Below are 72,089 nucleotides of genomic sequence, written 5' to 3' on the forward strand. Positions count from 1 at the left end.
TATTTGTCATTTTCATAATACCAAAATCTTCATAACCAAACATGGCACGCATAACAAATCTCCTAAAATTGATTATTCAAATGCATGTAGTCAATTATCTAATAGGATTCTTTATTAGATTATTTAAAGTTTTATGTTTTTGTTGTCATTTTAATTATTTATTTTATAGCTTCTTGTTATAGGTTAATTATTTCCAATTTAAAGGATTTCACTTGCTTTCATTCCCTCTTTCTTCTCTTAAGATTTTGTTAGTATTTACTCCTTTGTCCAATCCAATGATTTAATTTAGATGCTAAAAGGCTACTGAATCTGTACCCACCTAATTATGAAAAGTTAATGCTTTAATTAAAACTTTAGCAGATAGCTAGATCACATGGAAGGATATTGCTTATGTCACTAAAATATTTTTTGTCTTTGAAGCCACAAATTACAATGTATATTCTCTTTCGTATCTTCCCATTCCCTATTATAGCAGTTCGTATTATGGTGTATTATAGCCTCTTTTCTTTTATTAGTATTGATACTTTTTTTTATTTGGAAGTAAAGTTTTCATAATGCATCAAAACACTACAATAAAATCATGAAATAAAAATCAAAATAATTAGTTGCAATAATAACTAAATTAGAAACTATTTTAGAAACTAAAAAATTTGATTTCTAAATTAGTTTCTATTATTGGTAAATAGTTTCTAAATTGATATCTAATTAGCAACCAATGTTTTTGCTACCAAATTTAAAAATTGCTACCAAATTTAAAAACTAAATAATTGATAGTTAAAACCTTGGTTGTTAATTAGATACCAATTTAGAAATCAATTTGTTTTTTTAGTTTATAAAATGATCTCTAATTTAGTTACTATTGTAACTAATTATTTTGATTTCTAAAAATTGGTTTCTATTTTATGATTGTCTTGTAGTGGGAAGAGTATCAATACTGAAGAGGATTAAAGAAAAGGGTTAAAAAGCAATTCCAATAAATTATAGGCACTTAAATGCCATATAACCATACTTGCACTAAACCCTAAATTCAAATAATATCACTACTTAATTTCTTTCTCTTCCTTTCCATTCCTATAAATTCATTCTTAATCCAAACAAAGTATTAAAGAAACTATAATTGTTAATTGTAAATTTTAAGAAAAAACTGTTTAAGCACTAAATTGATCACTTTATGCTTAATGGTAGGGGAAAACATTGATTTGTGAGAGTGAAGAAGTGTGACTGAAAAGGACTTAAAAATATATTCCAAAGATGAAAAGAAAAAAAGAAAAAGTGTTGCGTGATTGATGAGGAAAAGGAGAAAAAGATTTAGTCGTGGGAGAGTGAGAGCAGAACAGCAACATCTAATAAATGATAGATTTAATTCAGCATCTTTGTCTCCCAATAACTTAGTGTGACAACTTAGTCTCTTAAATTTGACAATTTAGTGTTTTCCCATCATTCAAATTTGATATTTTCCATAATGCAATAGCTCTTTCACAAGTATGTATGAGAATCAATAGTGTATTTTACCTAATAATATAATTTATTTAGTAAATACCGTTTGATAATGTTTTATATGATTGTAAAAATAGATTTAATCATCAATCATATCACACATATTAGAGCGGGAATTAAAAAATATATAATTTTTAATTATAAGTTAAATTGGATATGATTTTTTTAAATAAAAGCTTTAATGTTAGGTATCATTATATAACTTAAAATATCAGCTAGTCTGACACCCCAAGTAACAACAATAATTTGTTATCACATGAAAAAAATATTATTAAAAAAAATACAAAATATGGAGATACTAGACAAAAACTTATACGTTAACAAAAACGATACATAGGTAGACTGTACCTATTCATAAAAAATTATAAGAACAGATAAGATGAAAGTCTATTATACCAATGAAAAAAATTTCTATGAATAAATCATAAATTAATCAACTTATCAGCACATCACGAAAAATTGGATTTTATTTGCATAATAGGGAGGTTCAATAAGTTTGAAGAGGATGAACCAACGTTTCTTTTTATCATTTCTTTTATATTTTTATTACGATCATTTATTACTTTAATTATGTATGTTGTTCATTTGATTTTTTAATAAACATTATTTAATAATTTTTAAATAATTTCAATATTTAATTAATTTTTTTATTTAATTATATAGATTTAGACTTTAATTTATAATTATTATCTTTATTAATTATATCACTTTTTAATTGTGTTGTCAATGATAGTATTGGTTAACACTATGATTGTACTCCTTTAAGCAGTGAGTTGCACCAATTTACCTAGCTGATCAATCGTGTTAAATTGTTCTGTCTTAAAGTTTAATTCATAATAAGTCAATTTAAACTGATAATTAATCAAAATTTCATTTTGAAGTTCTGCTTTCAAACACAATTTTATTTATTTTTATAAAAAATTAAAAATTTACCTATTTCGACAAAATTATATACAAAATCAAAACTTTTATTTTACAAAAAAAAAAAAAATATGTTTGATTGAAACTAAACCTAAATAATTATACTTTGATCCAATCATGTCATAATAGAATCTAGTATGAAGAAGCTCGTAAGTAATGTAGATATTTTCTTTTTATGTTTTTAACCTCTCTCCAAAATTATATTAAGTAAAGTTTTGTTTAACCCAATTTTTTTCAACGTGGAAGATAATAGTAGAAATTAAAATTGAAATAAAAATCAAATGTTATACAAGGAAGTATATCGTAAAATGTGAATTTTTATTTTGCTCCCTATTCCTCTAAAATTGAAAATGATAACTTCTTTAATATTATATAACAAGAATGAACTATTTATGTGCTAAATAATTGCAAGTAATAAATAGCAGTGTTGTAATATAATATCCACATATGTCATTTTAATAAATAGTATCATTTATTTTATAAATAAAATATTGGTGACTGAAAACAATTATTAAACAAAATATTTAAACACAAATTAAAACCAAGATTTATACATTTTATAAAGACTAAAAAAGAAGATTTCAATTTTATGGAAATAAAAAAAAATACAAATGAAAAAATTTTATAGGACGCAAATATCAAAACTTACTAATTCTACAAGCCAAAAACATATTTAAACATAAAATATTATTTATTTGGAATACATTAGAATGTAAACATATAATCATATAATTTAAAATCAATAATTTTTCTAATAAGTATATTAAAATATATATTTCAAAAATTATAATTAGTTGGAAATTGCAAATACTTTGAATTAAAATTGTGTGAACATTAATCTATAAGAAGGAACAAAGTGTAAAATCAAATAAAAAAAATGGCAGGAAATGAAGAACGCTATTATAATGAATAATAATATATTAATTATATTTAAGTTACATAGAGAAAGGGAAAGAAAGTTAGTTTCTAAATAACATATCATAATTTATTTGAAAGGGAAACAATGGAGAGATAGAGAAGCCAACAAAATTTGAAATCAAAGTTAATTGTACCTAACTACTATCCCGGTCCAAGCTAGCACACCTAAACTTTAAATCAATGAGTCATTTTCTTCATCAATTATTATATTATTTTGTGGATAATAAAATTCAGGACTGAGTGATGGATATATTCCAATCCAACTGGAGTCATTGGCTTATCAAAAACCGAGGGAAAAATGAATATTAAATATTAAGACTTACCTATAATATATTACAAGAAAAACATAACTCTCACATTCTTATATTATAAACTAATTTGTGAAATTGAGATAATGTTTAAACTAAGTTATAAGCTGATATCAAAATTTATTTTAAACTTATTGGTGTAATTTAAGATTATATAACTGGTTGCAAACATTATTTTGTAAACCAATTTTATAAGATTGAGTTATGCCCACTTATTAATATGATATTTGAGTTGTTTAGAGTCTATCTTAACAAAGAGTTTGTTAGTGAAATTTGGAGGCATAAGAATAGCACATCTTTAAAGGAGGAGTGATTGACCATTCTAAGATTTTTTCCTTGGTCTGAAGGTTTGGTCCTGGTTAACAACTAAATTTATTTATGCATGTTTTTCTTTTTTTGATTGGTGTCTTGATCCGTTGACTTCTTTGTTTTTTATATCAAGAGCCTTTGATAGTTTTGAGTAGGTGATTTTGTGGTGTTTTCTTTAGTTGTCCCGGTTGGTTTTGAGTTGGTAGCTTTTGGTAAGTTTGTAAGGTCTCTCTTTTGAAATGAGTTGTTTTGTAAAAAGGTTGGACCACCCTTAAAGTTGTTCATATTTATTTATTTTTTCTTGTCGATAAAAAAAAGAGTTTATTGAGTTTATCAAACCATCCACTACTGGATTAAAGATCTCACATCAATTAGTAATAAAAAAAATATTTCATAATATATAAGCGTGTGCAAACCTCACCTTATAAACCAATTTATAAGGTCGAGTTAGACTTAAAGTCCACCTCATAATAATTAAAATAATTAAATGTACTTTATTTTATTTAATATAGGTTAAATTGTTTTTGTTTTCTAGATTTCAAATTGATATATGTAGTCTTTATAACTTGAAAATTATTTTTGATTCCTTTACTCTAAACATCATTACAAATTTGTTTATTTGATTAACACTTATAAGTTACACTTATATCACTTTATTCTTGCATTTTTTACCTTTTTAATATATAAGATATTTGGACCTAGAAATAAAAATAAGTTTTTGTAAGGACTGAGAAAAATAGTCATAGAGTAGAAGTGGTACAATTAAAATGATACCTGAATATTTTATTATTAAAGTTAAAATAGTATATAAACAGAAATTCAGTTATTCAAGTTTCATTATAAAAGAATCATCATCTCTCTAAAAACTTATTTTTCCTTAACTCTGTTTTTTCTCTAAGATTTTAATCTCCTTGCTCATCAGTTTGACGATCGGAGTCCACCATCAGACTCTTGGTAGTGAATATTACAAGACTGCCCGATCATAATATTTAAAAGTGTAAGTTCATTTTTGCTCTTCTCTTTGACTCAAATTTTAAACTTGTTAGGTTTGTCTCTGCGTAGGCTTTGCATGTGACTCTTTTAGCTTTAGGGTTATAGCTCATGGTCTTAGTGATATAGTTATATTTTTTTATCAGGACTTTGTGATGCAGGTTAAACTACCCTTGAGCTTTTTGTAGGTTTGGAGCTCTTATGGAGCATCTGCTCAAGTTCAGGTAAGGAAAGTTAGTCTTAATTTTCAATAGAACTCTAGGCTAAAAGATCTGGATGTGGGGGTGACATGGTCACTAGTTCTAAATTTTGTTTGCAGGATTGATTGTTTATGAGTAATGTAGAATATTATTTAAAATAAAATGTGAATATGTTGATTTTGGTATGGATGATTTATGGTAGATGCTTTTGTTTGAATTTGAAAAATTGGTTGGTTTGTATAGTTGATATAGTGTAAGTTACTTTTCAAGTGAAATGAGTTATTGAAATTGTTTTTGTTTGATTATGAGTGATGAAATTAGGCATAGTTATGCAGATTTCTCCGCATATCTCGCTCAGGCGAGATAATTCTCGCTCAAGCAAGAATAAAATGGAAAGACGGGGAGCTCTCAGGTCCGTTTTTGCCTAAGCGAAAAGAAATCTTACTCAAGCTAGATTATGAAAAAAAAACTTAAAATTGAAATTTTTTATTTTTTCTTTTAACGGGTTAGATTATTCCCATTTTATATTTTTACTTATAAATTATGTAAAATTTTGTTTTATGTGTATTTAATTGAAAAATCCTTAAATTAGATATTTATGTGATTATTGGATGAATTTTTGTGTGGTTTAAAATTCTAAGCTTTGATATGATTTAATTGTGTGATTTGGATATTGTGAGATGTGGAATATGAATTTTAATCAAGACATATCCGTGTTAAAATTGTTTAGGATGTGCATTGTTGGGGATTCGTAGAAGGAGATATCCTTACTCTCTTGATATAATGGAGTCATATAGATGAAGATTATCAGATGTTGAGATTCGAATGAGGTTCATATGATTTTGTCTATAGTACGAAATAAAATCTGGTCTTTCAGGTCATATGAATTAACCTTGTCATACTAGATGATATGATTTTGAGATAATTTATGTGTATAGTTGTGTGGATTTCACAGTGAGATAATATGACAGGTGCAGATCTTCGAGTCTAAGTCAATTCACGAGTTTTCCAAAAGTAGAGTTAAGTGTTTGTGTTGTGAGTAAGTAGAAGTCTGACATGAGAGAGATGAATTATGATTTATGATATGAGAATTGATGACTTTATGTTGATATTTAAAATTATAATTATATTAGAAATTTTAAAAATAACTAGTTTACCATGTTCTTTGTTTTGTGTTTGTTTTTCTTTAATCTGTGTTGATTGTGTATTTACACGGAACCAGATGATATTACAGGTGATAGAAGTCATCAGTGAGAAGCTGAATGATAAAAATGTTTATTTTCTTCTAAATATTTGTTTTAATTTTATGTAAATAGTTAAAGTCCTATGAATAGATATATATTTTAAAACACTATATAAAAGAGTTGTCAACATATTTATATCATATTTATATATTTATTTTAATATTTCATGCTAATTATGATTATTAAATATGAAAAAAATATAAAAATATTATAATTTTTGTCCTAAATTATAAGCACTAAAATATCAAATTTAACCATTAAAGCACGCAATTATAATCTTTTAGATCACAGGCCATAGAGCCCATAAGAGGTTTTCAGATTTTCACTCTTGTTCTAAACACAATTTATTAAATAACAGTTTTTAATTTGAATTAAGGACATGAATCTGTGAGGAACAGTGGAAGACGATGACGTTAATCTCCCATTTGTTATTCCACTCAATTATTTTATTATTTTCATACGATAGAATTATATATGTATCTAGAGGCATTTTCAAGATCTTCTAGATGTTCTGCCAATATATAGTACAGTCAAATATTCCAAAACTATCATGATTTGATTGTAATACCAATTATTTGGCCAAACATTTCTATCTGCTTAAGTTTCTCAAGAAATGACACTAATAAAATATTTATTGTGAGTGGTTGGGTCCCAAACCATGTGCTAATCACAATTAAGAATGTTTAAATTGAAACTCAAATTTGATAATAAAGCAAATGAGGTAGTGGAAAATGTCTAAGAAGAGAATGTGAATGCAAGATAAATAATGAACATGCAACACATTGGCTTAAAGGTGGTTGGATAGAAGCATTATTAGATGTGTGAATTAAAGAATATTGATGAAGATGAGGTGGGAGTGGGAGTGAAGTCCCACATTGATTATAAAATTAGGAGGTGATATGAAAGACAAGAGGAACAGCAGGGATGATGGATTAGTATGGCCCTTGAGATGAACCTTATCTTTGTCATTTGAAAGAGGAACATGGCCCCTAGTAAGTGATTCAGCACCTACTCCAATTTTGTTCCCGTTTAAAGTGCATCAAGAAGTTGCATTGGAGTGGAATGGACCCATTGCACTGTCACAAAGACATGACAAAAACTTTCAGGTGTACGTGTGGTGCATGTTGCGTCAGAGATCATCACTAGAACAATAATTGCCTATTTTCTTCGATTCATTTTCTGCTTTGCAACCTTTTTACCAAGCCACTCCACTCCATAAAACTACCACCATTTTCTCCCTCCATATTAGAGATCTTACGTCGACTAAAAATGAAAACATTTCATTGTATATAAGTGGATGCAAACCTCATCCCATGAATCAGTTTTATGGATGCAAACTCACCTCACTTCGTAATATGGTATCAGAGTCATTTCGAGTATATTCTATTGAGTGTTTGTTAAACTTATCAGGTCACCCGCTATCGGACCGTTATCGAACCACTCAAAATATGTTATCTCACGCCCGAGCTCTCTCGATAGGTGCAAATCAGGTCTACCACATTACACTAACCATAACAATCACATTAAGTGGTTGTTTTCTTTCCAAGTATGGAAACGTAAGAGGTCAAGAAAGATGCATAAAGTTAGAAAAACGAGATGTTAAATCATGAAAACATAAAAAAAAATTATGTTTGATAAATTTTGTATAGTAATATTTGTGGGATTTATTTAATGTGATCTTTAGATTTTTTCTCTCTCTCAATTTAGTTTGTGTGTTAATTAAAGGAGTTAATACAATTTCTTTTCTTTAAACTAGTTTTAAAGGACAGTGATGTAATAATGTAATTAATGAGATGATATTACAAATGTTTAAGGTGGGTTTTTTTTTTTAATTCACATATTTAGTGACCTTGTCCTCCAACTCCTCTCCTTTATCCATCGAACACAATTATCACTTTTCACTTCATAATTACGACATTGTAATCACAAAATCCTAGAATAATCTTTCAGCAACAAAACAAACAACAACGTTTACTCCTTCTACCTTAAACCAAAATAATATTAAGAGGTCCATCTTTGAAATCAAACCCCCTAACTCAAAATTCGTCCAAAATATTTCACACGAACCATAGATGAGCAAAATAAGAGAGTGGGCAAGCAAAATAAAAGTCTATTACTAAAGGAAACTGGATAATTCCATGTTTATGTTTATTTGAATGGAACGTATGGAAAAAGTTTGAAATTTGAGTTAAAGGGAATGATGATAATGTTTTTTTTGTATTATTCACTAGAGTACCTGAATAATAGAGATTTATAATATATCATGGGTTAATGAATGAAAACTACTTAAATAATTATGACAATACTCTTTTACAATTTGACCTTAACTACAAAGTAATTATCAAGTCACATTAATAATAAGACACATTTAAGAAAGAATGTGACCTAAACGGTTACGATAAAATAATCATTTTATTGGGTGTCCACTTGAGCCCATAAGTCTATAAATACTCCAATCCTTTCATAAAGTAAATATATCTTATTATTCATTTGTATTCTTACTGAATTGAAGCGTCAGATGACCTTTTATAGGTGCATCACCACTCGATGGAACAATTCAGAGATTCTTACAATACTCACATACATCTCAAAAGAAAGACAATTCATCCTTGATAAGAACACCTCCAATAATAATGCTTTATTTTTCTATTTTATAAATATGATGTTGAGCGAAAACCTTCAAAGAAGGTGTTGAAATTGCAAGCAGAAAAAAGTTTGTAGAGGTAGTCCCATCTTTGGTGATGTCTAAGACTTGACATAACGAATCATTTTGTGCATTGAGTAGAGGAAATTCGTGTAGTGGTTAAGTGAATACTTGGACATTGTGACGCGACAATAGTATGGAAGAAGGGAGAAATAAGAGCACTGCACCAAGCACCATCGTCAACGACCATGATTTTGTTTTCTCAAGACCAACCACGGTTGATAAACACATACTACGTTGAATAAGCTCATCAAATATTTATAATTTATCATCATTTGTACTGACACATTGTCACCCTCTAAATGATGTCAACACCACTATAACGGAAGACATTGAATCCTTTTAAATAAAATGGAATTGAATTGACAAATTATTTTTGGAGAGATCACATTGAACAAGCCCTACAAATATGAAAACCAAAAATCCTACTAAACCTAAATTTTATATGAAAAACTTTCTTATAAAGAAAGTTAAGTATACACTATAAGAAAAATATTAAATAATAACTAATTTAGAGACAAAAAATAAATAGTCATTATTTGATTAGGATAAATAATGTTTTATAAATTAAAATTTTATTGGTATTTAAAATAGTTTATATTATTAATACAAATTTATAAATTAATTTATAAATTGGTATCTAACATTAACTACCCAGTTTTAAAAGTGGTAACATTGACTAGTGATTAATTTAGAATTTAAAATAATTATAGTTTATAAAATAGTATTTAACTTAGTCAAATAGTAACTAATTTTTTTTATCTCTAAAATTAATATTTTTTTAATAATAATTGATTATATATTTAAGTTGATCGATTATGATAGAATACATAATCAGTTACGTTTATAAATATTTTGTTGTTGTAATTTACATTTATATGTGAACAAAATTGTACCGATCAGGTCATCGGGTGTGATGACGTGGACAAGAGAAAGGTGGGTGGTCAAGAAGTCAACATAGTCGCCGTTTGTGGAAGTGGCGTTCTGCAGTGTACATAATCACCGCTTGTGGAAGTGGCGTTTTGCAGTGTACATAGTCGGTTGTCGCCAGGTTGGATGCTACATAGAAATGGCGCTCAAGTTACCCCAACCCAGATGACGACATGTGTAGGGTTGGATGCTACATAGAAATGACGCTCAAGTTACCCCCGCTCAGATGGTGACACGTGTAGGGTTGGGTACTGCCTGTTGCCCCAGTCCTGATGATGACACATGCAGGGTTGGATGCGAGCCACACGTCCAAAGCGTAACTGCCTGAAGAGAGAAGAAACCTAGGTATAAAAGAACTTAACAGACTGGTTGAGAATATTTGAGTACGGCCCTACAACACTTAGTTTTCTCTCAGTTTTTGGGTGTTCCTGTTACTGACTTGAGCGTCGAAGTGCCACCGGCCGCAGAGGCGCCATACTGTGTTTTCAGGTTCTCAGAGAGACATTCTGTAGTGTGGACTTGAAGCGCTCGTGGTGTTAAAGCTGGTGAAGGAAGACCGTGACGAGGCAACGTTCTTGCACTTGATCAACCGGCAGGAACAAAAATTATAATAATTATGTTATTAATATCTTATAATATTTTACACTAAATATAAAAATATCAATATTTTTCAATATAAGAATGTAATAAAGTAATTAATTAAAATGAAAAATTGAAATAGTAAATAAAATAAAATAATTTAAGTTTTTTATTTATTAAGATTTGATAGTAATTTTTTGTTTTAATTTAAATTTAGTTTTTTAATTCTTTTTTTAAAAATTATTTTAAAGCATATATAATTTTTTTATTATATTACATCCATCACTATTATTAAAAACTTCATCAATAAAAAAAAACTCCACTTTCTATCTCCCTTCCTTTTCTTTCTTTTCTTTTGCGTTCTTCCTTTAATTCAAACCAAACATGAATATTATGTTTATATGTGTATATACATAATATTTTCATATTATGCTTAAAAGAATTATGGAGTTCTCACACTGATTAATTAAAGATAATAAAAATTTATAATTTTATAAGTTGATTTTGTGAAATTGAATTAAATTTAAATTATTTTATAATATAATATCAAAATCAATTTCGATAAGATTTGTTGGATATATTATTAGTTATCGGATCATTAATGAATCATTCTCAATTATTTAATTCTAAGTGAGATTGAAAATTCCACAATCTAATATTATTAGGTTGAATTAAGTTTAAACTTATTTTTATAAATTAGATAAACTTCACAAATTATTTATAAATTAGATAAACTTAACTTTCTAAAATTAAGTTGCCTAACCTACTTTTAGATAAAAAGAAAGTTTGTTAAAAAATATTGAACTCATAAATTCTTTTATATTTTTTTAAAAATACAGCTAAACTCACTTAGGAACGGAAATTAGATCCTTACTTGGATATTTTGTTTTACACAACTAGAACATTTTACCACTTGGTAAAAAGTCCAGAATATAAGGAAAAAGAAAAAAGAGAAGGTTTAAGAGAATTGGTATAAATTGTTAACATGTGTCTAGCTTCGCAATTTTTGTATAATTATTGTATATTTTGCAGCAACGGGAATATAATTAGGTCTTCGTAAGGGCAATTATATTGATAATATTTTGTAGTACTATTCTATTTTATTTGCATGCGAATGATACATTTATGATATTTTACTTTAATTACACATTTTATTATCTGTCTTTTGAAATTCTTTTCATTAACTACAATATTTGCATATTTTACCATCAATTATTATGCTTCACTAATTTTGTAACTCTATTAATTGACTGTTTGTTTTGATTGACTACGGATCCAAATTAATAGAGTATTGATGATTATATGTTAATATAATTGCATCCGATTTTTTTTTATTACTATATTTTATATTATTATATGTATTTATATCTTTTAAATATTAAATATTATTAAGTAAAAATAAGATATAAATATTTTCTTTCATCATTTATGAATTTTAATCTACTATTTTAATAATTAAGTTGTAGTAAAAAATATATTAAACAAATTTAAATTTTTACACAATAAACCTAACTAATTTTTATCTCTTGTTATCCTTAAAGAAATTAAGGTCATCATTCTTGTGAATCACTAATTTTGATTTGTTGTTATTAACATAAAAATAAAAAAGAAAAATATAATAATGAAAAGAAAAAAAAAAAAGAATAAGACGAGAACTCCATAACAAACCTTAAGAAAATATTTATTTTTTAATCCCTTTCCTCTCTCCACAAGAATGTCATATTCAGACCACATTCGTCCTCCTCTCGATGCGCACATCAACAATGGTGTCAAGATAAAAATGAAAAGCAGAGTAAGAAAAAATAAAAAATGATAAAAATAAGTAACATTAACCATTAAACAACCAAGAAAAGAAAATTCACTTACATAGACTATTGTGGGATGCGTGCTCTTTTTCTTACTCTTGTCTTGAAGAATAAATTTTTTATCCAATGGAAGTGATATGAATAGAAGAAATAAAGTGAGAAAGAAAACTGAAAAAATAAAAATATATTTAAAAAAACTAAATTCAAAATTATTTTACGTTCAAAAAAAATAAATTATTCTGATAACTGTTTTAATATTTACAAAATAACTAAAAATAAAATTAATTTTTTTTATATATATCAAAAACGGAGAAAAAATCTCATTATATATAGGTATCGATAATAAATATAATTATTGAAATCATCCGAACTAAGAAAAAAAATATAAAAGTATTTAAGATTCAATTAAACTAATAATTTTTTTTTCTAAAATCGTATTAATATCTTGTATTTTACCTTTTATAAGTAAAAAATAAACTTAGATAAGACAGGGCAATAATTTAAGTTTCATTTCACCCCTTTGTTTGGTGTCTTTTTGTTTTTCCCTGTTGCACGTTGGCATGAATTTGGTGTGTGATTAGATTAGAATGTAGGTGCATCACGTTGGCACTATGAGATGGTGTGAATAATATAACTAAAAGACACACTTTTTTTTCACTTTCATAAAGGAGCCAAAATTAATTGTCGGTCAATAGTCAATTTTGGCACTTTGGATAGTGACAATCCCATGTTGACCGGCCTATAAGAGTGATCATAAGCTTTAGACGATTCCTTTTTCGTATACAACTGTTCAAATTCAGAACAACTTTGATACTATATTAGCAACTCTCGCGAATATACATAAATAATTCTAAAGATTGGATATCTTATATGATACTAGGAAGAAGAAAAAGATAGTTTCATTATAATCAATAAATTATAAATGCAGTCCTTCTACTTTAGTAGTTGAAAATAGTAAAAGCATGGAATGTATGCGATTTAAAAGAAAAAAAAATGTTAATATTTTAAGGGATAAAAAATAAGCTAAACTTAAAAGGAAATTTTGAAATAATCAATTATGAAAATTAGAATGTATAAAAGAGTTGTATATATGGATTTGTTGTTTAATTGCATTTGGTTAAACTCTTATTCTTTTTTTTTAGTCTTCCTCTAATATTTGTGGTCTACATATCACCATAAGTAATAATGTCACTAATGATAGTATCTCGATTGATGTACATTTATATCTTATGTTTCTAATAAGAAAAGTCTTATATAAAAGTTTAGAGGTCTAAAAAATGAAGCTTCTTTTATTAAGGAAATAATAAATTATTAAATTATACGCAATTATTGTATGCAATATTGGGCAATATTGTATATAATTATATGCAATTAATTTAATAATGATATACACTAGTATATATTTTCTATACATGAAGTCATTGAAGTCATGTATATACACACATAAGAGAATAAAAACATCTTCTTTCTTCTTACATACCATTTTTCTTATATGGTATTAGAGTCATTTTGAACCTATCCTAACGAGTATTTGTTGGGTTTATCAGGCCACCCGCTATCGGGCCGTTATCCGACCAACCATAACATATATCTCCACGCGCGAGGTTGAGTTAGGCTTAAAGTTCACTTCTTAATAAAGGTTATTTACTCGTTCAACAATAACGATAAAAGTGATACGTTTGTTAGCGCTGCAGGTCTGCTTGCCCATAACTCGTCTGTTAATTTTGCTTTTACAAAACCATAGATTTTGGATAGCGGAGCAACCAATCATTTTGCATCTGATTCACAATTTTTCACACACACTTCATCATCATTTATTCCAAATGTTAATCTGCCCACATGCTCAAGTGCACACATATATCACTCTCAAATATGTTCTCTGTGTTCCTTTTTTAATTTAAATCTCATGTCCGTTAGTAAGAGAACCAGTTCACTAAATTGTTGTGTCGTTTTTACTCCACATGGTTGCGTTTTGCAGGACTTGGCTACGGGAGGATGATTGGCTTGGGTAAACACGCAGACTTATACTACATGTCCCCTCTTCCAAACCAAATCCACGCATCTCAAATTTCGACTGACCTTAATTTATGGCACAAATGCCTCAAATGTGTATACAACTTGCATATACCTTACTACTTATCCCTATCAGTAAAAATCTCATTCCCATTCATAATAATTATAGTATTTGTCTCAAAGCTAAACAGACAAGGTTACCCTTTCCTTTAAGCATAATAAAATCTCATTCTCCATTTAATCTATTGCAGTGTGACATTTGGGGTCCTCATAAAACCCCAACTCATTTTGGAAAACGTTTTTTTTCTCACTATAGTCGATGACTATACTAGATGTACTTGGTTATTTCTTATGAATCACAAGTCTAAAACTCAACATCTCTTAGAATCATTCATTACTTTTGCACAAAATCAATTTCAGACATCTATTAAAACCATCCGTGTTGACAACGGATTGGAATTTATTTCTATGCGTAATTTTTTATCAAAAAAGATATTGAATGTCAACGCAGTTGTGTGTACATTCCTCAACAAAATAGAGTAGTAGAACTGATATGATTCCAATCTCCATCAAGAACGCAAACATAGACACATTTTAAACACAGCACGAGACCTCCTATTTCAGTCTCATTTACCATTAGAATTTTGGGAGATGCGTTTTAACCGCCATATATATCATTAATCGCTTGCCAACACCTTTACTAAAAAATAAATCACCTTTTGACATGCTATATAATCGCCCACCTTCACTTTCTCACTTAAAAACTTTTAATTGCCTATGTTATGCAACTGTTGTTTCACTTAAGCAAAAATTTGATCTGCGCGCTCGACAATGCATCTTCATTGGTTATCCTCTCAATAAAAAAGCATACAAATTATTTGATATAGATGCAGACACTTTTTTTACAAGTTGAGATGTCATCTTCCATGAAAGTGTTTTCCCATTCTGCCATCAGTCCCAGACAGAATCCTCACCTCCATTACAAGGTATTTTGCACACTATTGACATTGACTTACCCACTTTTGTCCAACATTCACTCAATCAACCTTTTTCTCTTACTCATCACAATGCACCTGAACCTCCATCAAACCAACATTTTTCTCATACTCCTCATAATACACCTCTGAACCTCCAATAGACCAACCTTCTTCTCCCATGCCAAGAAGTCTAGCACCCATTACCAAACCTTCTCCAACCAACCTTGCTGTTCGACGATCCAGTCGCACATCAACCCCACCTTCCTGGATTCAAGACTACGTAACGGGATCCCAAGCCAATCATTCGACCACTGCCCAAGATCGGCCGAATGGAATCAGGTATCCTATGCATCATTTTCTTTCTATCTCACGATTTTCTTCTACACATAGTGTACATCTTGCTAACATCACAGCCACCACAGAACCTCACACTTATGCTCAAGCTATCCTTGATCCAAATTGGCAAAAAGCAATGGACGAAGAGTTTTTCACCTTGCAACTAAATCAAACGTGGACCTTGACATCGTTACGCGCTGGGCAGAAACCCATCGGATGCAAATGGATCTATAAAATAAAGTACAACTCATATGGTAGCGTCGATAGATATAAGGCGTGTCTTGTCGCAAAGGGGTACACTCAGATGGAAGGTGTCGACTAGTTTAAAACTTTTTCACCAACAACAAAATTAACAACTTTGAGGTGTCTCTTCACCATTGCAGCAGCTAGAAATTAGTTTACTCACCAGTTAGATGTGCAAAATGCCTTCTTACATGGCACATTGTATGAAATTATTTACATGGACTTGCCACCAGGACATTATTAACAAGGGAGAACATTGTATGTCGACTCAACAAATCCCTTTATGGTCTCAAACAGGCATCCCGGACATGGTTTTCAACATTTTCTCACGTGATTAAATCTATAGGATTTCAACAGTCCAAGACAAACTACTTTCTATTCACAAGATAGAATAACTCATCATTTACTGTCCTTTTGATGTATGTGGATGATATTCTTTTGACAGGAAATGATTTGACAGAAATTCAGCGTGTTAAAGACTGTCTATTACAACAATTTCGCATTAAAGATCTTGGAGACTTAAAATATTTTCTAGGGATTGAATTTTTCCGTTCCAAAACTGGTATTTACATGTCACAAAGAAAATATGCGCTTGATATTTTGCAGGATACATGACTCATAGGTGCTCGTCAAGACAAATCTCCAATGGAGCAATACCTAAAACTCACACCAGACGATGGAGAGTTATTAAAGAATCCAATTAAATACAGGCGACTCGTGGGACGACTGATATACCTCACGGTTACTCGGCATGACATAACATTTTCAGTTCGGAACCTAAGTCAATATATACATGATCCACGAAAACCTCATTGGGATGCCGCAATTCGAGTCCTAAAGTACATCAAAGGATCACTGGGACAAGGATTGCTATTGCCATCCGAAAACAATCTGACATTGACAGCTTATTACGACTCAGACTGGGGAGGTTGTCAGACAACTCAAAGATCAGTATCTCATGGAAGTCCAAAAAACAGACAAACGTATCAAGATCATCAGCGGAAGCAGAATACCGCGCGCAATGTCCAATACTTGTTTGGAGATAGTTTGGTTGTGATATCTGTTGCAGGATTTAAAGGTGTCATGTAACTTGTCAGCTTAACTTTTCTGTGACAATCAAGCGACATTACATATAGCAGCAAACCCAGTATTTCATGAACGCATAAAACACATTGAGATAAACTGCCACATTGTGCGAGAAAAATTACAAGTCGGGATAATCGGTCCTTCATATGTACCGACACAGTACCAGCTCGCAGATATTTTTACGAAGTCATTGGGCAATGAACAGTTTTTGACACTACGACACAAGTTGCGGGTTCATGATTTTCACCTACCAACTTGAGGGGAGTATTAAGGAAATAATAAATTATCAAATTATACGCAATTATTGTATGCAATATTATATGATATTGTACCCAATTATATGCAATTAATTTAATAATGATAAAATGATGAGTAGATCTCTGCCTAATTAAATTGTAACTTGGAGAGAGAAAGTCTCCCTACACTAGTATATATTTCCTATACCTGAAGTCATGTATATACACATAAGAGAATAAAAACATCTTCTTTCTTCTTACATACAAATTTCTTATATCTTTTGTGATAAGTTATGGCTCCATTGGTATCATTGTTGGATTTTTTTACTCTAGCAACTGATAGATGCTCAAACCTTTAGAGGTTGAGCTTTGATATCAACTGTGAAAAATATGAACACAAAAAATAATGGTTTAATGGTGTTTTAAAACCTTTTTATAGATTTTCGCAAATATCATCTTGTGATACGAAGTCAAAGTTTTTTCAACATGTAGAAGGGTTAACCTCTCTCTACTAGTTTGTTGACGAACATAACAATATTCTCACAAAGATTTTAGGCTACACAAAAATGAATTCAACATAGTTTATTGCTTTTCAAAATATGGCTTAGATTATTGTTCTTCTCTTGGAATGATGACTTTATATAGGTTTTGAAGAAAAGAGCGGTTGCAAATTATTTTGCTCATAAGAATGTTTGTGCAGTTTGAACATAAAGGATCCATTAAATGTCTTCCATGCACGCATTAAATGTTCTTTTGTTCTTGAAGCAACATCTTGATAGTTTGAAGTATTTATACGTCATTGCCTATAGTGTCTTTACTTGAAATTGTGTAGAGTGTCGCAAAAAAACATTTTCAAAAGTTGACAAAACAAACGTTGTGATGTTGAAGTAGAACAACTTTAACTATTTTTTAAGAATCTTTGGTAAAACATATGCTTTTATGAATCTTATTAATAAACATGAATTGATTGTTTTGTTTTTTTTTAAGATAGAATAACATTAAGAAATTTTTGTGAAGTGCAAAATTAACTTAAAAAATTAATACTGGCCCTCATCATTTAAGTTCAGATTATATTTGGAACAATTCCAAGTTAAGCAACATTCACCTATCTTGGAGACCAAAATTTTAGTTTTACAACACCCTTAAATAATCTATATCTATATATAAAGAAAATTTCTTATTATAATTATTTTTTTATACATAAATTTGTTCATATTTTATCGTTATCAATATTTTATTTTATCTATACCTATATACAAAAGGGAATTCTCATTATAACTATTTTTTTTACACAAATTTGTTCCTATTTTATCCTTATTAATATTTATTTTATTAATTTATTTTAGTTATTTTGTCATTTTATAATTTTAGAAGTTAACAAAACAGTTTTTATAATTTTAAAAATTTATTTTATTTATTGTCACTTAACTGTTGTTAGATGTGAATCACGTTAGAGATTGGAGAAATTGGTAGGCTCCTCTTTCAAACTAATTTTTTTCAATTGCTATGTTACAATTATGCATTCCCTATTTTATCTTTACTAATATTTTTTTATTAATTTATTTTGGTTATTTTGTAATTTCACCAGTTAAGAAAACAGTTTTTTAGTGTTAAAAATTTATTTTATTTATTGTCACTTTAAGGGTGGCTAGATGTAAACTAGGTTGTTCGAAAAGAGTGGATAAATTGGTACGATGTTGTTTTAGATTTTTTTTTTTTTCAATTGTTATTACACAGTTATAAATTTATGAAACTTGTAATTAACTTTACATTGACAATTTTTAATATGATTGATTATGGCATAATGCTTCTTATTACTTTTTAATTTTCAATTTGATTCAAATTAATCACGAAACAATTTGATTTTGAGTTTTGACCCGTTAGATATGTTTCCTCCACAATTAGTAGGCGCGCTTAGATAATTTTTGTGTCTTCTATGTATATTCATATTTATTAAAATGTCTTATAAATTTATATTATTAATATAAATGTGCGAATAATAACATTATTTATTCAAATTTTAATATTAAACATAATATATATAAGTGATAAAAATAAAAAAGAGGATACATAAAGCACATATGTTTCCGCTAGTAATTATAATGAGTTTGACACTAACAACAAATTGGTTGGAAAAAAATTAATTACATAATGTCTTGATATAAATAGATTCAAATGAAAATTGTTTTTAGTCAAATAAAAGCACAATAGAGAGAAAAGAAAGAGTACCGTCAAATTGAACCCGTCGTTCACGATGGGCTGAAGACAGCTTCTTCCTGCACCTCCATGATTTTTTGGGCACCTCCATAAACTTTTAAAATACTAAAACTGCCCTCCAGTAAAAATATCATCATAATGTATAATAAAAATTACAACTTCCGGATCATACAATGCGGAACTTAATTGGATAAACCTACGGATTATGTAATCCAGAACTCTAACTAAAATACTACTAATACCGGATTACATAATTCGGAACTTATTAAACACTAAACTTTACCGGATTATATAATCCAGAATTGGTTGAAAACCTAACACCTACCGGATTACATAATCCGAAACCTAACTAGAAACTCACTGGATTACATAATTCAGAACCTAACTTAAAATTCACGGGATTACTTAATCCGGTAGCTATTTGTGCGAATGGTTACTGGATAATACTGTGTCTTCCGCTACATTTCACTTCAAAACTAAAACCAATGAAATTACTAACCTATAAATGCTGTAAATGAAGATGGCAGTGGAAAATGAGAGCTTTGGAAGGAATTGAAGCTTTGAGAGATGAAAAACTTAGGATAAGAATTTGAGAGAAGGAGAAAAGTTGAAGGAGGTGGGAGATGGATGGAGGTGTGCGGCGCTGGGAGTGAAGGAGAAAGGGAGAGAAAGTGAAAGTAGGTTAAATTAAATTAGGTTAAAGTTATATTTTATTTTTTTTAATATTTTTTTTACTGAAGGGTACAATAGTAAATGTGTTTTTAGTATGGGGTGCCGGAAGAAGCCATGGAGGTGCAGGAAGAAGCTGTCTGGGCTGAAATAGTATATGGTTCGAACTAAAACCCAAGTGATATGGGCCAAGCTTGTGGGCTCAGAATATATGGAATTTATCTTTGAGTGTTTCTCCCTGCACCCCAAAAATGACTTTCTGCATCCCATCATATTTGGAAAAAACTATTTTATCCCTTTTAAAAAATGTTTTTCATATTACTCTTCCTGAAATATTTTCAGAGCATATTTTTGTGGAACACATTTTATAAATTCCAGATTTATTATTTTGAAAAATGAAAAAATTTGTTCCAAAAAAAATATTTTGGAATGATTTTTGTCTTTCCGTTTTTCTATTCCATAAACACACTTTACTTGAGGAATCTCTATTATAGAATTACCCAAAATTTTAAAGGATAATTCTGATATTTTAAAGAATATAGGGGTGCAGGAAGAAAAATATAGAGATGCAGAAAAAAATATCTTTTTCTTTTATACTACAGGCAATTGCTTCCTGCACCATATCACTGCACCCGATTCCAGCGGAAAAGACGAAACTGTCCTTAGAAAAAAATTCTGAAATACGTATTCCGGATTTTTGTTTTGGAACGAAATTTTATATTACGAATTTTTTTATCCGGAATGGGTTTTTCATTTTTGTTTCCAGATTTTCATTTCCGAAACACAATAATTTTTTTTCCGGATTTTTTTTTCCTGAGTGTATTATTTTTCAATTCCAGATTTTTTTTTCCAAAATAAAATTTTAATTTTTGTTTCCGGATTTTTATTTCCGAAACTCAATAATCACTTCTGGATTTATTTTTTCGGAATATATTATTTTCAATTCCGAATTTTTATTTCCAGAATTAAGGGCATTTTTGGAAATTAAAAAAATATGTTTGGTGCAGATAAAAAATGATTGGGTGTAGGAAGCATTTGCCTATACTACATTGTTTAAAAAGTAGTAAATCATACTTTTGGTAATTTCTTCCTGCACCTCCACGCTTTCTTTCTGCACCTCCATAGAAGACATGAAATGACAACTTTGTTCTTTTTTTTTTATCTTTTTCATTGCCCTCTTCCTCTTTTTTGAATTTTAAAATTCCAAACTTTAGAAATTGAAAGATATCTGAATTTGAAAATATCTTCAAAATTTTAGGATTTAGAAAATAAAATTATATTTTAAATTCTAGATCTTATATTTTCTTAGTTCGAAAACATCTTATGAATTCTAGATTCAAAAAAGTCTATAAATCATACAATTCAAAAATTAAAAAAAAAAGTCCTGCCCTTTTTACCTGAAGGTAATTTTGGAATTTAAATATTTATGGGGTGTAAGAAAAAAAATATGGAAGTGCGCGAAGAAATTGCACATACTCTTTCATTGAAGATTTCTTTTTACTAAAAATATCCTCGACAATTGTTTGAATTATGCATGTTTTCTCTTTAGCTTTCAAAGTTACATTTTGGCAGATTTAAAATAATTATCAACTCAAAATAATTAAAAAAAAGAAAAAAAATCAAAATATTAGCAAAGATATTTAAAAATAATTACAAGAATTCCAAAAATCTCTAAAACATAAAATATTGACAGTTTTATATAATTTTTATACACGATGAATATTAACTCTCCAATAATGAACAATTAAACTGGATCACAATTGCTTGAATTAGAAAACCAAAAATATATCAACAATACCAACAGACAGAGACTAGAAAGTAAAATTTATATAGATTAAAATAAAATCTGCTATGTTTTAAAAATTAAAATTAAACGAACATAATATATATATATATATATATATTCTTTAAATATCACCATTTCCGAGTTTACTTTATTCATTATTGTTCTCCTTTTCAACCAAAAATTTATTTGTCTCTTTTCAGGGTTCTAACCCTTATTCTTTTTAACCTTTTAATCAATAAGTTTCTTGCATGGGTTTGTATACAAATTTATGAAAATAATACGAACATTATAAAAAAAGAGAAATATTAATTAAAAAAACATTTCGTCCTGATATATTTCTTACAAAATCATTTTTCACCTTTAAGAAAAACACATATTCAGATATAAATATATTGTTATTATTATAGAAAACAATCTTAACACGCATATAAAATATATATTTAAGGTTTAAAATTAATTTGATCAAAACTTCAAATGTAATAAATATGATTTTTTGAAAGTATAAATAATATTTTCTTTATCTAGCCAAATAAAGTATGGTGTAAAGATAATATAGAGAGATTTAAAAGTTGAAAACTAAATTAAAATCTCTTTATCTCTATAATAATTTCCGCTCACGGCGTAGATTGTTGATAATAGTATTTTATTAAATAATATTGTCGTCACTATATATCGAGATTGTGTTGAATATTTTCAATATTTTCTTACAAAATTATCCTTAGTGTTAGATACCCATTGTGTATTTAAACAATATATTTTCAAATATATAGCAAAAAAACATATGCTTAATTAAAAATCAATAAAATTCGGTTTAAGATATACAATATTAACACATTTTATGGTGTATGTGTTGATGTTGTAATTTATTTTTAACTTAAAAAAATCACCATATCAACCAATTAAAAAAATATGTGAGGAAGAAAAATACGTTAGGTGTAATGTTGTTAAGTTAAAATTAATTATACAATACAAAAAAAATTAAATAAAATGTTTATCATTCACACATTACATGTGAAATAGTATTACAATAAAAATTTCACCATAAAATAGTTAAGTTAAAAAGTTAATTAATATGTTGTACTTTAATTACAGTAACATGTTCACTACATAATAAAACTGCCACGTTGAAAAATTAATTAATTCTATAATATAGCCCTCAAGTAACAGAAGTAATTCCAATTAATAAATTTGAAATCTACATCCTATATAAATTAAAATATAATTAAATAATTAACAATTCAATTTAAATAAATGAAATTTATTTTTATTTAAAAAACACAAAAATAATAATATAATAAATACAATACAATATATTTTATAAGGATGAATAATTTGTTTAAGAATACTTTAATGAAACATAAATATTTTTATTAAAGTGAAAAGCCTAAATCACTATCTTTTTAAAACTATCTTCTCTTTTTTTTTTCTTTGGATTCTTTATAAGGTTCTGATTAATTTGTTCATCATTTTAATATTAGAGTTTGTGATAGGATTTCTGGTAAAAAACAGATTAAAACTAGTCGATCAGATTGTTCATTAGAGTAAATTCTTTCTATATTTTCATTTTGAAAAGTTTTGCAAGTTTGGAAAGAAGAGTGTTTGCATGTGTGGTTTCTGGACCTAGGATGAGTACCTGGTAGTCCAGAATCGCATGTGTGTGCTCGTAACATTAGGTTAGAATATGAGGATGTGTAGGTGATAGTGTCACAAATTCCAAAAGACTGTGTTATTGTGGGATATAATTATTTTGTTTGTTTATAATACTTTGAATTAAGTTTATGTTTGAACTAAATTATGTATGATTTGGTTTGTGAATATTGGTGTTAAATTAAATCAATCTTTGAACTTGAGACGGTATTGATTATACACTTGATTTTGTAAAATATTTGAATGAATAAAATTAGATTTTGAGATATACATTGTTAATAGAAAAATATTATAGGACTGTTTTTCAACTTTAGTTTATCATATTTTTTTTTTTGTTTATTTATACTTTAGGTTTTGATATAAACAATCAGTTAAATCAAACTATGTCATTAATGAACAATCAACTGAATCAAGCTTATTATATTACTCTAATTTAATTATATTACATGAGTGTTTATGATTATATCCGCAATATTCAATTTTTATGAAAAAATACTTTGATATGTCACATATAAATCCAGAGAAACCAGCGTACAAAATCCAAATCCATGAAGGTCTATAAATAAATGATCATTCACATGAAGTAACTTAACTCGCATCTTTGCATTATATTCACTACATACACAACATTTTGTGTTTCTATTAATTTGAACATCAGAATATTTTTTACTATAAGAAAATGATAAAAAATGGTAAGAAAAAATGTTTCTTATTCTCTTATGTGTATATTACATCAGTCATGTATAGGAAATATATAGGGAGTTTCTCTCTCCCAAATTACAATCTAATTAGGTAGGATACTAATCATGAGATTTTATAATTATTAAATTAATTGCATATAATTGGGTACAATATCGTCAAATATTGCATACAATAATTGCATATAATTTTATAATTATTATTTCTTTAATACTCCCTCTCAAGTTGGTAGGTGAAGATCAAGAACCCCCAACTTGTGTCGTAGCGTCAAAAATCGTTCCTTGCCCAATGTCTTCGTAAAAATATCTGCGAGCTGATACTGTGTCGGTACATATGAAGGACTGATTATCCCAGCTTGTAATTTTTCTCGCACAATGTGACAGTCTATCTCAATGTGTTTTGTGCGTTCATGAAATACTGGGTTTGCTGCTATATGTAATGCCGCTTGATTGTCACAAAAAAGTTGAGCTGGCAAGTTACATGGCACCTTTAAATCCTGCAACAGATATCGCAACCAAACTATCTCCAAACAAGTATTGGCCATTGCGCGGTATTCTGCTTCCGCTGATGATCTTGATACGTTTGTCTGTTTTTTTGACTTCCATGAGATAATAGATGAACCAAGAAAAATGCAATATCCAGATACTGATCTCCGAGTTGTCTGACAACCTCCCCAGTCTGAGTCGCAATAAGCTGTCAATGTCAGATTGTTTTCGGATGACAATAACAATCCTTGTCCTGGTGATCCTTTAATAACTCTCCATCGTCTGGTGTGAGTTTTAGGTATTGTTCCGTTGGAAATTTGTCTAGACGAGCTGAGTCCCGTATCCTGCAAAATATCAAGCGCATATTTTCTTTGGGACATGTAAGTACCAGCTTTGGAACGGGAAAATTCAATCCCTAGAAAATATTTTAGGTCTCCAAGATCTTTAATGCGAAATTGTTGTAATAAACAATCTTTAACACGCTGAATTTCTGTCAAATCATTTCATGTCAGAAGAATATCATCCACATAAATCAAAAGGGCAGTAAATGATGAGTTATTCTGTCTTGTGAATAGAGAGTAATTTGTCTTGGACTGTTGAAATCCTATAGATTTAATCACATGAGAAAATGTTGAAAACCATGTTCGAGATGCTTGTTTGAGACCATAAAGGGATTTGTTGAGTCGACATACAATGTTCTCCCCTGTCGATGATGTCCGGGTGGCAAGTCCATGTAAATAATTTCATGCAATGTGCCATGTAAGAAGGCATTTTGCACATCTAGCTGGTGAGTAAACCAATTTCTGGCTGCTGCAATGGTGAGGAGACACCTCAAAGTTGTTAATTTTGTTGTTGGTGAAAAAGTTTCAGAATAGTCGACACCTTCAATCTGAGTGTACCCCTTTGCGACAAGGCGCGCCTTATATCTGTCAACGCTACCATCTGAGTTGTACTTTATTTTATAGACCCATTTGCATCCGATGGGTTTCTGTCCAGCGGGTAACGATGTCAAGGTCCACGTTTGATTTAGCTGCAAGGCGAAAAGCTCTTCGTCCATTGCTTTTTGCCAATTTGGTTCAAGGATAGCTTGAGCATAAGTGTGAGGTTCTTTGGTGGCTGTGATGTTAGCAAGATATGCACTATGTGTAGAAGAAAATCGTGAATTAGAAAGAAAATGATGCATAGGATACCTGGTTCCATTCGGTCGGTCTTGGGCAGTGGTCGAATGATTGGCTTGGGATCCCGTTACGTAGTCTTGAAGCCAGGAAGGTGGGGTTGATGTGCGAATGGATCGTCGAACAGGAAGGTCGGTTGGAGAAGGTTTGGTAATGGGTGCTAAACTTCTTGGCATGGGAGAAGAAGGTTGGTCTACTGGAGGTTCAGGTGTATTATGACGAGTAGGAGAAGAAGGTTGGTTTGATGGAGGTTCAGGTGCATTGTGACGAGTAGGAGAAGAGGGTTGGTTTGATGGAGGTTCAGGTGTATTGTGACGAGTAGGAGAAAAAGGTTGGTTTGATGGAGGTTCAGGTGCATTGTGATGAGTAAGAGAAGAAGGTTGATCGAGTGAATGTTGGACAGGAGTGGGTAAGTCAATATCAATAGTGGGCAAAATACCTTGTAATGGAGGTGAGGATTGTGTCTGTGACGGTTGGCAGAATGGGAAAACACTTTCATGGAAGATGACATCCCGACTTGTAAAAAAAGTGTCTGCATCTATATCAAATAATTTATATGCTTTTTGACTGTGAGGATAACCAATGAAGATGCATTGTCGGGCACGCGGATCAAATTTTTGCTTAGGTGAAACAACAGTTGCGTAACAAAGGCAACCAAAAGTTTTTAGGTGAGAAAGTGAAGGTGGTTGATTATATAGTAGCTCAAAAGGTGATTTATTTTTTAGTAAAGGTGATGGCAAACGATTAATGATATATGTGGCGGTTAAAACGCATTCTCCCCAAAATTCTAATGGTAAATTGGACTGAAATAGGAGGGCTCGTGCTGTGTTTAAAACATGTCTATGTTTGCATTCTACTATCCCATTTTTGTTTAGGAGTGTAAACGCAAGTGCGTTGACATTCAATATTTGACGCAATTATAATAATTATAAAATTATATGCAATTATTGTATGCAATATTTGACGATATTGTACCCAATTATATGCAATTAATTTAATAATTATAGAATCTCATGATTAGTATCCTACCTAATTAGATTGTAATTTGGGAGAGAGAAACTCCTATATATTTCCTATACTGATGTAATATACACATAAGAGAATAAGAAACATCTTTTCTTCTTACCATTTTTTATCATTTTTTTATACGGTATCAGAGTCATTTTCGAGCCTATCCTAACGAGTATTTGTTGAGTTTATCAGGCCACCCGCCATCGAGCCGTTATCGGACCACCCATAACATATATCTCCACGCACGAATTGGTAGCCTCGGCGTGAGGGGTGTGTTGGAAATCCCACATCAACTAGAGATTAGAGCCTTTCATAGTATATAAGTGGGTGCAAACCTCACCTCATTGAGCCGGTTTTATGAGGTTGAGTTAGGCTTAAAGCCCACTTCTTAACATCTACAACCTCCCGTACCCTTTAAAGGTTGAATCACCATTTTTTTTAAGGAACATAATCCGATCGAAATTTGGGTATAATATCAATGGCCATCCTATTATTGTCAATACACTTCACGATCCAGTCAAGGAGGAAACAAGAGAAATTCAGCATAAGCAAATGAGTTTGGCTAAAAGATTTATTTTGCTGTGGTTCTAGACTATGCTGAGTACAGTGGAACTTATCTTTAAACATAATAAATTAATAATATAATAAAAATAAATACACTTTGTTTCTAGTTCTAATCTGGTTTATTGCTTATTTAACAAAATTCAAACTAAAATCAGACAACAATTCAATGATAAAAAAACATTTTCGTATTATTTTAAATAAAGTGAAACGACCCTTATTTGATCAAAGTAAACTGAAGCTGACGGGTGATATGGAAAACAGTTATTGACTTGTTGGTAGGTAGTAATGAAATTGGCGGTTTCTTCATAACCCAAAAAAACGTGCGAATAGGAAATGGACACGTGCGTCACGCATGTCGCCTGGCTTGGTATAGGTTTTCGAGGAATACACGTTGACGGAGCGATGTCAACCTGACGGTCCAACCTCGTCTCGGTGTAAACCGTGTTTCCTTACGCGCATCTGAAAGCGCATCGTCGCAGCCAGTAACTGCACCGTCTGCGGCGGGCTTAAAATCTCCACCACCTTCCTCATCGTGGACGCGCGAAGGGCGTCTCCTCTCTCGGAAACCTTCTTAAGCGCCTCCTTGAGTCCCCGAAGCGCCAATTCCTGCTCCGTTATCTCGCCGTCAACCTCTCTGACGAGCGCCAGCATGCGCGGACTCGCCATGCTCTCCTGAACGGAGGCCATTGCCTCAGAAATCTCTCTCTCGGCTCGCTTCGTCTCGTCCCGGACTCGCTCCATTTTGTCCCTCTGCTCCGGCGTAAAGCTCTTGACGGCACAGTCGGCGAGACGGAGAATGAGCGAGGGCTTGTAGTCCCCAATCCAGAGCAGAGAGCTCTCGTAGGCGGAAAGCCAGGGCGGGGAAAAGAGAAGGAAAACGTCGCCGTTGGCCACGTTCGACTTCTCTTCCAAAAATTGCTGGTAATGACACAGAACTTGCTCGATCACCATCCTCTGTTCTGCATCGTCAGGGGACACGCTGAGAAGCTGCTGAAGCAAATTCTCGTGCCGCGCAAGCCACCCCTCGTAGAAGGCCTCGAACGATTTCTGAAGATTCTGCTTGGGCGTGGTCGCGAACATTGACATAGTAGCAGCTGCAGCAGTGTAAGTGGTTGTGAGAGTGATGGTTTATTGGTTTTGCGATTTCAGGAATGTGCGCAATTTATAATCCTCTCGTTTCTCTAATATCATTTTTTAATTAGGGACACATTTTTCTTAGCTGGTAAGGTGGTGTCAGGGATTTGAAAATGTGCTATTCTGTCGTGTGTGGTCGTCTTCTTGATTTGTTCAGTACTTTTTTCAATTGGAGAATAAATTTTCTTAGCATGTAAGGATTTTGGTGCTGGTTTTCCGCGTAGAAGGAGGATGAGAACGGTGGAACTGCATGACGATGGGCTAGGGTTGTGCAATGGCGGTGAAGCCAACTAGTCTCCATTGATTGAATGCCACGTCGTTGGTTTGGAGCCCATGTTACTTTTGGAGGAACCAAAGGACTATGAAATTAAGAAAGTAATTTATGAGCACTTCATTTTGTGACTCGGGTTGACTAACTTAGGGTTAATTTATAATTAAAGATGATTTAACACAATCTTAAATATAAATTAATTTCCTAATTCGGTTTATTAATAACACAAATTTAAAAAACCAGATACCTCATTATCTATATTATTGTCGACATCTTACCAAAAAAAAATTTAAAATGATAGTAATCAATCGAAAATAACAGAAACAGAATCGTTTTCTAGGCCACAACATCCATTTAAGAAAAACTGTTCAAGAACAAGTATAATTCTAACTTTTTTTTTCTCTTACGGGGTAATTTAGCTTGAAATGTGACCCTAAGGGAAATGAAGGCAGTCCAATTATGAAAGGGCATAATAATATTCGGTGTTTTACAGTTTTTGAAGGAGCGATTATCTACCAGAAGGTTCATGCTTGCGTGTATTTATCCTGAATGGTCCATTAGCAACTGGGTGCTGTGAGGCGGTGACTATTCCATTAAGTAATATTCCCAAGGTTATCGCAACTTTATATTATTAATGTTCTATAGATGAATATTTACTCTGTCCATGAAAATAATATTACTTTTTTAGAAAAATTTAAAAACAAATTCTGCAAAAACAAATTTAAAGATATACTTTAAAATTTTGATATGTTGATCACTTGCTCCAATTTCTCTGTTTAAAATATATTAAGTATTGTATTGACAATCTGTTCCGGTTTCTCTACTTAAAAATTCAGTTTAAAAATACCACCTTTTTATATCATCAATCACAAGTTATACTGGAACAGGTAGTAAAAATATCAATTTTCAGAAACTAAACTTTTAGAAATAATGATCATTAATCACAACAAAACTAAATAGATAAATTTGGTGAGATTTATTTGATAATACAAGAATGAATTACATATAACACGAATACTAATACAATACGAATATGGACAGAAGATATATAAAATCTCCAACACAATTACTAATACAATACGAATATGGACAGAAGATATATAAAATCTCCAACACAAGATATATAAAATCTTCAAAATATAAAAAATATAAAACAGGAGACACAAATCTATATATTATATAGTTATAAATATAAATTGATAATAAAAATTTATTTGTACAAGTATGTTTTGAATTATTTTTTTAGTACACAAATGTTTTTCATAATTGATTTACAATGATTTATTTCTTATTTTTATAATCATAATAACAATTTATACAATAAAGTTTAAATTTTTAGAAAATTAATGTATTTTTCTTTTTTAAAATTATGTTAGAACCGTACTATAATTATCAGAAATCTAACAAATACTTTTTGAATTGGACACTTCACGTGTCCTACGGATGTCATACGAGTGTCGATGTCCAATCAGACACCGCCATTTAAGAAGAGTGTCCTAGCTTCATAGATTAGAGATAAAAATAAATGAGTTGGTTTTTGAAATTCGTGGGAAGCGTAGCAGAATGTTTCGGCGGGCAGAGAAGATTGGGCTGTCATGACAATGTTTGTTAGAAATGTGGCAAGTTGTGAGATGCTGTCATAAGGAAAAGAAAGACAAGTTGGATAAAACTGAAGTTTATCCAGCGTCTATGAGTCTAACTTAATTTTGACACATAACAGAGGGGAAGGTTGCGATGGTGCTATATTTTACACTGCATTATCTCTGATTTACAAACAATAGACACTGTTTAAATCTGGGGAGGTGTTTAGTTTGAAGGATAAAGTTGTGATTTTGCATTCCTGAAAAAGCGTGGGAAATCAAATCATTGTTTTTATTGTAAAAAAGAACCGTATTGGGTGAGGAGGGATCCGTAAATAGGTGGTGGGGGCGTGTTTGCAATAAACATTCCAATTGACACAGTCACACATTGTCTGTCCCAAGTGCAGTGTTTCTCAACCGAATGTAGTGTGCTACAATGCGCCGTCTCCAGCGGGAGCGTCACCCCTCTGTATTTCTCTCTCTCTTCCTGGTCTTGCGCTATCCCCTGAGGAAACGGTCACACCCAGATTGAGAACAAGCTAGAGATGGGGACAGAAGGCTCGCGGAATTGGGAATTCAGACACAATGGCCAATGACGAAACTCAGCAGCGCCGTCCACGTCAACAACGCCGGTCCAAGGCTCGACCGGTGGTCCCGCCCAGGGTTCCGTTGCGGCAGTTGTTGCGGGTAGCGTCGGTTGCCGGAGGCATTCAGTTTGGGTGGGCCTTGCAGCTGTCGCTTCTGACGCCGTACGTGCAGCAGCTGGGAATTCCGCACGCGTGGGCCAGCATCATATGGCTGTGTGGGCCGCTCTCTGGGCTGCTGGTCCAGCCCCTGGTGGGCCACTTGAGCGACCGCTGCACCAGCCGGTTCGGCCGCCGGAGACCGTTTATCTTGGGTGGAGCATTGTCGATCATCGTTTCTGTTCTGATCATCGGTCACGCCGCGGACATCGGGTGGTGGTTCGGCGATACGCCCAAACATCGCCCCTGGGCTGTGGGAGTTTTCGTTTTCGGGTTTTGGATTTTGGACGTGGCTAACAACGTCACTCAGGGCCCTTGTAGAGCATTGCTTGGTGATCTCACTGGTATGTTTCTCTTCCCTATCATTTCCAATCGTTGAGGACCAAATCAAAGCCCTAAATTTGCGCTTTCCTCCTTAAATATTAATTGCATTTTCGTTTTTTCCTCGCACTGTACTTTTTTCTTGATTCTTCAATAAAGGTAGGCTATCATCATATATTCAGTTTAGCTCCAAGATGCTTGTTGTTTAGATTGGTTACTACTAGTGTAACCTGCCAAGGAATTACTTAAAAAACTACTAAATTGATGCGCTAACTATTAGGTAATGTTGATCTTCCAATTTTCAACATATTAGATTGTGTGACAAAGTAGTAGATGAAAAGTTGATGTTCAATTTGGGAAATTTATGTTCATTTGGTACAAAACTGCAGCTCGGTAATTGTTGTTTAATACAAACTGAGGCCGTGTCACTTGTGCAAGGCTATTCAAGGGTTTGGTTCTCTACAAATTGATAGTTAGAGACAAAATTGCACCAAATGTCTTACATTTGTTTCGGTCAAGGAAACCATAAGTCACTTGTTATTGTTTTGGATAGAAAAGTTTCCCTAGGGTTAGAGTGGTTTTTTCTCATAGTATTCGAATTGTCTTCCTCAACATGGGTTATTTCCGATGTATAACTACAGTGCACTTCCCATGGTGCTATCAGGATAATAAATAAGATTTCCTTAACAGGGAACTGAAATCCCTGATATTATGCTACATTGCATGATACTCAGTGATTTTAGTTCCTTAATATTCACTTTTCTCAGAGGCCATTTTGGTTGAAGTCCTTGTACTATCTTTTTCTTTTTCCAAGACCCTGTGATTTTGAATATCTTTAAATAACTGGATGATTTGAAGAATTATGTTAGGGAAAGCTATTATAATTTAGAACATTTGTACGTTGAATTTTTTAAATTAAAATAGAACAGAAGTTTCCATTGGCAATGATATGGAGCTATGTAAACTATATAAATGGAGAGAGACAAATATTATTTTGGTTTATTTTCCAATTGTTCCTCTTTGTAGGGAGTTTGGTTCAAAGAAGTGGAGGGAATGAGAGAGACTTTTATAGAGGGAAAAGGTCTTTTTGTTTGGTTAACAAGAGTAGGCATGGGAAAATATGCATAATAAACTGTTTTACCCTTGTAAATATTAATGGAAGGGATGAGAGTTGAAATAATATTTTATGGTAATTTAGCCAATTGATAAGAAGAACCTTGGAATTTGGGAGAACCACACCAGAAAAGTTAGTTTGTTGTAGTTGGAGAACATGGAGCCTTATAAACCCGCACTAGAATTCTATACTTCCAATGAGAGGCTCCAGTCCTGTATCTCACAGTTATATCCTAACTTCTCCCGTGCTGGACAGCCTGATGCCATGCTGGTTGGCTATGCACTAGGCCTTTGACTAGTCTTGGATGAACACTGCAAGAATCAACAAGAAAAGCAGCTTCTTTACTGAAACAACACAGACCCAGTCTAGATTCAATGTGAGAATAGGCAGGAAAGATCACAATGGAATACCTAGGAAAATTCAACACTCTGTGACTCTCCTACTACTGTCAAACTATGCCACAAAACCAATAAACCCTTGTTGTGCTCATATAGATAGTAACTAACTAACTCGAACCCCCTAAGTAACAAAATGCTGATTCACCTTGGACCTTGTCATTCTGCAGCCCACTCCCTTTCTTCTTGATAGAACCTCTTTACTCACGGGCCCCTATCACAAACGGAATCTACATATTAAATCACTTTCCTTACCGTTCAAATTTCCCAATATTGGAGGCAACTGGCAAGATAAAAATAGGAAGGGAGGGATTTTGTTCCTTCATTTCCCTTCCAAACTTTTAACCCAAATGAGGTAAATAAAAACCCTTTAATTCAATTTCCTCCAACCAAAAGACTCTTAGCAGTTGTTTTTAATTCAATAGAGGTTGCGAACATGATCAAGAATATTATGAGATATTTTTTTTCCTCAAGGAAATGGGAGGGAAAATGACAAGAAACTTGGGAGAATTGCATCCCAAAAGCTAGCCATTATAATTGGAGTGTCCAGTTCTTCTTCAAGAGTTTACTGAAGGGTTCTATTAAAATCAATCTTAATTACAATAAGTATTTTCACTACTACTTCTAGCTTTCACAAGTACATTGACAAATCTTCCTAATCTCCCATGAGATTGGGAGCACCAAGTATTCTTTGACACTAAACTGTTTTCGGCTATCACAAGTATTCGTTAGTTAGTTGTCACTTTTGGCTACAAACAAGAGATGTTTGATAACAATTATAGGAACAATTTTTGTAAAGAGGATAGACAATTAAACACTTTTGACAGATATTCTAACTTCACTGGGTGAAGGATATGGCATTGGGTTTCTCTCCATCAAGTATTTTGATCATATTCCTCACGAATGTGTGATATCTTAACACATCCGTCCATGAGTAGGATTAGAGATATTGGAGCGTGAAGTTTGCAAGAGTGATTGCACCCAACCTAACATCGAGACTAAATAGGCTCTACTACCAGGCTTATTTTAGAGTTGGAAGATTTAAGATGAAGTTACTAGAGAAAAGAATATTTTAGTGCGAATATCTGAATGAAAAGAGGGCTTTGTTATATTTAGTCGAATAGATTCTTAATACACTAAGTGGGGTCTATTTCTTGGTGAAGATTAAATGGTGTAACTTCCAAGTACATTAATTAAGCATGGCTATTTCCACTGAACGCTCTAATAATAGCTAGAAATTCACCCAGTTGGAAATTGACGTAGCTGATGATTTGATGGAGAGTTCATTAGAAAGTCATGAAAGGTGATAGTTGGAGGAGGTCATTGGAATGCTGTTGGAATCTGTTGGGAGTCACCAGCAGTTGCAAGTCACTGGAAAATGTTGCTAGAAGTGTTTGATGCTGGAGAAGAAGGTCAATGGATAAAAGAAGGTGAAAATAGCAAAGCAAGCTACGGAAATAAAAAACTGTTCTATTTTAAAAGCATGGTAGGAGAACCTCAATGGGATGGCTCATAGTGGATGCTATGGCATTGATCCTATATTGTAAATGAGCCTAACTCTGAACTAAAACCTAGCTCAAGGGGAGAGGATTGCTTGTCTCTTGTGAAGGAGTATTTGGAATTATATTTAACCAATGTTGGACATCTTAATATAGATAAACATCTTACTATTTTCACGTAAGACAATTTTTATATGGTACTGTAATGGTATCTCCTTTGCTGGGGGTGGGACCTGCATCCTATCTGAAATCTATATTTGCTAAATTTTAAGAGAAAGAAAGAATCTCTTGCTAATATTTAAAGATCTGATGCATACATGCATTCTCATACCCCATAAGCTGCATTGTTCTATCATTTATTTGGTTCCTTGCTTCTAAAGCTAGATGATGTATCGTGTAAGAAGCAAAAGGGTTGATGTGCATTATATCATAATTTCTTTTGTAAATCTTTTGCACATCTATTGGGAAGGTTCTATTCGTTTTCTGTCTCTGATCTAAAGTATTCCAGCCAAAGAAAAACTACTACGTCACGTAAAACTTGAAATCAAATAATCAGCATCAGATAGTGGTGAATATATGGAAACAGAAATATTGTAGCAGATTATTAGCAGGAAATATATTTTCTTCTATCTCATATTTGGTAACTATAGGAAAGAAAAGGATAAAAGTCAGCTGTCCCCCTCCCCAAAAACTGGATAAAATGATCCCAATAGACATGGAATATAATTAGAATGATAGAAAATAATAAATTATCCTTCAAATTGCTGATGTTTATTTTTACACAGATGATTGTGTGCTTGATATGTACTTCTAGAATGCAGTTCTTAGTTAAATTAAAAGGACATGGTTTTTATCTTTTTATTTTGATTACATCTTGCCTGAATGGTTCTGCAAATGTGGCCTTCAATGTCTGAATAAAACCCCTTCACCCCACTTCAAAAAGAACGGAAAAAATTACAGTAAGAATATATCTTGTGTAAATTGTAATTTGTTTAAAATATCAGCGCTAAAAAGAAAACAATACATTGACTGCCTCTATTATTTTGTTTATGTTCTTTGAATGTTAGCCAAGGATCATCGAAGGACACGTGTTGCAAATGCTTATTTCTCCCTGTTTATGGCTATTGGTAATATTCTTGGATATGCAGCTGGATCATACAGTAGTTGGTACAGGGTCTTTGCTTTCACTATGACCCCTGCGTGCAATATTAGTTGTGCAAATCTCAAGTCTGCTTTCTTTCTTGATATTGGTTTCATTGCTGTCACCACTTATATAAGCATCCTAGCAGCTCATGAAGTGCCTCTAAGTTCAAGTGGGGCACAACCTGTTGAAGAAGCAGCAGGGGAATCGGGTGCTGCTGGAGAAGCTTTTCTGTGGGAGCTATTTGGGACATTCAGATATTTTTCGACCCCAGTATGGACAATACTGTCTACTACTGCCTTAACATGGATTGGATGGTTTCCATTTCTCCTTTTTGATACTGATTGGATGGGCCGAGAGATTTATGGTGGTGAACCAAATGAAGGCCCTAATTATGATACTGGAGTTAGAATGGGGGCAATTGGCTTGTTGCTTAATTCAGTTGTTCTTGGAATAACGTCTGTACTCATGGAGAGGTTATGCAGGAAGCGGGGGCCTGGGTTTGTGTGGGGAATCTCAAATATCTTGATGGCTGTCTGCTTTATTGCAATGCTTGTTGTAACCTATCTGGCTAATAAAATTGGATATATAGGCAAAGATCAACCACCAACTGGCATTGTGGTAGCTGCATTGACAATCTTTACCATTCTTGGGTTTCCACTTGCAGTGAGTTGCTCTATTTCCTGCCAAAAGCATTTTGTTTGTTCTTTTTTCTGCCAATAATGAAGGAACCCTTTCTGTCTCCCATGTTTCTTAAAACAAAACTCAAATTCTGTCTTTTTGCATGGTTTCAGTGGCTCATCATATGAAGTATCTTAATTGATTTGATTTTGGCTGCATGATCTCTTTAGCTCAAACTGACTTCCGTTCTCCTGTGTTACTTAAAATAAACAGTACTATTATGTTGTTCTTCAATTCTACAATTATGGTTCCTAGAGTGCCTTGACTCAATCTTGGCAGCAGTCTTCTTACCTTAAACTGGCTTTTTCCTACTCCTCTTGTTGAGAATCAAGACATGTTAAAAATTAAAATTTAGAAATGTCCCCATTGCATGAGTTTGCCTATATATTATCTGAGAGTTCTGTGTAAATTAATCTGGCTTCTTGGATCAATTATTTCAGATCACTTACAGCGTTCCATATGCCTTAATTTCCACACATATTCAGTCATTGGGGCTTGGCCAAGGTGGGCAGGGTTGATGCCTTATTCTTTCTTGGATATATTATTGTATTTTATGACTACTTATATTAATTGTTGGTATTTCCAGGATTGTCTATGGGAGTCCTAAATCTTGCAATAGTGGTCCCACAGGTATTGCTTTTGTTTCCTTTTTAATTATCCCTATTTTGTTTCTTTTGTTGGATGGGGTGGTTGAGAACCAAAGGTAGTTCTATGCAATTGTTTGTTTGGCATTCCCAATAGATTTTGGGAAGAAAAGTCTTAGAAAGTAGACTTTAAGTCTAACTCAACTTCACAAAACCGGTTTGTAAGGTGAGGTTTGTCTTCACTTATATAATATAATTTAATCATATATCCCCAAGAAAGAAATCAAACAGACATGATCAACAAAGAGAAATTAAAGATACATGATTGAATTTGTAAATCAATTTACTGTTACAGAGTATTATTATACAGTATTGAATTAACAAGAAGAATTATTTATTACTCTGAGTGAAAGAACAAAAGCCAGTGAACCTCTGTTGCATTAAACATGGTTGTAAGACAGAGGAGCACTACATAACATACAGTTATTCAGTTGTAACAAACTAAAACTGTCAGCTGTTCAGTTCTAACTAGTAACTGACAGCTGTTATATGACTACAACAGAAAGGGAACAAACTAGATATACAAAATTAGTGAAAAACATATCTATAACACCTCCCGCTGGCTCAAGGTGGATGTGAAACAACAGGCAACTCAGCCACTTTGAGCATGGATTTAAGAAAATAAATCTTAGTGGTGAAAGTGGTTTGGTCAGGACATCAACCCATTTATCTAGACTAGCAGTATGCTGCACAAGAAGCTGCTTGGCTAGAACCTTTTCTTTGACAAAGAAAAGATTGAGTGAAGAAATTTGGTAAGTGGAAAGAAATAGATGAAATATATTTCTGAGATGTCTTACAAATGTGATTACAGTCTCTATTTATAGACTGTTTTACAACCTAATTAAAGAAAGAAATAATAGGCAATGAAAGCCAGAAATAATGAGTGTTTAAAGCTGTACAAATAAAATAAAATAAAATCACTAACAAATTTGTCCTAATAAATATAAAATGGAATCTGCACTTAATTATAACACAATTCTCCTGATTATGCAACACTCCCCCTCAAGTTGGTGAATGTATATCTATCATTCCCAACTTGCAAGTAAGATCTTCGAATTGTTTTGTGGGAAGTCCCTTAGTAAACATATCTGCCAATTGGAGTCTTGAAGGGATGTACTCAGTGGCTATAAGACCATCATCCAACTTCTCTTTAATAAAGTGCCGGTCTATCTCTACGTGCTTTATTCGATCATGAACCGGATTGTGTGCAATACTGATAGCGGACTTATTATCACATGCCAAACCCATAGGAGCTTCATATTTTATTTTTAGGCCATCAAGTATGATCTTCATCCATAAGAGTTCACACACCCCTTGAGCCATGGCTCTAAATTCTGCCTCTGCACTTGATCTTGCAACTACATTTTGCTTCTTGCTCCTCCATGTCACCAGATTTCCACCCAAGAACATGCAGTAGCCTGTGGTGGATCTCCTATCAACAATCGATCCTGCATAGTCTGCATCAGTATATACTTTCATGGATAAGTTTTCCCCCTTTTTGAATAACAATCCCCTTTTCCTGGAGAGGCTTTTAAGTACTGAATAATTTTATCTACTGCCTGCAAGTGTCTTTCTCTTGGATCATGCATAAATTGACTAACCACACTAATTGCATAGGCTATATCTGGCCTAGTGTGTGAAAGATAAATGAGTTTTCCCACAAGTCTTTGATATTGTGTCTTCTCCACTTTTGGGTTTTCCTCATCATTCCCAATCCTATGATTTTGCTCTATTGGCACTCCAGTGGGCTTACAATCCAACTTACCAATCTCTTTGAGATGATCAAGGATGTATTTCCTTTGAGAAATAAAGATGCCTTGTCTCGAGTAAGCAACCTCTATCCCAAGGAAGTACTTTAGCTTCCCAAGATCCTTCATTTCAAATTGAGCAGCTAGTCTCTCCCTCAAATTTTGTTTTTCAATCTCATCATCACTTGTAATAATCATATCATCTACATATACCAAAAGTAGAGTGAGTTTACCATTCTGAGAATGTTTTATAAACAGAGTATGGCCACCTTGACTTTGTTGGTACCCCAAAGATACCATAGCTTGAGTAAACCTTCCAAACCAAGCACGAGGTGATTGTTTAAGACCATATAGGGCCTTCTTAAGTCTGCACGCCTTATTCCCTTCATTAACAATACCATAACCAGGTGGAATCTCCATGTATACTTCTTCCTCCAAGCTTCCATGCAAGAAGGCATTTTTAACATCAAATTGATGCATTGCCCAACCAAAGTGTGCTGCCAGGGAGAGAATAATCCTGACGGTATTCATTTTTGCCACTGGAGCAAAAGTCTCCTCATAATCGATCCCATAGGTTTGAGTGTACCCTTTTGCAACCAACCTTGCTTTATACCGATCCAGTGTGCCATCAGACTTATACTTAACTGTGTATATCCACCTACAACCCACTGCTTTCTTATCTTTTGGTCTCTCTACAATCTCCCAAGTCTCATTCCTTTCTAACGCGCTCATTTCTTCATTCATGGCTCGAATCCAGTTCTCATCTTTTAAGGCTTCTTGTACCGATGTAGGGATTTTGATAGAATCAATAGCTGAAAGAAAACTCTGGTGCTGCATAGAAAGTTTTTCTGTAGACACAAATTGGGATATAGGATATTTGGCACAAGATCTTTTTTCTTTTCTCAAGGCAATAGGTAAATCATTTAGGTTAGGTTCAAAAGCAGTATTTAAGGTGTCCTCAAGAGTCTCACTGGTATGAGTTCTTACCTCCGGTTCAGACAATTGAAGTTGCTGTTCGACCAGGACGGGTTCTTGTTGCCTTCGCTGATATTGTTTTCCAAAATATTTGTCTTCATTATTCTTCTCTGGTAATGATGTTGGTGCAGGGTCTTTGTCATCCTCCCTAAGAACGAAATCCTGCAACAAAGGAAAAGGTGGCAACTCAAGGTCCTCAGCTTCTTGAATACTCTCCCCCTGAAGCTGAGAACTAGGAAAGAAAGACTCTGTTTCATGGAAGGTGACATCTTTGGAAATATAAACTTTACGACTTTGAGGATGATAACATTTGTACCCCTTTTTGTTGGGGGCATAACCGATGAAGACACATTTGATGGCACGAGGATTTAACTTACCCCGATAAGGACTATGAACATGGACAAAAGCAGGACAACCAAAGACACGATTCTGAAGACTATTCAACATGGGAATAGAAGGATAGAATGTGGTCATAACCTGAATAGGAGTAACACCCTCTAGAACCCGAGAGGGTAATCTATTAATCAAATAAGTGGCAGTCAGGACTGCTTCCCCCCAGTAAGATCTAGGAACAATGTTTGGAAAAGTAAAGCTCGAGTAACCTCAAGGAGATGACGATTTTTCCTTTCAGCAACCCCATTTTGTTGAGGAGTGTCCACACAGGTTAATTCATGAACAACTCCATTTTCCTCAAGGAACTTGGAAAGGTTTTGGTTCACATATTCTCTTCCATTATCAGAACGCAATCTCTTAATTGGACTTTCAAATTGTGTTTGAATCATTATGTAAAACTTTACAAACAAGTGAAAAATTTCAGACTTATCTTTCATGAGAAATATCCAAGTAACCCGAGTACAATCATCAATAAATGAAACAAACCATTTTGCACCCGAGATATTAGGAATAGGTGAAGGTCCCCATACATCTGAATGAATAAGATCAAAAGGTTTAGAACTTTTATTACCATTGGGAGGAAAAGTTGTCCGATGGTGTTTAGCAAACTGAAAAACATCACAATGAAATGACTCAGCAGACACTTTTGTAAATAAAACAGGAAATAAGGACTTTAGGGTACTAAATGGAGGATGACCAAGACGTCTGTGTTGAAGCCATATCTGAGAGGATGACCAAGATTCACGACCTTGCTGAAGATTAGAAGTGTGTGCCTCTTTTTACTTTCTTCATGCTGTAAATAATATAACCCGCCCTGCTCTTTAGCAATTCCAATAGTCTTCCCCGTGGCAAGATCCTGAAAAACACAATGGGAAGGGAAAAATACCACTGCACAATTTAAATCTTGGGTAATCTTTTAAATAGACAAGAGGTTATTGGATAGTTTGGGAACATGAAGCACATTTTTTAAAGGAAATGAAGGTTGAAGGTGAATGTTACCACGACCATTAATGGGGGTAGTGGAACCATTAGCAACAGTAATATATGGCTTACCGGATAAAGTAGTGTAGGATGAAAAAGAAGAGGAATGAGGTGTCATATGATCAGTAGCACCAGAGTCTATAATCCAGATATTTTCAGTACTAGAAGCATTAAAGGATAAAAAACTAGAACTCTTACCACTCATAGTAAAGGAACAATTGCTAGATGGCTTACTAAGGGAGTCCATGAGAGTTCAAAACCAATTGAGTTTTTCAGATTGGCAAAATTTGATCCTGTTCACACAAAAAAAAAAATCCGCCGAAAAATTTTTTCGGTGGCGGTTTCCGGCGGCCAGCGGAGGTTTCTGGCGAGCAGTGGCAATTCCGGCAAGCGGTGCAGTTTCCGGCGAGCGACGACAGTGGTGGTCGGCGGTGTTCAATGGCGGTGGCAGTAACGGTCAATGGTGCAAGGTGGTGGTGGTCAATGGAGAAAGGATAAGGAAAATAGAAAGTTGCAGCAATGAAGGCTGTCCAAAAAAAAAAAAATAATTGCAGCAATGAAGGCTGTCAAGGAAAATGATTACAGCAATGAAGGCTAAAAAAAAATAAAAAATTGCGGAAGCAGAGTCTCCTAGATCAGGAGCTCTGACACCATATTACGAAGTGGACTTTAAGTCTAACTCAATCCCATAAAACCGGCTCATAGGGTTGAGGTTTGCACCCACTTATATACAATTAAAGGCTCTAATCTCTAGTCGATGTAGGATCTCCAACACACCCCCTCACGCCGAGACTGCCAACTCGTGCATGGGACTATATATTATGGGTGGTCCGATAGCGGGTGGCACGATAGGTCCAACAAATACTCGCTAGGATAGACTCGAAATGGCTCTGATACCAAGTGGAAAGAAATAGATGAAATATATTTCTGAGATGTCTTACAAATGTGATTACAGTCTCTATTTATAGACTGTTTTACAACCTAATTAAAGAAAGAAATAATAGGCAATGAAAGCCATAAATAATGAGTGTTTAAAGCTGTACAAATCAAATAAAATCAAATCACTAACAAGTCTGTCCTAATAAATATAAAATGGAATCTGCACTTAATTATAACATAATTCTCCTGATTATGCAACACTTTGCATGTAAAACATGATTGTGAGCTAAATTCTTAGTTATCACAATAAATAATCAGAGTGCGATGAGGGATAACTAACTATGTGAGTCGAGTTTGAATCATAGTGGAGAAGTAGTAGAAGAAGCAAGGCTCTTGTATTAACTTTTGTGCTTGATCGGGCTAAAACAGTGTTTTGTTGACCACCAAGAGACTAGGACCTATATTTCTATAGACTGCAGCACCATAAGTTGACCTTCTCTCATATTTGTCTTTGCTAGGAGATCCTTTATATATTGTGTGTATGTCAAGAGTGCCATTGGGCTGTGGCTGTACTTCAATAAAATAATGCAAGGCCCCTACTGTTTGAGTGAAAAACAGAATCAAATTTCAAACAGAATCAAATTTATGAATAAGATGCTGAATCAAGGACGAATAGTTTCCCATCAAATCATATGCACCAAGCTTAATATAAATATAATCAATTCTAGAACCCTCACATACTCAGTGAAGAAATTTGCCAAATGATTTTTAGAGTTGACTAAAACACCAAATTTGAAGCAATATGCAAGAAAGTTTAATTATCACAAATTAGTGTCATTTGTGGAACATCTCTATTAAGAAGTGAACTTTAAATCTAACTCAACCTTACAAAAATGGCTCATAAGGTGAGGTTTGCACCCACTTATATACTAAGAAATGTTCTAATCTCTAGTCGATGTGAGATCTCCAACACCCCCTCATGTTGAGACCTTCCAACTCGTGCGTGAGACTATATATTTATGGGTGGTCTGATACTGGCCAAATAGCGGGTGACTGGATAAGCCCTACAAACTTTCGATAGGATAGAATCTAAATGACTCTGATACTGATGTGAGTTGATTTTAGGATTGCGCATTTTTATGGGTTGCACTTTGTTTATGGTTTTTAATTTAGCAATTATGGTGATAGGCTCAAAGAAGATTGTCACTGGACACGAACTTAACCAAGTGGTTAAGTAAGTGTGAAGGTTCTCTTCTAGAGAGCAAAAGAGAAAACACAATTATATGGTGATGATGATGAGGTTCGGAATTTTTAGACAACAAAAGGTAGAAATGATAAAGATGACCGAATGGAGAAGAACATTAAAGAACATGAAATGGAAATGAATAATGATGCAAATAAAGAAGGAAAAGAGAAAGAGTAAGAAAAGCTTATGGATGATGGAGGGGTGGTCACGTCACTAGGAGTGGTGGAAGACTCCAAGATGAGTGGTGAAGAACCGTCACTTGAGGTGCACTACACCCAAGATAAGACCCAAGAACAATTTAGGAGATAAAGCTCACTAATCACTCAAGCAGAGTTTCTCTTCTATATTCAAATTCAAGTGTGTGAAATACATGAGGCAAGACACTCTATTTATAGGAGAGAGTATCTTGGAGAGCAAGATAGAGGGGTAGGGTTGTCATTTGTGAGAAACCTTCTAGAAGGTAGGTCAAAAAAACCCTAAACCTAGGTGCACATGTCATGAAAGGTGGGCTTGGCACAAGCCCAAATTACTAACCACACCATACTCAAATTGCTTACCCTACTCAAATTACTGATCACACCATACTCTAGTTTATTCTTCTATTTGGCACCTCTAAAGTGAGCCCAATTTATGCTAAGTACACCCCATATTATGCTATATACACCTTAATCTACTGAAATTAAAAACAAAGAAACTAGCTGATGCTCAGCTTCCATCACATGAGCTCTACTCCTGGTGATCCTCCGAGGAATGATAGGCTCTGAGACACTAGCTAGTGGATGATCCTGACCTAGCCCTGGGTCCTGTGTCATGCCCCGGGTCATTCTTCTGAAAGGTTGGGCTAGTTTAGGGAATGCTCTATCTCTCGGGACTTCATCAGATACCATATTAAGAAGTGAACTTTAAGCCTAACTCAACCTTACAAAACCGACTCATAAGGTGAGGTTTGCACTTACTTATATATTATGAAATGTCCTAATTTGTAGTCAATGTATGATCTCCAACAATCTAAAACTTCAATTCTTTGATCAATTGGTTGAACAAAATAAGTTTGCACGAGGTTGAAATCCATGATGATTCAATACCCTGTTGTTGCATTGGTATTGCAACATTTTGTTTATTTTCTAGGAAATTAAGTTATTGCCAATAAGAATGCACTATTCGAAAGTGGATATCTTATTAGTGAGATAACCTATTGAATCCTCATTTGAATACCCCACAACTCGATGTGTAGTAAGGTATTCTTACCTGCAAATATACCCGCCATTTGAAATTATTTAGATACTCTTAATTATATCTAAAGAGTTGCTCTAACTTAATGTATGTTTCACTTTTTTTAGCATAAGTGCATTTTCCAAATAAGTTATTTTTAATGTAAACATGTTTAAATTCTTTTGTTTTTATTCAAAAAATTGTATTTTAAAAAATATACATGAATACTTACATATATTCATTAACAATTGTTGTTACTCGCTTAACTTCTGCTCTGGTGGGTATGGGTACATGACAAATCTTCATCCAACGATGTGGGTGATGAGGGTTACTATTTGATTTTGTCTTGCCCTATTACCGTTCCTACTTGGAGCTCCTTTGATACATTTCAAAATATAAATGCGAGAATTCCAATGTCCTTCACTTGACAGTTAAGAAATTTACTAACTACAGTAACTAAACTACAAAGGAAATATTGGGTTGCGTGACTAAGTGATGATTCAACTTCCTAACTTGTCATCTAATCATCCCTAGGTGGCAAAGGGAAATGATAATTGTGAAGAGTTGGAAAACACCATAGGCACGGAATATAATTGGTGCAAGGAATTTGTGCTTATTCCCAGACTCATTCACTAGTCACTTGAGCACCAAAAAAATCTACTTCAAAATGCGTGAAATGGTGAATTTTAGAATACTACATAATTACTCATCAATCTTATTCCAACAAGAATTACCAAATGTTAGGTGATCAACATTGTCTTGACCCTTAAGCTAAAGCTTGATGTCAAAAGTTCAAGTGTCATAGTTGGTCCCATCCAGCTTGTCAAAAGAGATTGGGAAGGGAAACATTTGGAGAAAATAGAAAGATCAACCTTGGGAGTGGTAGAAGACACCATGGGTCACAACCTAAAAGATGGAAACAACTTGTAACACTAAAAAAAAAAAGTTAGAGGCCTTATAATGGGCAAAGAAAGCATAGAACAAGGTAGAGCATAGTGGGAAACATTGATAATTCTTGGAAAGAATGGTAGACACGATGCCAAAAAATCATAGCTAGACAAAGATTATGACAGCACAACTCGAGAAATTGAAGAGACACGATGTTTTGAATTCACACAGGATTGAGTCACGAGCCTTAATACGAAATAATCCTTCATTGACATATGGTTAAGGCAAAAAGCATACTCCTCCTTGAGTCGGACTAATGCAAGTTTTTTCTGAAAATTATATTGGAAAGAGGAAGAAACTACATAAACTAAATACATTAATATTTGTGAAAAAATGTGTAAGCAATAAGCAATAATTATGGAATTACTTTTCCCTTTTGTTTAGTGTTTTTATCTCCTCAGTATGAATCCTCCCTCTGTTCCTTGTTTAATAAATAGCAACAACTTTTACTTTTATCTCAAACACTTGAGATGCCTCAGTTGCCTTCGAGTACATGTGATTGATGAAATCTGAAATATCCTTCATCGTATTAAGAAACATACATGTGTCATTGATGTTGGGCTTGACTTCACTAATCTTTTGTGAAAAAACTATGTTGATTTTGGATCAGACATCATGGAGATGCAAATCAACAACCGACTGTCTCATGGGTGATTTTACAAAGAACAGGAAATAAAAATAACGCATGCTCTTGAAAAATGGCAATGAAGGTCGTATGTGGTAAAAATAGAGACTAGGACTCCATGAAAAAACCTAGAGCTCGGATACCATGTGAAAAAATGTGTAGGCACAAGGAAGCAATGATTATGGAATTACTTTTCTTGATCTCAAAAAGAAAGAATACATGGGTATTTAAAGAAAAACGAAGTCCTAATAAAAGAAAGTAAATATCTTGAAATAAAGGAAATTTATCTCCAGAAACAAAGAATCTAAATCAGGAGCAAATCTACCAAATAAATTCTTAATCCCGATCCCTTAATTTTAGGGATTTCTTACAAACAAATCCATATTTATTATTCAATCAATCTGTATTTATTGTACCTTAAATGTGCAATATCTACATCTATATTTCATTAATATTTAAATGAAGAAATACAATAATCCTAATCAGTGGTCCACATCACATGGTTTCCCTTGGGCCAAACTCTTCCCCATGAGACCAACTTGTAAGGTAAGATTTCCTAATAAGCTCTTGCTCTCTATCTATTGAAAATGTGAAACTTGAGATTTTTCCAATATATCCATCATATCCTACACATTTGAGCTTGATAGGTAGATGATATGGTAGATATCTTAATCAACCCTTTCAAAAGTGCGAGTTTCTTCCACATTGGTACTTCCGTACAAGCAACAATGGTTACCCACGTGTATCGTCATTTTTATCACAACGGGACACGCTTACCTAAAAGCCTGGTCAGGAAGACTTTCGATACAAGAAATCCTAACAATACAGGATTCAACTACTCACGTGTTCGATCCATGTTCACTGCACCATTTTGATGGGATTTTTCTGTGGAAAAACTCCGATGTGATTCGACACCAATGAACCATGAACATTTCATATGAGAAAATCAAGACACCATTTCCAACCCAAAACCTTAAGGCAATGAAGTATGTGGGTCTTCTTTCTTATATAGTGCTCTTTAGGCACATTCTTACTCAATGTGGGAGAAACTCACACATGGAATCCTAACAATTAATGTAGGATAAACTTAGATATTATCCTAGAATATATGTTTTGGCATAACCCAACTTCAAAAACTAGCTCATGAGGTGAGGCCCATGCAAGTTACCCCCTACTTATATACATTATGACCATATTACTAGTCAATAGTGGTATCCTTAACACCAAAAAAATGGTGCCTAAGGATAGTGGATCCGTCTATAAGGCACACAAAAAATGGTTGTTTGTTTTTAGCCTTTAAATACCATGTTGAGAAGAGAGAAGGCAAGAACATGATTAAGAAAATAATTGCCTAATTACTATAAATCCTAGAATTCCTTAACTACAGTGATTAATATATATCTACAATATCTAATAGACTCTAAAAGTATATCAAGTTAAATCTCACAAGTGGTCTTGAGTCAATGTACCGTCACAATTTCACATCACTTGATAAAATGAAATGTATAAATGAATAATCAATTAATAGACGTTGATACATGTCTTCGAATACCATTAATGGCAACAGGCAGCACAGTTATAGTCTCTGGTCCCGTACTGTGAACTTCCTTAACTATACATGATTTATAGTTCTCTCCCAAGGTATTTTGCTGAGTAAAACTATGAGGCAGTAATTTTCATGCTGGGGCCATCAATTGAGACGTCTTTTGACTAAGAATAACAATTTTTGGCATGGTAACTGAGAAAAGTTTAGAGAGTTAAGTCATGCCTGATACAAGTGTCAAGATATGTCTCTGATACATGGGTCCTTTTTAAAGGTGTCCATGTTTATGTTTTTAACTTTTAATTTGGTCAACTTATTCTCACCTTTCATCTGCACAGTGTAAGACAATTAAAAGCTGTCCATTATTACAAGAGTACAACAAGAAATCTATTTCAAATAGGCACAAAAATAAACCATCTGTATAAAAAATAGTAATGATCTCCACTTCCTTGGGATATCTCTTAAGAAAATTTCATTAAATAAATCATGACCTGAGCACTCAAGGTAGGTCCTTGGAGATTTGTTTCACACCAAAACATTCTAGAAGAACGATTAAGAGTATGAGCATTTTGTTAAAGAGAAGTAGATTGGAGAACAGAAAATTTAGCAGAGCTTAATAAAGCTTTTCCTTACTCCTGCTAAAGCTTTAATTTTAATTCAAAGAAATTTGGATTGAAGGACACAACATTCGCTGAGAATTTCAAATTACCTACTCTATAGGATATAGCAATTAAATGCGCTATGCCGTGACTTACATTATGGTCTATGTCATTTCTTCAGGCGCCACTTTGATTTATGTCATTCATTATGAGCCCGAATTATTGCCTCTGTAAAACCAATTCAGGCTGCTGAAGAAAGTACTTGAAATACCCATCTCAATTAATTCACTTTTCCTTGATCCATCATGTTCTGATATTACGTATTGCTTGAGACAGGCAATGAGGTTTACCCAGAGTCGCACTGCTAATTTGTACAATCATGCAGGTTTAATGAAAATTTGTTTTGTGCTTTTGCTCTCTTCCCAAATACCACATTTTAAGTAACTGATTGACAGATTTCAAACATCTAGTTACATAGATTATAGAATTATTTTCAAATAAGAAAATTCATGAAATTGTTTTGTAGTTCCAAGTTTACGTGGATTTGTCTCTTGTAAAAGAAAACTTTGTGGGAAAGGATCCTATTTGAGCTGCTAAGTTTATGTATATGGATGTTTGAAATAGATGGTGGTGTCCCTGGGAAGTGGACCATGGGATCAGCTATTTGGTGGAGGAAACTCTCCAGCCTTTGGCGTGGCAGCTGTTGCAGCCCTTGTCAGTGGATTCATAGCTGTCTTGGCTATTCCCCGATCTGGCGGTCAAAAGTCTAGAAGCCAAGTATGAGGTATCATGTTCTTTCTACATTTGACAAGGATTTCTTTTGAAAGAGGGATGAGGAAAATGGACAGGTAGCAATAATTTGTAAATAGTTATGTTTTACTTCTGTTTGATTGTAGTCTTTTTATTGAGCCTTCTATTCATTGAGATACCCCCGGCCGAATCTTTTTGTAATTCGAATAATTGATTATATGGATGTATTTTCATTTTATATATCTTTATTTATGGCCGATGAGGTAATTTTTTAGTGCTATTATTTTCTGATGTTTTGGAAGCTTTTGACTCTCTCTGTCTCTCTTTTGTCATCCTGATGAGTGAGTGGTCTGTTTTAAACAGTGAGAATGTTCTGCTTTGTTAACCACGAGGGACCCTCTACTGGCCGTAAGAAAGGATGATTTTTCTTGATGTATAAGGAACAATGTAAAAGAAGAAATTCTTATAGCACTACTTTTCCAAACATCCTGGCAACTCATATAATCATAAAAGCTGCCATCAAATACTGATTAGAAGATTATCTGCAATCAGTGGAGAATTTCTTCATTGTAAATCAGCACCACCTGTGTAGATGTTGCTTTTAAAGACTAATGCGGTGGGAAGTAGTTGGGGCATCTTCTGTAGGTTCTAAGATTACTAGTGGGCAACATCTTCTTTCCAACCAAGATGAGTTGCTGCTGTTTGAGAATTATTCCACTTGAAAAATTCTTTTATTTTGAGGATTGTGCATTGATGCTTCAAGCATGATGTATTGGAATTTTAATATTTATGTAATTTGTTTGTATTAGTTAGATGAATGTGCTTAGTGGCCAACAGTGAATATGTTAATTGTGCTGATGGAAACCTTGATTGAGACACGGTTTAATGTCCCGTTTTTCTTTTGGGTATAATACATTTCCTTTTAAATAATTCTTGAACATGGATTTGATTTGTAATGGTCATTTAATGTGTACATTTAATTTATCTTACTTCTTTTGAACATGGAATAAATTCTTGTTTTTAATACACTTCACTATTCATGAAAGTCTGATTTGCCTTCAATTCTTCGTACATTTGTCTGTTCCTAAAGACTCAAAGAGCATTTAAAAATATCAACCTTTATATCATCATTGTCCTAACTATTAGTGATCAGATCTTCCAACCACGTGCCAGCTGCGCTACTGGAATTTATCCGTCTAGTCAGCCAGCAAAACTGTCTGTAAAGATTGGATTGAAATTTTCAGGTTATTTATAATTTACAGGAATGGAGTGTTTACTGTTGCTGAGAGGGTTGGATGAATGAATTCTTACACATTTTCAGTTTATTATGCTCATTTTATACAAAAAAGAAATCATGATTATTAATTTCTTTTCATTGCTGGTAATTATTGGGCACACCTTTCCATACTACTAGATTGTATGCCATGCGTATTCAACTGTTTAGCAGAGTCCTAGCAGGTATGGTTTCTGGATTTTGTCCATATAACATGCAAGTGTATGTCTCCATAAATGATAATTTATGTCGCGTAGCGACGGAATTCAATATTTATATGTATCTCTTCATTAAACCAATTTACTTGAAGTGGTAGAGAAAGGATTGGGCGGGTTCGGTAGAATAGTTTGTCCCAGTGACAAGTTCCTACATGAACAAATCCCATCTCTCTACATGATTGTGGAAAAGGTTAGGGAATACAATTAGCGAATCTGTTCCAGCGTCTTGAGGACCATGATCGTTGTTAATGTCAAAGTAAAAGCAATAATCTTATCGTTCTTTTTCCTTTCATTAAATTAAAATAAGTCGTGGCTGATCTCGAGTATGGCAACTTGTTTTATGATATCTCTTTTATTGATAACAGTAAGTTTGTACGCCATCATGACGTGATCCTGAACTGGTGTCTGCTTCAATTCATTTAATATAATCTCTTGGTTGGAGAGATATCTAGAGCTTACGCAGCTGCACATTGCCAATCCATTTAGTGTGCCAAATTCGAGATAGGTTTCCTCCCATTCATATTTATTCATTCTTTGGATGAGACTGTTTTTATTCAGATTGTCCATTGTCAGAACTTTCACTGTTGCTTTATAAATTAATTCCAAAGCATTGGTTCCCTTGCATGATACATATCTTTCATTTCACATCAATTTGGTAAGTTACAGACACATGGAATCTGACATGGGATGGCTTTGAGTTACAGGAGATTTTTAATATATTTTCTTTTATCATTATACAATTTAATACTGATGGCTGAAGTTGCTCAGACGGCAAGGGAAAAAAGAGAGTTTATCTGCTGTGTTTGGGCTAATGATGATACAGAAGTTTCTGTTTCCTCATATATAACGCCATGTTCTCATATTCACAGACAGACTCTCTTAATTCCATCATCTTCTGATATAGGATTAAATGGTTGTAATTTGAGCACGTAATTCTCTCTAGTGTCTCCTATCTCCCATCTGTCTCTTCTCCATACGGCCGGCTACCATCATTTCCCATTAACGCCCCTGGTGGTCCCTCCATGACACCAACACCTACCTCCATAATCCACACACATATTTTGCATATGTAAATAGATATAGATACACACATCCATGAAGATAACCTTTATAAAAGGAGAAGTGGGGAAAAAAGTGCAATATAATATACTCTGGATTTACTTTTGCAGCTTGAAATAAAACCCCAGGTAGGAGCACAACTACTTTTTTAATATGCCATGCCAAATCACAGCATTGTTTGAAATAAAACTTCAGGAAACCTATGAACTTGACAACAGGACTCATAACTTTGATTTGTAACCATGTGTCTCGCTAAGAGTTCTTAATAACTTTTCATTTTTCTCTATTGTTAGATGCTAAGAAATGCTCCCAAATAAAGCTTGATACATAGTGTCCACTATAGATATTTGAACATATCTGCTTGGTAGGGGATAAAACATTCAGCAAGTGATAATAGTGGTGGAAGTACAGGAAGAGGCATAGAGCCGTGTGGGTCCTAAATTGGATGCAAGAAAAAACTTGCTTCATCCGTTAAATAAAGTAGTAAAGGGAATGTTTCGCCCTTCGGGTGCTTCAGATGGTCTATATATAGACAATGGATGTGTTAGGAATGGAATTTATGACATGGGCTGGAGAAGATTGAGACATGCATGGCTTGGCTGCCTCAAAGAACATGCAATGCCTAACATTTTCCCAACACTACAAATTAGCAACTACCAGCCACTGTCCAAAACCAAACAAAATATGTTGTAGTAAAAGTGAGTTAAAATTTGTACAAACACTTGTTCTATTCTTCTTATATTCTTTTATATCTGTTTATTTCTCTTTCTCTGTTTCTTTTTATTTGCTCTTATCTTTCTACCTTTCTTTCAAAGGTAAAATAATGATAAACAATATCAAATGTAATAAAATTTTCTTGAGTACAAATACCAATGCATAAGCATCGTGTGTGCCCTTGCCATTTTAAAAGTATCCCATCCCATACCAAAATGAAAAGGGAATCATATTAATAATAATAATAACAACAAGTAGGGGAATTTTGCTTTGGTGAATTGCCCAACACTTCCTCCACTTGGCATTTCCAGTTTGAGGATAAAATTCTGCGTGTTCCTTAAACAGGGAAATGGAAAGGCAAACGTGGTGTTTGAAAAGATTATCCACACATAATCCCTCCATTAATAACTGGGGGAGTTTAAACCACTACTATGCCCATCATTATCAAATCAAAGCGTGTGATCGATTTGACGGCTAAAATAACCATTAAAGCGAATAAATCCGTCCCTCCTTTTTCCGGAGTTTCACCATCCAAAAGATAGCACCTTTTGCTTCCTCTCCTCACTCAAAGGTAACGAGTCCTGCCAATTTGTTTTTCACCTTTCTAAATAAATATATCATTATTATTATTCTCTCTTTTTTGCCTCCCAGGACCTCCTCCTTCAAGCATTTCTTCCGTTCAAGCTTCTCTCTCTTTCACCCCTTTTTTTTTCTAAAACATTTTTTTCTTTCCCCGTAATTTCATACTGATATACTGCATAGTTCAGCAATATTTCTCTACAATGACACGTAACCTTAGTAGGGCCACCTTTTCATTCATAAAAACACATTCGCCTTCACCCTTTCCCTCCCATCCACACACAAAACCCTCTTATTCTCTCAAACAACTCCAAACGCAGTGCACCATCACTACCTACCTAGCTCTTCTGTATTCAACCAACCCTTTCTTACATACATACATCTCTTTCTCGTTCACATAATATATCCAGAATCAACTACACAGCTAGTCATCATGTGTAATCCCAAACCATCCTCATCATCCCCATTTCTGTGTCCCACAAAAGCCCACATCATAACTCCCGACCCCAAACTCAAAAATCACCCTCCCGTTCACGATCAACTTCAAGATGAACTTCACAGATGGCCAACTCCCAAGGAGGTAATGAATGACAGAGAGAGAATATTAATGAAATGAAGTTGTAATTTTTATGAAAATGAGGTTGCGGAAGTTACTATCTCCATGTATAGTCACATCACATAGTGATGAGAGTTTATGAGTAGCATTGGAGCCCTTGATATTAACATGTGTTTGTCGTATTTTATGTGGGTGGTACAGTTTATAATTTTGGAGTGCATTGGTTGGTGCAGGTGATAGGAGAAATGAAGGCCCTGGGGAAGGTATCAGGACCAACAGCAGTGACGGGGTTACTCTTATATTCAAGAGCCATGATCTCAATGGTGTTCCTAGGGTACCTTGGGGATATGGAGCTGGCGGGAGGGTCTCTGTCCATCGGCTTCGCCAACATCACAGGCTACTCCGTCATCTCAGGTCTTGCCATGGGAATGGAACCCATTTGCGGCCAAGCCTACGGCGCAAAGCAATTCAAAACGCTGGGCTTAACCCTCCAGAGAACCGTCCTCCTCCTCCTCTCCACCTCCATCCCCATCTCCCTCGCCTGGCTCAACATGAAGTCCATACTCTTATGGTGCGGCCAAGACCACCAGATATCCTCCACCGCACAAACCTTCATCCTCTTTTCCATCCCAGACCTCTTCCTCCTCTCCCTCCTCCACCCCCTCCGCATCTACCTCCGAACACAAAGCATCACATTGCCCCTAACCTACTGCTCCGCCCTCTCCCTCCTCCTCCACCTCCCCCTCAACTTCCTCCTAGTCGTCCACTTCAAAATGGGAGTCTCCGGCGTCGCCATAGCCATGGTCTGGACCAACCTCAACCTATTCCTCTTCCTCTCCTCCTTCGTCTACTTCTCCGGCGTCTACAAAGACTCCTGGGTGCCCCCCAGCTCCGACTGCCTCCGCGGCTGGTCCTCCCTACTTGCACTTGCGGTTCCCACGTGCGTCTCTGTGTGCCTCGAATGGTGGTGGTACGAACTCATGATAATCCTCTGCGGGCTTCTCCTCAACCCCAAAGCGACCATTGCTTCCATGGGAATCCTCATCCAAACCACCTCCCTCGTCTACGTCTTCCCCTCCTCCCTCAGCCTCGGCGTCTCCACCCGCGTCGGCAACGAGCTCGGTGCCAACCGCCCCGCCAGGGCCCGCATTTCCATGATAGTCTCACTCGCCTGTGCCGTCGCCCTCGGCCTCGCCGCAATTGTTTTCACCACCCTCATGCGACACCAATGGGGCAGGTTCTTCACTGCTGACACCGAAATTCTTGACCTCACCGCCTCCGTCCTCCCCATCGTCGGCCTCTGCGAGCTCGGCAACTGCCCGCAGACCACGGGCTGCGGCGTCCTCCGCGGCAGCGCCCGGCCCACCGTCGGAGCCAACATCAATCTGGCCTCGTTTTATCTGGTGGGCATGCCGGTCGCTGTTCTTCTCGGGTTCGTCGTGAAAATGGGCTTTCCCGGGCTCTGGCTTGGGTTGCTTGCGGCCCAAGCCTCTTGCGCTTCTCTCATGATATTCGTTCTCTGCACCACTGACTGGAACGCTCAAGTGCAGAGGGCCAATGATCTTACCACTGCTAATTCTGCTTCTCCCAAGTTACCCACCACTCTCCCACCACCAACCGCAACTCCACACTCTAACCATGTTTCTCTTCCAGACACTCTTGTCACCCATGATCACCTTCCCCACACACCCTCTCTTGAAACAGACCCTCTCATTATACACACCATAAATTAATTCACTCATTATTTAATTAACCACTTCATCCCTCCTCGCCAGAATCCAAACCACATTGGATTGTACAAGTTGTACTGTGGAGAACAAAAAATTAATATTTATCTTCTCCCCCTGTTTCTCTCTCACATTCATTATCCACTCTTTTTCAGGTGGTTGCCACAGTAATCATAACATTAAACTCCAATGAACTCAGTTTTATTATGTAAAGTAACCTTCTTTTTAATATTTTAGTGGATTAAGATTTTCAGGATATGAACTTTGCACTCGGGTTTACACGAGGATGGGAAAAAACGTAGTGGGTATGTGTGCATAAAAGAAAGAATGCGTCTTTTATTATTTTTTTTTCTCAGGACCTTTCGGAGAAAGAGAAAAGCATTGGGTTCAGATGTCGGTTTTTATTGAAGGAAAACAAAAGGGGCTTCTGAATAACGTTCGTGCTGTTCCCTTCCGCAAAGGGAAAAACTCTTGACTGTCTAAAAATGGAAAAAAGAAATTCCTCTAAGACCATCAAAACCAAGCCTAAAGCGTGAATTTAAACTCGATCGCTTTCGTTTCTTACTGTTCCTTCTAAAAGATAACAATGAGAATTATTTGAAAGAAAAGGGTATTTAGTTTTTATCCTCATCACGTCGCTCAATGACGGTATATGATAATGATGGTTATGCATTAGGGTTGGTGTTGAGTATCTAAAACTGGAGCTCTAATTGTACATTCTCGTAAATGGTTGTCGTACAATTCCGTAATGTGCGTGTGATGCAGAGAAAGAAAACTGGCCCCATAGAGTGTGTGTGTGTCTGTTATTATTTCTTCTCCTCATCACACACTACCGTGTTGTGTTGGTGAACAATTTGTTCTCCTCTCTCTCGTTAACTTTTATTAGGACTACCGTATATGATTGAATGACACATGTCTGTATGTGAGAAACATTACATTTACGAAATGATATGTTTCTGTAATGTTTTTCAATGCACGATGCACATATGGCAGACTGATTAGTGGTGGACGAGTCGTGACAGTGGCAATGAAAAATGCATAGAAAAAATATACGCTTCTTACTTAATGCTCTTTTCCATAGTGTCTGTACGACAAATAAAGAAAGGATGAGCAAGGAAACAAATAGACACAGACAATGACGCGAAAAGACACAAAAACAAAATTAAAACAACAAATTCAACTCATCTCTTCATGTTTTTTAATATATATATATATATATATATATATATATATATATATATTTAACAACTTCAAATCCTTCATGTATAAACGTAAACCAGCTTGTCTACAAGTTTTTATTGGTTTATAATGGTAAGTTGAAAGCCATTTTTAACACTCCCTCCATGTATGGTTTAGCATTTTCTTTTTGTTTCGAAAAGTTGATTGTTTTTTTTTTAAATACTAGTAATATTTTGTAATTAATTCTGTTTTTTTTTCATTTTATAAAGTTAATTCTCATTCGGTTGACTTTCTTGATAGTTGATTCTGGTGAGAAGCTTTACCTTCGATTTGTTTTATTTGGAATTTGTTCTACGTCTTCTTGTTGCGCTGCAACGTACGTGACTCCGTTAAAACAGAGGAGATTACCTGTTGATCACACTCCGATGGAGAGCTTACCAAAAACAAATAAGTATTCCGTTTCAGTCTCAAACAATGTACCTTTATTGGGGGGACTCAAACCCCTTTTATAACTACTCTTGTAAGAGCTTTCTCTCATGAGAATCTTATCTCTACTGAAAGCATAAAATAACAACAAAAAAACCACGGGACACCACTCCAGGTGCTAACAGCAGGAAAACATTTTGTTTTACGTGAGCACCCTTACTCACGGTGCAACTTTATCTTTTCAACCAACAATTGTATGCATATATTTACGTATTTTAACAAACACACACTTATCTACTTAGATTAAAAAATATTTTGCCAATAACCTTATTTTAATATATATTAAAATATTACTTTAAGTATTCTTTAACGGGCTTACTAATATAATTTGACCAAAAATCATGACCCATACCATGAGTCCAACTACCAAGCTGACCTACCCACACCCGTGCACCGAGCTCCAATACTGAGCACTCTGTTTAGCACAAAAGTATTTATAAATTTCTTTTTAACAAGGTTTCCACGCCTACTTTCTTAGTAAATTTTGTATTGGAAATTAACATTTATATTTAATATTCTCGTCAACTTAAAAGAGTAAAATATCGATAACTATAACAAATTAGCAATAAATTAACTAGTTGTAAATGAAATGCATGTTGGAGGTATCATTCGTGTTGTTTGGTTTAAGTTCACATAACTAAACTATTCTTGCAATTCTAATGTAAAATTATGTGTCCTAATGTATATAAAGTGAGAAAGAAATTTTTATGACTTTCGAATTTGAGCTTGCTTACACTGCCAGAAGTAGTTTGAAAATAAAAGATGTGAAATAGTTCATCCTTTAAAAGCATGTTTATCAATGTATTTAGCACCCTCTAATAGAATTCCAATGACAATCAAAACATAGTTGATGTTCCAGTACCGGAAATATAATCTCACATCATTCTGGAGTCGAGGTTAACGATAGTTTATATATTTTTTCCTCCTCCCAATCCACTGAGTCGCCTTTTAAGGACAAAACCATGATAGAGCACTAATCTTCAAAGCGGACAATATCTCGGATGCGGTGATTGACCCTACCGATGCTATCTTTTGGACTTAAGGTCAGAACAATGGTGTTGTTTGTGGGAACGAAAATCTGTCCCAAGCCCTTCAACTAGAGGGAATCCACTCCCCTTAGACCTCGACTGGGGGGCTTTGTCCAATACTGCCAATATAGTCTCACATCGCTTAGGAATCGAGGTCAAAGGCAATTTATATACTCCTTCCTCCTCCAACCTACCGAGACACCTTTTAAGGACAAAATCGTGACAGAGCACCGATATCCAAAGCGGACAATACCTCGGATGCGGTGATTGACCCTAGCGATGTTATCTATCAGACTTGAGGTCGGAACAATGGAGTCGTTTGCGGGAATGAAAATGTGTCCCAAGCCCTTCAACTAGGGGTAATCCACTCCCCTTAGACCTCAACTGGGAGACTTGTCTTTTACAGGTGGATCTCCCCCTCATCGGAGACCAACTAAAAGCTCATTCCATGAGGAACATGGAGTCCTCGTTGAATTACACTCTTCGAGCTCATTTTTTGTAGGAACATTTGGCGTCCTCTGTGGAGCCTGAGTAAAACTTTTCTCAAACCACAAGATTTATGGTTTTGATGAGAATTCAGTCTATCACATCATCCTTATCCGCAAACCATTGATGAACTTATATGTTTTATTCATAATTGATCATGTGCCATTACTTCCTGTTCTCGCCGACTCGAGGTCAGTCGAAATCTGGATGAGCTCCTCGTGATCTCCCTCCAAGCTTTATTAAATTAACCTTCAAGGAACAAAGGGGGGCTCCTCCTACGATTACACTTCGACGCTCAAGTCAGTAAGAGCACAAAACATAGAGTATGTAGTAAATATAGTGCAAAGATGTGAGTTGAGATACTCCCTGTGAGTGGTCATCTATTTATAAGTCTTCATGGACTTGGATATTGACTCTGGTTCCTCCAGGCATTAATGTGTCATATTATGATAACTTTCCATAAAATCTGAATATCATGTATATAAATTAGAGTATTTTGTCATATAATCGGAGCATTTATGTAATATAATAAGAGAAAGTAAATTAGAGCATTCAAAGAGGTCGGGATATTATGCATTAAATCACGTTAACTGTGCATTAATAAGATTGATTTCCATAATATATTTATCTAAATTAATGTTATGACACTGTCATAATTATATGGGGATTTATAATAACAGTCCCAAAAATCATGGTGACCTTGGTCTTGGGCCACCTGGGGGTCAAACTAATCGATATATATATATATATATATATATATATATATATATATATATATATATATATATATATATATATATATGACCGATCAAAACTCGGGACGGTACACTTCCCTCTCTCAATATCTATCTATATATCTATCTTTCATCTTTCCATCTATTTATGTGTTTGTAGTTCGTGCATGTCAGATGTTTTTCTAGTGTTATTGACTGAACAACTCTAAAGTCTGAAGCACCTATTTATAATGTTTTTTACAAAATATTTTTAGGCACCCTTGATTATGATTTCGAGTAATGTCTTCATCGGGATATTTTGCTACCTTCGACCAAACAGTGAGATAGCTCACCAAGATCAAACAGTCATTAGATCAACAATACTAATTCGAGTTCAAACACAAACATCGGCAAGGTTGTACGATCAAATACGTATCTGAATTTAAACACGAACATCGACAAAATTTTATCAATCTTGAACCAATTAACAGACATTACTCGATATCGAAATCAATGGTCGACCTACACTAAATCCAAACGAGTCCAAACCGAACTCGTTCTCCCTTTGGTTGCTCATCACCAAATTATCACTTCAGCTTCCGAGTTGCGGAGCTTGTGTACGTATCACCCATAAGATCGGGAATGCAAAAGAGCTCGGGTAACTGTATGCATCCCTTAACCGAGCCTTTATTATCATCAATAACCATCATGAGTAAAACGGCCTAATCAATGAACCTTAAATGTTGAACAAATATTTATGAAACAACGAATAGTAGTTATGTTGCTAATCCAAAGGACACATAACGGTCTTCTCAGATTTACCACCTAATTAATTTATAAATATTCACTCTCCAAGAAGTACATGTATTATCTCATAATCTTAACTCTTGTACAGTTAAGAGCTTATCATCTTTGTGCTCCTACTGACTTAAGTATCAAAAAGTCTTTTGTAAGTGGATCTTCCCTCCTATCGTATACCAACTGAAAGCTCGTGTAACGAGGAACACGGAGTCGTCATCAAGTTGCCCTCCTCCGATTATTTTTTGTAGGAACAGTTGAAAATAATTTAAAAATAATAAATGGAAATAGCATACACAGAGTGGGAATGGAAGAAGTGAAAGATTTCATTTAATAAACGATTGATGAAGTTTTTGTGGCAACGAAGCAAAAGTGCAAAGGCAGAGTGGCTGGTGGGGGTGAGAGTTATAATGAAAACAGGTAGAAAGATATGTTAGCTAATGGTTTGGTTTGGTGTGTGTGTGTGTTTTATTTTACATGGTTAATGGTCTCTAGTGTACGATAAAAAAAAAGCAAAGAATGAGGTTGAAGACAAGGGGACAGAGACAAGGGCACACGCAAATGGAGAGAGGTATCAACTGAGAGAAAGCAGTAAAAGAATGATAGCAATAATTGGTATGAGAGAAGTATCTACTGGAGAAGGGTATTGGAGGGGCCCTGTTTGGAACTGCAGAAACAAAATCCAGCTATTATTGCCTCTGTCTACTTCTCAGATGACAAAAATATTGGAACAGTGCCTCTGCATTGCCACTTCCCCACCACCTCATTTGTTTTTCTCTAACCAAACCAGACCACTACTATCAACACAACACACATTATTCAAATTTTACATAAAAAAACCATTCTTCTACCCTTTTTCTTATTTTTCTCCATGCCATATTTGGTTTATATATTCAGAAAGAATGAGTATTGGTTTGCATAGTATTGTATTGTATGAGAAGAGATATGGTACAGGCCCCATCTGATATTTTGCAGTTTAGAGTGGAACGCCAAGGCCATGTTTGTCGTCTTAGCCTACCTAGTGCTTCATCTCACCTTATCTTATTCTATATTTTTCAACTTGTGTATAAATAATATCTCCATCCCTATCTATATATCTATCTATCCATCCTAGTATTAGTTCATACTTATACACTTGTGCCAAAGAATTGTCTTTATAATGGGTGGTACAGCATCAAGGTTTTTTCCTAGATTTCATGATGGGTATCCAACATTTTTAGTTTCCAACACAGATTGTGTGGATATATGCCACCCCTCCAAAGGCCCTTTATCACAACCCCTTTATTTTTCTCCTACAACTTTATATATACTTGTATCTCTTGTGTTTTCCATCTCAACATATATATATATATAAACCTTTATTCCTATTCCTTATTCATATTATACATATTCCTCGGAAAGACATACAAATATGGTAAAGCTTCTGCAAAAGTGTGGCCATACAGGGTAATGAATTCGCCTTTATTTTGACTATTTGCAACCATGCACTATCTTATAAGATGCACCATGCTGCAAATCAAAACTTAACCACTGATTTCATAGTAAAAAACGTGCATTGTTTCCTACTTTCTCCATGGGACTTCAGAATAAAGTGCACTGTCATTCGATAACTTTAAAAGGGTTAAATTAACCAAACTTGCGTACAAGATTTCCACTTACAAGGATTTCTGCAAGTTGGTATTGTCATCATATATTTACATTAGTGAAAGCTGTTTCTATGCCCACCTTTTTTTCCGTATTGCCACTTTTTTCCCTTTCATCTTTCATCCCACATAGGTTAGATCGATGTATAACATGTATCATATATGTGCATGCTTGCATGGTATGCTATCCATGTTGGAGATACACATTGACTAAAGATGATGACAATTCATTATATATAAGTGGGTGCAAACCTCACCTCATGAGCTGGTTTTATGGGATTGAATTAGACTTAAAGTCTACTTTGTAATATGGTATCAGATATCAGAGTCATTTAAAGTCTATCATAACGAATGTTATTATACTTATCAGGTCGTTATCGGGCCACTTGGATATGAAAGACGACACCATAATTTAAATTCTTCTTCCATTCTAAAATATTAGTGTTTTTAATTTGTTATTTTTCTTCAAAATAATAGCATTTTTTTTAACATGAAAAAGAAAAAAAAAGTATATAGTTTCCCACGTAGAAAAGTGTTGGTGAGTATATTGGTGGATGTTGGTAGACAGTAATGTAGATGAAGGGAGGCATAAATGAGAGTGGGGTTCTGGGGCAAGAGAAAAAGGAACATAAACCCACCATCCTAAATTTTATCTTTGTACTATTGCTACTTCTTTGGCTGGACAAAAGGTAAATACTCTTTTCACTCTTGTGGTGGGGTTCACACATTCTATTCTCACTCTTCTTCCAAACTCTTCTTTTAAACAATAGAGCTATCATACTTATCATAACTTCACAATCTAACAATAAATTACTTTACATTATAATTGTCAAGTAGAAGGAGAAATCATTTTTACTGAAACATTAATTCATATAAAGAGAGAAGAAGTAGAAGGAAAAATAATCTTACTGAAATATGGATCATACAAAGAGAGAAGAAAGTTTTGAAAACTTATAAACATTTTTAACTATAGAATTATCAAATTAACAAATTTTCATCTCCATTTCTTCATATACCTTCCACATGTAAAAAAATATTTTTCTTTCGATTATTAGTAATTTTCATATACCTTCGACATGTTTTAGTAAAAAAAAATTATTATTAGTAATTTTTATATATGTTCGACATGTTTTAGTAAAAAAAATATTTTTCTTTGGATTATTAATAATTGCAATTGAAGTAATTTTATTACCCTCCAAAAAAAAAATATTGTACAAACTTGCCCAATACCACCTCAACTCCCTCTCTTCCAAAATCATCACCTACTTTATCTCTTTTTCTTTTGCACAATTTTAGGCTTTTTTTAGAGCTATTCTACCCTAAAAAAATCGACCAATTTACATTGTAATAGGTGTGTAAGAAGGGATGAGAAAAGATCTGAATACACGTTAATATTTAAGAAAAAATAGTCGGTTTAGGAAAATAAGTATTTACATTTATTTCGTTTTTAATATAATAATAAAAAATATTATAATATTATTACAAAATTTAAATTTTATTGATTAATTTTTTGTTTATTAATAATAATTGTAGTATTTGTCCCACAAGGCTACCCTTTCCTTTAAGCACAATAAAATATCATTCTCCATGTGACATTTGGGTCCTCATAAAACCTCAATTCATTTTGGAAAACGGTTTTTTCTCACTATAGTCGATGATTATACTAGATGTACTTGGTAATAACAAGTCTGAAACCCAACATCTCTTAGAATCATTCATTACTTTTGCACAAAATCAATTTTAGGCATCTATTAAAACCATCCGCGTTGACAACATATTGAAATTTATTTCTATGCGTAATTTTTTTCTCAAAAAAGGTATTGAATATCAACGCACTTGTGTCTACACTCCTCAACAAAATGGAGTAGTAGAACACAAACATAGACACATTTTAAACACAACATGAGCCCTCCTATTTCAGTCCCATTTACCATTAGAATTTTGGGGGAATGCGTTTTAACCGCCACATTTATCATTAATTGTTTGCCAACCCCTTTACTTAAAAATAAATCACCTTTTGAGATGTTATATAATTGCCCACCTTCACTTTCTCACTTAAAAACTTTTGGTTGCCTATGTTACGCAACTGTTGTTTCACCTAAGCAAAAATTTGATCCGCGTGCTCGACAGTGCATCTTCATTGGTTATCCTCTCAATAAAAAATTATACAAATTATTTGATATAGATGTAGGCACTTTTTTTACAAGTCGGGATGTCATCTTCCATGAAAGTGTTTTCACATTCTGCCAACAGTCCCAAACACAATCATCACCTCCATTACAAGGTATTTTGCCCACTATTGACATTGACTTACCCATTCATGTTCAACATTCACTCAATCAACCTTCTTCTCCTACTCATCACAATGCACCTGAACCTCTAGCAAACCAACTTTTTTCTCCTACTCGTCATAATGCACCTGAACCCCCAACAAACCAACATTCTTCTCCTACTTGTCACAATGCACCTGAACCTCTAGCAGACCAACCTTCTTCTCCCACACCAAGAAGTCTAGCACCCATTATTGAACCTTCTCCAACTGACCTTCCTGTTCGACGATCCAGTCGCACATCAACTCCACCTTCCTGGCTTCAAGACTACGTAACGGGATCCCAAGCCAATCATTTGACCACTGCCCAAGATCGGCCGAATGGAACCAGGTATCCTATGCATCATTTTCTTTTTAATTCACGATTTTCTTCTACACATAGTGCATATCTTGCTAACATCACAGCCACCAAAGAACCTCACACTTATGCTCAAGATATCCTTAATTCAAATTGGCAAAAAGCAATGGGCGAAGAGCTTTCCGCCTTGTAGCTAAATCAAACATGGACCTTGACATTGTTACCCGCTGAGCAGAAACCCACCGGATGCAAATGGGTTTACAAAATAAAGTACAACTCATATGGCAGCGTCAACATATATAAGGTGCGCCTTGTCGCAAAGGGGTACACTCAGATCGAAGGTGTTGACTATTCTGAAACTTTTTCACCAACAGCAAAATTAACAACTTTGAGGTGTCTTCTCACCATTGCAGCAACTAGAAATTGGTTTACTCACCACCTAGATGTGCAAAATGCCTTCTTACATGGCACATTGCATGAAATTATTTACATAGATTTGCCACCTGGACATCATCGACAGGGGAGAACATTGTATGTCGACTCAACAAATATCTTTATGGTCTCAAACAGTACATGGTTTTCAACATTTTTTCATGTGATTAAACTGCAGGATTTCAACAGTCGAAGACAGACTAATCTCTATTCACAAGACAGAATAACTCATCATTTACTGCCCTTTTGATTTATGTGGATGATATTCTTTTGACAGAAAATTATTTGACAGAAATTCAGCGTGTTAAAGACGGTTTATTACAACAATTTCGCATTAAAGATCTTGGAGACTTCAAATATTTTCTAGGGATTGAATTTTCCCGTTCCAAAGCTGGTATTTACATGTCACAAAAAAAATATGTGCTTGATATTTTGCAGGATACTGGACTCACAGTGCTCGTCCAGACAAATTTCCAATGGAGCAAAACTTAAAACTCACACTAGACGGTGAAGAGTTGTTAAAGGATCCATTCAAATACAGACGACTTGTGGGACGACTGATATACTCGACCTGACATAGTATTTTTCGGTTCGGACCTTAAGTCAATATATACAGGCTCCACGAAAACCTCATTGGGATGCCGCAATTCGAGTCCTAAAGTACATCAAAGCATCACCGAGACAAGGATTGTTATTTCCATATGAGAACAATTTGACATTGACAGCTTATTGCGACTCAGACTGGGGAGGTTGTTAGACAACTCACTCGGAGATAGTATTTGGGTATTGCATTTTTCTTGGTTCTTCTATTATCTCATGTAAGTAAAAAATACAAACAAACGTATCAAGATCATATGCGGAAGCAAAATACTGTGTGATGACTAATACTTGTTTGGAGATAGTTTGGTTGCGATATTTGTTGCAGGATTTAAAGGTACCATGTAACTTGGCAACTCAACTTTTCTGTGACAATCAAACGACATTACATATAACAACAAACTCAATATTTCATGAACGCACAAAAATACTGAGATAGACTACCACATTGTGCGAGAAAAATTACAAGCCGTGATAATCAGTCATTCATATGTACATTATCAGCTTGCATATATTTTTACGAAAGCACTAGGCAAGGAACAGTTTTTGACACTGCGACACAAGTTGAGAGTTCATGATCTTCACGAGAGTATTAAGTAAATATTAATTATCAAATCATACGCAATTATTGTATGTAATTATTATACGATATTATACGCAATTATATGCAATTAATTTAATAATGATAGAATCTCATGATTAATGGATCCCTGCCTAATTAACTTGTAATAATTTGGAGAGAGAAAGTCTTCATACACTTGTATATATTTTCTATACATAGAGTAATGTAAATAAACACAAGAGAATAAGAAATATCTCTTTTTCTTACCATCTTTTTATATATCATTTTCTTATAATCAGGCTTGGTAAAATCTAACTAGAATGGACTATGCGAATCTATTTGTGCACTCTATATGAAAATTTCTAAACTATATAGTCTAGTTCTTTTTATGTATATTGGTTGGTAATGGCCTATAAGTACAAGGTTAAGTAAGTTTTGGCTAATGCAAATTGATTTGGGTTTGTTTTATAAGAGTTAGAAGACTCCTAAAATATCTCATTTAATTTAATTTATTTATTTTATTGATAAAAAAATCAATAAAAAGATACCTCTAATATTGACAAATAGATTGATTGAAAAATAAATTTGATATAACATCAACAATAAAATAATATGGTAAAAAAATACAATCTATTTTAGTAAAAAAAGAAAATTCCTCAACATTTATAAAAAAATGTTAAAATTATGACATCATAAGATAAGTCAAGTTAAAGATGTCTCCTTCTTAATTTAAAAGAATGACACTTCAATCAAAATTAAATTAAAAATAAAATATAAAAATTAACTAGAAATTTGATAATAGCTTGAATTTCAAAATAACATGTAAGAGTTTAAAAAATCCAAATACTTTAATAAAATTTTAAAGTTTTATTTTTTTTCTATCCAAACAACATATTTTTATTATAAAGCATTTTAAATTTTATAAAAAAGTACCCTTTTTAAAAAAATTGACCAAGCATACTATAAAAAAAACTTTAATTAATGTTTTTCTTACCCATAACTTTACTTTTACTATTTAATTACAAAAAATTACTAATTATCAATATAAAAATATTATTATTAAGATTTAAGTCAAAAATTTAAAAAAATAAAATATATATGTATATATACTCTGTAATAACAGTTAAAAATATAAAAATATACGCCTCTTCCATCAATATACAAACTCAAATACAAGATCACACCTTTTCCTTGTCATTAAGGCCTTGTTTAGAAACAATTAGTTGATATAAACATAAAACACAAATTAAAACTAAGTATTTGAAATTCTTACTTTTTGAAATATCACTAAAAAACTAAACATTTTTTTGCAGTCAAATGTTGAATATTGACTGATTACCTTTGCATGCTTACTTCTCACAATCAGATTATGTCTTCAACGTGACAGAAAATGCAAGTATATATGAGTATTGAAGCTTAATGCATTGAATTAGAGTTGTATTAATTATTGACTAAGTCACGTGCCTTTAGTTAAGTTATTTTTTTACTTGTGCTTGCTATTAACTGTTTTAAGGTTTATGAGAAGATTTTCATATATCACTTCTTCAATATGTTGATGATATTTTTTTGGCAAGACATATGCAAATTGATTCCTTCAAAGATGATTTTCAGATGTTGTGAATTGATTTTTCTATAGAAAATTAATTTCAAAATAATAATAATAATAATCCAATTAAGCATAAATATAAAAAATATTTTTTTTATAATTTATTGGGTTTTGCAATAAGAGTCAATCTAAAGAATTGTAGAAGATTGACAGTATTTTTTTATTAGTGAAAAATGAATTAAATTATATAAACATTTAAGAAATATTTCAAATCGTGTAAAAAAATTAAATATTTCTATAAACTCAAAATTCCCTCTTAATTAACTGCATATTTAGTCAAAACAACGTATACACACCCAATAGCCAAAAGAAACATTAATATGCTTATCATAAAAAGTTCACTAATATAACAACATCCAAGTTAAGTTTTTTGAAACATCCTTTTCCCTAAGATCCAAAACTTGAAGAAGTGGAATTTCAAGTTAAAGAAAGTTCAAAGCAAGTTTGGGTCAAACCAATTAGACTCAAAAAGTAGTGTGCACAAAGAAATCCTTTGAAAATTAGGTTCAACGGGAAAAATTTATGAATTATTTGTGATCAATTAAAATTAATTATTGAATTGGTTTAAAAAATAGTCAAAGAAAAAAAAAAGCCACTGAAATCCCACAAAAAATGGATTCACAATTGATTACTGAAAATACTTAAAACAATATTATTTAAATATTTTAAAAAATAAATTTAATCTTAAATTTAATTATTTTTTATTCTAAATATAAGGCTGTTATTAATAAATTTTTATGTGTATTATTGAAATTAATTGTGATATATTTTATTCGAAATTTATACGCATACTTTAAAGGTTAACAAACTTATAAGAAAAATAGTTTAAATATTATAAAAGGTTTGATATTATATTATATTATTATTATTATTACATATATAAAAGTTCTGTGTTTTTTATTAGGACAGTTTTGTAGAATTAGAAGATAGATTAATTGTTTAAAAACATGTAAGTTATTAAAAAAATGTGGTGAAAGGGAAAGAAGGTTGAACTTATGGAAGGTATTGTTTGAAGAATAAAGAAGATAGACATTTATAGTCTTTAATGGCAAAACATAGTTGAAGGTGTATATTTAATCCAGCTATATATAGTTAGCATCTCATTAGATAAGAATTAATTTAGTTTTTTTTTTCCTTTCATAGCTTCATATTCACTTCTTATCCAAACCAATAACTCAATTAATTCTTAACCTTCTCTTCTTTATTTTCTCAAAGCTTAATTCTCTTATTTTATTTCAATATTTCAAAATTGCTATAATATGGTTCTTATATGCAAGTATGAATGATTATTGAAATTCAAAAACTGGTAATAATATTCAAATTCATCACAAACCACCTATGTATAATTGTACAATAATCGAATTTTGCCGTTGAAATAATCGAATGTATCCTTTTACTTGTCTTATTGTCTTTATTTTTTTATTTTTTTATTTAAATTTTTAATTATGTTCAATTAGACTACTATTGAAAGCTTGTTTGTTTTTTTTTTCACAAGTTTAGACTAATCTTTTTATATAATTTTTTTTTTGTTTTTTTAAGATTTATATTATTTTTATGTGATGAAACATAACTGTAAAAAAAATGATAAAAAAAGGGTTGTGGAGATACGAACCATATGAATTAATGTGTTTGTGGTAATTTAATGGCAAATTTTAAACTTGAGGCTTTCATAGAATTGAGTTAAATATCTAAAAAGTATTTTACATAGTGATGTTATTCAATTGGAACACTCAAAAGGATGAAGTGTGAAAAGTAAGAAAAATAGACACGTGTCTTGCATGCTACGTTACCTTTGAATGAGAATAATTAAGCAATTGCACAACTTTTCACATATTTAAAATAGGCATACGAATAATGGGACGATGTTGGTTGAATAAACGTAAAGAATTAAACAATGAAAGATACCAAAAAGTAGGAAGAGAATAAAGAGGGATTCTTAAAAACTCAGAGAATGTGTGTTTATGAGGTTTTTGCAATGCATTAGCTAAGATTCAAGCAAAGAGTGGCTTAATCTGGCAATAAGAATATATTCAGCATTCCCTCAAATGTCTTATCAGAGAACCCTTTATTCATAGGGAACAATGAATGAATGGATGAATGAGTGGTCTATGGCCATTTCCCCCACTTTCCATCAATGCTTTTTGCATTTTACCATAACAAGCCTTAACTTTTCTTTTCTCAATTTGGAGAAGCAAATCCTTTTTTGGTTTGAAATCCTTCAAACCCTTTTCTTATCAATGGCCTTAGACACTTACCTTCCTAATATCTTTCTTATATCTCCCTCTTCAACTTACAAAAACCTTCCACACTTAATCTTACAACTTTATCATTATATTCAATCAATGGACAATTTCTTTTAAAATCACTTTTGAGAGATATAACTTAAAATTTAACTTTTTCAAAAGTTATAACTACTGATTTTTACGATTATTATTTGATATCTTTAATAGTCACATCGCTTAAGGATCAACATAAGGATCAACATAGTTAATAATAGTTTAGGTACACTTTTTTTTCATTCATTTATATTTATATATATATGTTTTAAGACAAAATTATAACGAAATTTCAAACTTCAAGAACCATACTTGAATTAAATATAATTTAATAAATTAGTTTTAATCTATATCAAATTTAGGTAACATTTTTAACAAATATAAAATATAATTTGAAACTAAAAATTAAATTATAAAATTATATTTACATTTATATTTATATTACCTTTTTAAAGATAAAACTGTAACGAGGTTTCGAATTTCAAAATTGACAATATCTTAATTAAAATATAAATTAATTTTAATTTTAAATAATATTTTTAATAAGTATAAAATATAATTTAATATTAAAAGTTAAATTATAAAATTATATTTACATCTATATTTATATATTTTAATCTAATCCTATTCCTAGATGTGAAAAGTTCAACCCATCTCCTTGTATTTGTGAGACTATTAGAACTTGCATGCATGATGAATATTGGAAGATCTTAAAAATGGTAGAGTATGTAGTTTTTTTTTTATATTCTAAAACATCATATCATATTTATAGTGAGATTTATCGATTCGTATATAAGATTATATATTTATGAATTGTTAAATAACAGATAATTTAATAAAATTAACAAACTATCGATATCATATTAAAAATAAATTTTAAGTATAAATTAAATTTATTAAACCGACTTAATGTGAATTTTGGAGCCAGTTATATATTATTAATGAGATTGAAAATTGATGTGAGATTTTGAATAATATATTATTATATTATTAAGTTGAGTGTGTTATCTTTAAAAGGTGTGAAAAGTATTATTTTGAGAAGTAGAAGGTGGGAGTAAGATGGCCGACCTAGAAGGAGTCCTGTATTTACGCGAAATGCAGCAAAAACCTAGGAAGGCAAAGTCATGGTTTACGGCGAATGATTTTGGAGGAGGAATTGCACGGCTGAAACCACCGTTTCTTTTTGCATTCGTATATACAACTCATTACATACAGATTCATGCATCCAACACTTCTTGTCTTCCCTTTTCTCCACCCATCACATTGGGATTTGAGATTTGATTTGCTAATTGCTAGGTGGGAGTGAGGTGTCTTGTCTACCTGCAATCATTCTTCTATTTACAAAACAACACCCTTCCTAATACCTTCTCAATTCAAATAAGGAACTTAAACTAAAAGATAAATCAAATAACATATTCAATCCATTCAGAATGTGTTTTTTTCTTCTAAATTATATAGATGATCCAGACAAAAGGACTAGAACACTTAAGATAGTTAAGAGTGTACCTTCAACTGATGTGTAAGAGATGATTTTTCTTTCAAATTCATTCTATAACATTTTCGATTATGACCATGATTCTATCTTGATTGAGTCATTAAGACTAATTAATTTGGAATCCCTTGACTAATGCCAAAGTAACGTCATGTCCGGGCGTATAGTTCGGAAACTAACCTACTTATTACATAATTGGATCTAGGCCTATCACCCTACAATAGAGAATAAGTAAATGTTGGTAGCTCATGCAACAAATGTAGAGTTAAAAAATGTAGTAAATAAGACTTTAAAACATTAACAAAGTTGATTTCTTAAAGCGTGGGTGATCACTGTTTGTAAGGACTTATCCGCAATGGATCACGCAAGTCTCCATGATACAACATGAACTTTTTGGAAAATTTTAAGGATCAAAACTAGCAATCAATTCTTGAAAGAGTAAGAACTCAGGATCCCAAAAAATATTTAAAATAAAAGAAAGAGAAAGAATGAAGGAGAGAAAAAAGGAGAAAGAATGCACTGTGAGTGATGTGTTGGAGCATTCTCATGCATCGACAAAGCTTTGGCTCTTGCAACAGCACACTCCTTTATGTTGGTGTCTTCAATAATGATGTGGGTGATTAGATCTAGTAGTGACATTTTTTTTCTGTTTGTGCTTCAGTTGTTGCTTGTAAATAGTCTAAAATTTTGGAAGCTTTTTGATCAACAGTTTGGACACAAATTCATCAGGAAAGACTATTATCTCTGCTTTGATGTCTTCAAGCAATTTGTGGTATTTGTTTATCTGAATTTTTATGTGCTTGTCTTCGATCATCTCCCAATGATAATAGTTTCTGATAACAACCTTTGTCTAATGACGTCTTCAGCAGTGTATTTGAGGATAAGAGAATCCCAAATATATTTTGCTTCCTTATAAGAGCAATAGACATCGAACAAATTGTTAGATAACGCACTGAGTAAGGTGTGACAACATACCTTATTTGCATGGTTTCATAGGCGTGTTTGAGAAAAGTTTAGAAGTCGTAAGTTCAAAAGTGACTTCGTACATGTCCAACAGGGTAGACATG

The 72,089-nt window shown here is 33.3% G+C and overlaps 3 protein-coding genes across 4 annotated transcripts; 2 read left to right on the plus strand and 1 right to left on the minus strand.

Annotated features, from left to right (window-relative positions):
* Positions 1-27,716: 27,716 nt before the first annotated feature.
* Positions 27,717-29,151, minus strand: LOC137822672 (protein RESPONSE TO ABA AND SALT 1-like). The gene has a single exon (XM_068627615.1). The coding sequence runs from the start codon at positions 28,633-28,635 to the stop codon at positions 27,955-27,957; it is 681 nt and encodes a 226-aa protein (XP_068483716.1). The 5' UTR covers positions 28,636-29,151; the 3' UTR covers positions 27,717-27,954.
* Positions 29,152-30,651: 1,500 nt separating this feature from the next.
* On the plus strand, positions 30,652-49,901 carry LOC137820746 (sucrose transport protein SUC4-like). 2 transcript variants are annotated; one of them, XR_011082677.1, is made up of 6 exons: positions 30,652-31,621; positions 35,674-36,413; positions 36,869-36,932; positions 37,015-37,058; positions 48,846-49,069; positions 49,335-49,901. XR_011082677.1 is itself a non-coding variant. In XM_068624982.1 (6 exons), exons 1-5 carry the CDS (start codon positions 31,120-31,122, stop codon positions 49,002-49,004), a joined length of 1,509 nt encoding a protein of 502 aa, XP_068481083.1. In that variant the 5' UTR covers positions 30,652-31,119; the 3' UTR covers position 49,005; positions 49,335-49,901. The 2 variants fall into 2 exon arrangements, 1 of the variants encoding a protein (XP_068481083.1); XM_068624982.1 differs by having other exon boundaries at positions 48,846-49,005.
* A 3,162-nt stretch (positions 49,902-53,063) lies between these two features.
* Positions 53,064-55,271, plus strand: LOC137822751 (protein DETOXIFICATION 48-like). Its single transcript, XM_068627742.1, has 2 exons — positions 53,064-53,394; positions 53,604-55,271. The coding sequence occupies exons 1-2, from the start codon at positions 53,248-53,250 to the stop codon at positions 55,101-55,103; spliced, it is 1,647 nt and encodes a 548-aa protein (XP_068483843.1). The 5' UTR covers positions 53,064-53,247; the 3' UTR covers positions 55,104-55,271.
* Positions 55,272-72,089: the final 16,818 nt, after the last annotated feature.

Source organism: Phaseolus vulgaris, chromosome 9 (genome assembly GCF_000499845.2).
Source record: "Phaseolus vulgaris cultivar G19833 chromosome 9, P. vulgaris v2.0, whole genome shotgun sequence".
In the NCBI taxonomy this organism is placed as follows: Eukaryota; Viridiplantae; Streptophyta; class Magnoliopsida; order Fabales; family Fabaceae; genus Phaseolus; species Phaseolus vulgaris.

Excerpts from the sequence above, each read along its gene's own strand:
- LOC137822751 (XM_068627742.1), top strand. The coding sequence starts at position 53,248 with ATGTGTAATCCCAAACCATCCTCATCATCCCCATTTCTGTGTCCCACA. Across the intron at positions 53,395-53,603 it reads GATGGCCAACTCCCAAGGAG|GTGATAGGAGAAATGAAGGC; the intron begins GTAATGAATGAC and ends TGGTTGGTGCAG.
- LOC137822672 (XM_068627615.1), bottom strand. The coding sequence starts at position 28,635 with ATGTCAATGTTCGCGACCACGCCCAAGCAGAATCTTCAGAAATCGTTC.
- LOC137820746 (XM_068624982.1), top strand. The coding sequence starts at position 31,120 with ATGGCCAATGACGAAACTCAGCAGCGCCGTCCACGTCAACAACGCCGG. Across the intron at positions 36,933-37,014 it reads GTCATTGGGGCTTGGCCAAG|GATTGTCTATGGGAGTCCTA; the intron begins GTGGGCAGGGTT and ends TGGTATTTCCAG. Across the intron at positions 37,059-48,845 it reads TTGCAATAGTGGTCCCACAG|ATGGTGGTGTCCCTGGGAAG; the intron begins GTATTGCTTTTG and ends TGTTTGAAATAG.